We start from the raw sequence: 71043 nt of genomic DNA on the forward strand, positions 1-71043 counted from the left end.
AATGATGTCTGTGAGTATAACAGAACTCTTATGGCAGGCAAAAACCTGAGAACAAATCCAACCAGGAAGTGGGAAATCTGAAGTTTGTAGGTTTGCCTATCCAATATACAGTGTCTATGGGGTCATATTGCACTTCCCAAGGCTTCCACTAGATGTCAACAGTCTTTAGAACCTTGTTTGATGCTTCTACTGTGAAGGAGGGGGGAATGAGAGCTGATTGAGTCAGGGGTCTGGCAGAGTGCCACGAGCTCACTCAGGCGCGCCCCCGTGAGAAGTAGCTGCGTAGCTACCTCTCACGGGGGCGCGCCTGAGTGAGCTCGTGGCACTCTGCCAGACCCCTGACTCAATCAGCTCTCATTCCCCCCTCCTTCACAGTAGGAATTTTCATTTCTAAAGACAAAGGAATTCTCCGGTTGAAACATTATTGAAGATTTATGTTAAAAACATCCTAAAGATTGATTCTATACATCGTTTGACATGTTTCTACGAACTGTAATGGAACTGTTTTGACTTTGTCTGGACTAAGTGTGCCTGCGCGTCGTGAATTTGGATTTTTTAACTAAACGCGCGAACAAAAAGGAGGTATTTGGACATAAATTATGGACTTCATCGAACAAAACAAACATTTATTGTGGAACTGGGATTCCTGGGAGTGCATTCTGATGAAGATCATCAAAGGTAAGTGAATATTTATAATGCTATTTCTGACTTCTGTTGACTCCACAACATGGCGGGTACCTGTATGGCTTGTTTTTGTGTCTGAGCGCCGTACTCAGATTATTGGATATTGCAAACTTTTCCGTAAAGTTTTTTTGAAATCTGACACAGCGGTTGCATTAAGGAGAAGTTTATCTAAAGTTCCATGTATAACACTTGTATCTTGTATCAATGGACCTCCTTATTATCCAGGACCTCCTTATTATGAGTATTTCTGTAAATTGATGTGGCTCTCTGCAAAATCACCGGATGTTTTGGAGGCAAAACATTACTGAACATAACGCGCACTAAGATTTTTGGATATAAATATGAACTTTATCGAACAAAACATACATGTATTGTGTAACATGAAGTCCTATGAGTGTCATCCGATGAAGATCATCGAAGGTTAGTGATTCATTTTATCTCTATTTCTACTTTTTGTGACTCCTCTCTTTGGCTGTAAAAATGGCTGTGTTTTTCTGTGACTAGGTACTGACCTAACTTAACCAGATGGTGTGCTTTCGTCGTAAAGCCTTTTTGAAATCGGACACTGTGGTGGGATTAACAACAAGTACATCTTTAAAATGGTGTAAAATACTTGTATGTTTGAGGAACTTTAATTAGGCGCCCTGCACTTTCACTGGCTGTTGTCAAGTCGATCCCGTTAACGGGATCTCAGCCATAAGAAGTTTTAAACTATAGTTTTGGCAAGTCGGTTACTTTGTGCAAGTCATTTTTCCAACAATTGTTTACAGACAGATTACTTTCCTTCTAATTCACTGTATTACAATTCCAGTGGCTCAGAAGTTACCATACACTAAGTTGACTGTGCCTTTCAACAGCTTGGACAATTCCAGAAAATGAAGCCATGGCTTTAGAAGCTTCTGATAGGCTAATTGACATAATTTGAGTCAATTGGAGGTGTACATGTGGATGTTTTTCAAGGCCTACCTTCAACCTCAGTGCCTCTTTGCTTGACATCATGGGAAATCAAAAGAAATCAGCCAAGACCTCAGAAATAAAATTGGAGACCTCCACAAGTCTGGTTAATCCTTGGGAGCAATTTCCAAATGCCTGAATGTACCACGTTCATCTGTACAAACAATAGTACGCAAGTATAAACAACAGGGGACCACGCAGCCGTCATAAAGCTCAGGAAGAAGACACGTTCTGTCTCCTAGAGATGAACGTACTTTGGTGCAAAAAGTGCAAATCAATCCCAGAACAACAGCAAAGGACATTGTGAAGATGCTGGAGGAAACAGGTACAAAAGTATCTATATCCACAGTAAAACAAGTCCTATATCAACATTACCTGAAAGGCCGGTCAGCAAAGAAGAAGCCACTGCTCCAAAACCGCCATAAAAAAGCCAGACTACGGCTTGCAAATGCACATGGGGACAAAGATCATACTTTTTGGATCAATGTCCTCAGGTCTGATGAAACAAAAATAGAACTGTTTGGCCATAATGACCATCGTTATGTTTGGAGGAAAAAGGGGGAGGCTTGCAAGCCGAAGAACACCATCCCAACCGTGAAGCACGGGGGTGGCAGCATAATGTTGTGAGGGTGCTTTGCTGCAGGAGGGACTGGTGCACTTCATAAAATAGATGGCATCATGAGGCAGGAAAATGATGTTGCTTCAATATATCCACATCTCAAGACATCAGTCAGGAAGTTAAAGCTTGGTTGCAAATGGGTCTTCCAACTGGATAATGACCCCAAGCATACTTCCAAAGTTGTGGCAAAATGGTTTAAGGTCAACAAAGTCAAGGTATTGGAGTGGCCATCACAAAGCCCTGACCTCAATCCTATAGAATATTTGTGGGCAGAACTGAAAAAGCGTGTGCGAGCAAGGAGGCCGATCAACCTGACTCAGTTACACCAGCTCTGTCAGGAGGAATGGTCCAAAAATCACCCAACCTATTGTGGGAAGCTTGTGGAAGGCTACCCGAAACATTTGACCCAAGTTAAACAATTTAAAGGCAATGCTACCAAATACTAATTGAGTGTATGTAAACTTCTGACCCACTGGGATGTGATGAAAGAAATAAAAGCTGAAATAAATCATTTCTCTACTATTATGACATTTCATATTCTTAAAATAAAATGATGATCCTAACTGACCTAAGACAGGGAATTTTTACTAGGATTAAATGTCAGGGATTGTGAAACTGAGTTTAAATGTATTTGGCTAAGGTGAATGTAAACTTCCCACTTCAACTGTATATGAGCACATATAAGAATCTTAGTTTACTGAGACTTTATAGCTATTCCTTAATTGGTATCATTGACATACCTGTGGACAGAAAGGACAATTTGATCCATCCGAGGTCAGTGGTGCCAACTTCCTGACAGTCTCTCGTTCAAACTGCCAGCGTTTGAACTCCTCAAATGACTCATTTGTGAGCTTCCGGTGGAGCTTAATTGTCTGGAGATTATTTTTTTTACTACAACTCATAGTAAAAAATATTTGCATGTATGGTTTGATTTCCAATTTAAAATACAATAACTACCTTCCAGCATGCATTATATTTAGGAAAAGCCAAGGTAATCCCCCTCAAAAGACACCCCACAATCGGGCTGCAAGGCTGCAAATTGTCGCAGGAGGTCCACTGAAATTGCTGTTTGAGGCTGATTAGGGGTGGCATGTTCCAGCTAACAGCTGCAAAACTGCAGCCAGACATCATGAGCTCTTCCTGAAATGAGGACATTCCGTTTCTTAGATTGCATTGCAATACTTTACTGCCGATGTTGGTGAGATGCATGTCTTAAGAACTTTCAAAAATTACTCCATATTTTCATCATATCCCAGCTGCGTTCAGGTCGAAGAGACTCAACATCAAAAAACACAAGGGCAAACAAGTTTTTTTCCTTCTTGCCATTAACCACACAATTCATTCAAAGTACATCAACTCCTCCAAGAATCCTCTTTAGTATATCAATATCTGATGCTGCCTGGCTACCCATCCACATTGCTCCAGTTCAACTGACATTTCTACACCACAAAGAGTCTGAATTTGCCTCACTCCCCTACGATAATTTCTAGAATGCGAACACTTTCTGACCGTTCTGATTGGTCACAGAAACCGATGGGTTGATACTCACCAGACATGTCACCCATTGACCTTGTTAGGGATGCTCTGGATCGACGTGTAAGACAGCGTGTTCCAGTTCCCACCAATATCCAGCAACTTCGCACAGCCATTGAAGAGTGGGACAACATTCCACAGGCCACAATCAACAGACTGATCAACTTTATGCAAAGGAAATGTGTCACGCTGCATGAGGCAAATGGTGGTCACACCAGATACTGACAAATTTTCTGATCCTCACCCCTACTTTTCTTTAAGGTGCATATCTGGATTCCCAGTCATGTGAAATCCATATATTAGGTCCTAATGAATTTATCAATTGACTGATTTATATGAACTGTAAATACACCCCCCCCCCCCCCCCACCTGTTGGCTTAAGAGGTTAATAAGGGTTGAATTCAGTAGGGTACAACGTTACAGAATGTTCTGTATAAAAATGTAGAAATACATTGTGTATAATAGATATGATTCTCATGTACATCAAGGACCCATGTCAGTTCTATCTGCAACATTTCAGATGTTAGCCCTCCTGAACATTATCCTGGCACCTATAGAATCCACACACACATACACGAAAGGGCTCAAAGTTTGAGAGAATTCACATTTTTATTCATAAAAATGTATGCATTGACAAAAGCATGTCCATTGTAGTGTTACTCTGGCATAGCTCTACAAAACCCTAAAGATGGAGATCCTCCTCTTAAGCATTCCAAGCAGGAAGCTGTAAACCTGCAACTCTGATCCCTCACTACAGTATATAAGCACCACTAGTGCAACAGTTGTGGTAGGGTCTCACTGCTCTCACTTTATAGAATGGGAAGACAAAAGTAACACACTGCTGCTTTCTGCCAGAGTGTCTTGATGGTCTTATCAACTCTGTTCTCAGTCATTAGAAAATGTTTGTCAATGAGGTTGTGTTTCATAATGTGTGGGGTGGGCCCCAGCTGGTTTTTCTAGGATGCTCTAAATTGTCTCGTCATGGTGATGGATCAGTAGACAGTTTGGTTTGTTCTGAGGGCACTGTGTACTCGCTGGTGTGTGCGGAGATTACTCTGCTGAGCGAAACACCTCCCGCACGTGACACAGCTGTACGGTTTCTCTCCCGTATGAATCCGCTGATGCATCTCCAGGTGACCAAACCGGTCAAAGCTCTTTCCACAGAAGGAGCAAACAAACCACTTCTCTCTTGCTGGGGTTCTCCTTGGGGATACTTTTGTTGAGTGAAAACTATTTGGGGCAAGCGAAAATACATTGTTTAGCCAAATGTTGGAATATGCTGCACCCTCATTGGCTAGCGTTTGTTTGTCTGACGGCACTCTCGTAGTTGTCCCATCCTGCCTTCTCTCTAGGTGCATGGTTTCTCTGTGCTGTCCTGGCTGTGCCTGAACCAAATATGTAGGGGTACTTCTTCTGTCATTCCAAACAGACTGTGGTCGCATCTCTTCTTTCATAACTCTGTTAATGTCACCCATTTTGGACGATGGAATGCTATCAAGACCCTCCACTGCACTTTGAATGAGCTGTATGTCTGTATCTTGATCCAGTGGATATTGTTCTGTGCACTTATGGTAATCTGGATCCTCCAAGTCACAGTTGCGCTCTGTTAAAGATGCCCAGAGCTGACTCTCTCTCTCATCCACAGCAAACTCAGTTTCCTCATGATCTGAACTCTCTGTGCCATGTTCACTTCCTGATGAATGTTGTGAAATATCATACTCCTCCGCTTGCTCTCTTTTCACTAACTCTAGTCCACTACCCTTCTCTATGTGGCCAGACCTGTACTGTTCATCAAGCCCCTCTACTTCTTCTGCATGTGGCTGTGGTCTATTTCGATCCAGTTGGTCATTTTTCTCTGCGTTCTGCTCAAACGAAGTCCTTTCACTAGCATCCTCATCAGACCCCTTGGACCCTGAAAGTGGAGGTTTTAATGAATTGTCAGAAGCATAACGTTACCGGTATGTCAAAATCAAACTTGAGAGCACTGCACAATTTAACAAAGTAAACAATACAACTGAAACCTAGCTACAGTAGTTAGGCATTGTGCTAAAGGATTCAATCCTACTGCATTTTATATATTTTTGTATAATTGACCTTTGAGTTGAGATTTACAGCAAAATATTTCAGAATTATATTTCTATGAGTACAGTAAGCCGGAGGTGGCTCACCCTGTCCCTCCTCCGTTCTGCTGGAAGACGACGAGCATGTAGAACAGCCTGCTTCTTGCGATTTGGACCTCGTCGTTTGCCGTTCGTTCTCCATAAACAATAATTGTCTTTTCAATGCTTCAATTTCATTTTCTCTTCGGCACATTTCCAAGCGTAAAACAGCAAACCCATCATCGAACATTTTACTTATTTCTGCCACCGCAGTTTTGGCCAACACATCCATAACTGAGCTTAATTTGGTTTGAAAAGTAACACAATTAGTCATATTCTCCTGGAACAACATTTTATCTGACTAGTGTTATGTTTCTAAAGATAATTTTCAGTCGGAAAGACAAACGTTAGTTAGCTAGCTACCACATTGATAGTTTTTACTTCCGCGAAAACAAACGAAGGGGAGGAGCGCCTGATCATATGATCTCCTACGGTGTCCGTAGAGGATAGATGTATAGACTGTGCGCTCGTATGACAGACAGCTACATGGCGTAGACGTATGCGGAAATAATATTTCATCTTGCTGCTCTGAACCAGTGATTTGGAAACTGAACTCATATAGAATTATTTGAGAAGTGTTAGCCAGTAGTTGTCCCGCTACTTATTAGGTAAGTTTGCGTCCCTATTTGTGACTTTCGGAAGACTTAGCTACAGTCACGCCCATTCAAAGTACTTGTAAATCTGGGTAGCCTAGCTACTTCAATGTGCCTTTTGATTACTACCTGCTTTTAGACTTTCATCCCTGTGCAGTTCCCACAATATTGTTCTATGGGCACAATGTATTCTAGTCTGGACATTCGTGTTTCTGTGTTATTATATTTGTAGGAAGAACATTGATGCGCTATACTTCTGGTCAAGGGCGTTAGTGCGCGTCCCTAACGCCCTGGACCAGAGCTAGGCAGTACTGTACCAATCTATCATTGTGTACAAGCACCACTTCAGTCTGGTGTTCTGGACATGGACAGAACAGCATTGGTGCATGGTTCTGGATTTGTCATTCATTTTAATGAGCCAGTCATATCTAAAGCACAAGACAATCTTTGTGTGTCGAGTGAACTTTGTTCTTTTTTACCACTCTCTTTGTCATACAAGCGACCCACCCAAACACATGAATGCCCTTTTGTATGTTTTACCGTTGACTGTTTAAATAAGACCTGGCTAGAATGCGGATGAACTGCTTATCTCTAACAAACGTAGTCAGTCGAGTTTCAAAGTTTACTTTCCACGTGCACAGGTTACAATAGGTGTAAAACAGTACAATGACATTCTTACCTTGAGGTACTGTGTAATCTGTTTGTCCTAGAGCTGTGTTTCTCAAACTCTCCTCGGGACCCCTAGGGGTGCACGTTTAGTTTTTTTGCCCTAGCACAACACAGCTGATTCAACTAATCATAAAGTTTTGATTATTTGAAACAGCTGTGTAGTGTTGGGGCAAAAACCAAACGGTGCACCTCTTGGGGTCCCGAGGACTGAGTTTGGGAAACGCTGTCCTAGATGTACTGTAAAAAGGACCCTCCCTGTGCTGAGTGAATATTTGCCTGACAGTCTATTGACCTGTCTTCCAGCAGAAATGAAGGTGCTGACTTTGCTCCAGCCTCATGGGGCCCAGGACCAGCAGGCTGCATCAGGGGGGCTCTACTCTAACTACCTTGGCCAGAGCATGGAGAACAGATGCCTGATCCATGCATCTGTGCTGCCTCAGGGATTCTCTGGACCAGTATCCCAGCCCTCCTCCTGCCCCTCTCTCCAGCCCTCCAGGCTCACCTCCACCACCTCCTCCCTCCTCTCCACTACCACCTCCTCCCTCACTTCTCCCTGTCTTACCTCCCCCCTCCTCACCTCTCCACTCCTCAGCACAGAGAACAAATTCCTAAAGAAGGATTCACTACTCTTCCCTCATTCCCTCTCTCTCCCCTCTCCCTCCCCCCTCACCCCTCTGTTCTCTTCAACCCTGGCACCCTCTACTCGTGTCCTGCCTCCTACCTGTTTTCTCCGCCCTCCGGTTCTGAATGTAGAAGAGCGGATGGGGGGAGAAGGAAGAATTAGGCAGCCTGCCTCTGAGGATGTTCTGTCCTCCTATGAAGAGATGACTGTGGTATATGGCACAATGCATCCTTTTCATTCGGGCTTTCTGTGATGTAGTTTGCACAAGGTCCCTTCCAATCCAGGCACATTTTGTTGTCATTGAAAGTGTTTTCTTTCCTCCTTATGAAATGGTAGGATTCTGACCAGGACAGCCTCATGGCTGAGGAGACTGAGGAATCCACAGAGATTCCTGTCCTGGACATGGTATTGGATGAAGAGAAGTTGGACCAAACCATGCCATTTGGGGAACAGGAGTTTGGTGAGATGGAGAGGGGGAAAGATGAACTGGAGGAAGAACTGAAAGACAAAAAGGTGAGGGAGTAGATTCTGCATTTAGTCTCGCACAGAAAACCATGTATCTCAACATCAACCTGAACCTCAAAACCATTCTCCCTCCCCTTTCCTGCTCTCTTTCTACCCCATAATTTATTTTCCTCACACTTTCCCTTCAATCAGTACCTGCTGCTGAACGAGGTGTGCTGTTCTCTGGTGAATAAGAGCACTGCTCCCGGTCAGAAGGACTGGGATGTAGAGGAAAGTGTCTGGAAAAGGATCCAGAACTTGTCCAAAGCCATCTCTAACGACGATCCCCAGTTTCTCCTCAAGGTGTGTGTTTCTGGAGAACCTCTCTTGGTGATGTCCAACTAGGGTCCTCTGGCTTTTCGGGTGCATTAAACAGTTATCCTATTTTACCATATTTTCCTATTCCCCTTTAGGTTGCAGTTTACACCAGACAGGAGTTGAACATCCGTATCACAGCTAACTTCCTTTTGGCTCTTGCTGCCCATCTGCCCACCACTAAGCCACACGTGCGTAGGTACTTCTGTGCAGCTGTGCAGCTACCCTCTGATTGGCTGGAAGTGGTGAGACTCTACAGCACGGTGAGTCTTGGTCAATGTCAGTGAATCTCTTACTAATCTCAACTGCTCTTTGTTTGTCTCTCTCTCTCTACATGTGACAGACTCAGTAAGGTACTGCACATGTTTGTCTCTCTCTGTCTCTCTCGGTCTCTGTGTGTGTCACAAGGTGTGTCACACACACAGACTCAGTAAGGTACTGCACATGTTTGCTCGTCTTGATCGCTTAATGAGTAGTTGTTTGGGAGGCAAGCTGATTTGTAGATCAGGGATTCTGTGCAGTGCTTTGCTCAGCCCGATCTACTGAATATCTCTCCTAACCATTCCACTGTGATGTCATCTTCAGTGTTTTGGCCACTCTTTACCCACCTGTCTGAAGAAAGCCCTGGGAGACAAGTTCAAGCAGTTCAACGAGTATCAGCTGGCCAAATACAACACACGCAAACATCGCTGCAAACACAGTTGCTCTAGACCCAAAGGCAAGGTACGGCAAGCGTGTGTACACACACACACACATACACCTTGTTTTTTCTCTTCTCCATCTTCTCTCTCTTTCTCTCCATCACAGAAACCATCCACTCAGCAGTTGGAAAAATGGGCCAACATGCTTGGAAGTGATGCCACCAATCTGCAGAAATATGTGAGTGTGGAGCTAGGTTTCTATCCTATTGGCGACGATTTTCATGTGAATATTCTAGAAAAATACTAAATTTCCCACTAGTGGTGTTTCCACCGAACAGACCTGTTGGCGGATAACAATCTGTGCATGATGACTTGGTGCACACAGTTTTCATGTACTGAATAAAAATGTGTTTTAATGCATTTTCAACTCTAGCGATTAGTTTTGTCACAGTCTGTTGTTAAATAGCACATTCTTGGCATGTGCACTCTAGCCAACAACAGCTGGCAGATACAGAGCGGGTAGGCTAGTCTAGATGATGAGATTATTATGGATAAGATTCATATTTTTAAGCATTGATCATCATGTCACTAGAATCAGACCCTCGATATTTAGTGGAAAGGAGCATCATGCTCATCGCTGTGCACTTTTGCCACCCTTTGAAGTTTATTTATTTAATCTGTAGCCTAATAAACTGCAATAAACTGAGTCGTAGTGGGAGGTTTATTAGGCTACAGATTAAATAAATGAACCACACACCATATCATCGCGTGATTACAAGTTTATATCGATATAATGGTTATTATATCACTATATGCGCATAAAGCTGTTTCCACTGCCATTTTCTTGCTAAATACATTTTACTGACACAAGAAGATCCCACCATGTCGAACAAATAAATTACCTGCCAGCATTTATTTACATTTTCTTTTTTTTCCGACAGTATGACTTTACTCGCATAAAACTTGGATGGAAACGTATTTTGTTTGTATATATTGTGTCGTATTTTGTGTGTACAGTCTTGTGTTCTCTAGCATGCTAATAATCTCTTTTAGCTGTTGTGATGTCTTGGGAAATGTTGATATGTAGCCTATACTGTGTGTGTGTGATATCTCTGTTTGAAGCTAGGAGATTATGAAGCTAGGACAGCAGTCCATAGCCTTACCCATCTTCTGAAAATATATAAACCCACAGCACCCCCCCTAGCTATTTTAAGATTTTGCATGAACTATAAGTTGCTCCGGATAAGAGTGTCTGCTAAATTACTATAATGTAAATGTTTGCAGTTGAAAATGAAGGAGAGACCAGTGGTGGATAAGAAGCAGAGTGAGTTCAGTCTGAAGAAGATGATCAAGAGGCTCCACATCAAAGAGCCTGCTCAGCATGTCCTGGCCATACTGGGAAAGCGGTACTGTATACCAAACACCGAAGTTCACAGATGTTTTTCTATTTTACAGATCCAAAGATCTATTAGCTAACATTTTTTTACTTTCTGAGCTGTATACAATCTCAATACTGTGCTTTGTATGTGTGTTTCAGGTACCCTGGTGACCCCAAGGCGTTCTCCCGCAGTGGGCTCAGTGGGGTGTGGGACAGGGAGCGGGCAGGGCAGCGCATGAAGCTCAAACAGCCAGACACATGGGAACGCAAACTCAGCCAAGAGGGAAACAAAGCCTCCACCTGGGAGAAACTGATAGGTATCGTTAAAAAACACACACACACACAAGTATTTCACTACTCGCATTAACATCTGCTAACCATGTGTATGTGACCAATGAAATTTGATTTGACACACACACTGTCACAGTGAATCAATGCTGCAGATTGTGGCTGTAATATTGTTATAATGCTGTCCTTATTTATTTTACAGACAGTAACTCTCTGCCCTTCATGGCAATGCTGAGGAACTTGAGGAATATGATAACCCAGGGCATCAGTGAGCGGCATCATCAGAAGATTCTGGGAAGACTGACCTTCAGGGTGAGTAACCATGAATAATCTTTTTTTTTTAAATTCCCACTTGTTTTATAATATGTTCAAGCAATCGGCAGAATAAATCATTGGACAAATAAGAAATATATTGTCAGCACATGTCCAACATCCATGTAGATTTTGACCACTAGGATGCAAGTCTAGCGGAGGATCAAATAAAAGTTAATTGCAGTAGGGAATACAGCATGTTTACATTAACACCCATATCCCAATAAAACACTGGTGTTGTTACAGAAAGCAGTGATTCAGAGCAGACAGTTTCCCTTCCGTTTCCTCTCCGCCTATAAGGTCATAATGGAGCTCAACAACATGGGTTAGTATCTTTCACACAAACATACACTCTTAACAACATCAATACATTCTAGTTTGGAGAAGTCTACAATTGATGTTGTCGGACAAAGCTTTACCTCCCTCTTTTAGCCCGTGCATCAGCGAACGCGGTCTCCAGCTCTAAGGAGATCCTCAGGGGCATTCTGAAGAAGATGCCTAAGAGCAAGCGCCTCAGTAGTCTGGATTGGGAGACGGCTGGGCAGAAGAGGCTGAGGGTGGCGTTAGGTGTGCCCTTTGTCTACCGCATCTACAACATGAAGAAGAGTCAGTTGAAGAAAGCCAGGTACAGACAGCAACACCGGGTATTCACCTGGGAGAGGAATCAGGTGATCCAGACAGGGAAACCAAGAGACATGGGAGATTTGATAATTAATATTTATCAGGTAGAGGAAGTCCAGAGGAAAACTGTAAAATTAAAATCTGCATTACTGTGTTTGCGTGATAATAATTAGATGTATGTTTATACTGAGTAAGGAGGATGCACCCTGAAGTGCGTGTGTGTCCACAGCCAGAGACTGTATTCGCAGGCCCTTCTGGAGCAGTACCGCAAGGCTCTGGAAACAGCAGTGCAGATCTCGTGCCGTTACAACGTGCCACCCCTCCCTGGTCGCACCGTGATCTTGTTCGCTGGTAACATGGGTGAGGACGACACCTGGAGCGCCACTCAGGACTTCTGCTGCCCGCCTGACGTAGAGGCAGAGAAATTAGATGAAGCTAAGGAAGAGAAACTCACACCCTCTGTAAGAACCCTCAACACACTACGTCCCTGACCAGAAACAACCCCTAGCCTCTACCCTCTACGCACTTGTGTAGATCTAAAATAAATGGGGAAGTATAGTGAGTATGGTAGCAGCTTCACCCTTCCCTCAGACATGCTATGTCACATTTTCTCCATATTGCTTAGTCTTGTCCAGTCCTCCCAGACAAGTGCCTAGTGAGTAGGGGCTAGGGATTTTTTTTCTAGATGGGGCCACACTCTACAACGCCTAGCAGCTGTAATCTGTGCTTATTACCGACCCTGCTGATTTGTGTATTTCCTCAGATGCAGGAGGTGGCAGTGTTACTGTCACTGATGATAGCCCACAGCGCTGAGCATCCCCAGCTGATCCACTTTTGCTTGTGGGGTTGTGCAGAAGTAGAGCTCAAGTCGGACGTGCTGTTGGATAATGTCAGGCATGTGATGAAGCAGGTAGAGGTGAGGCTGTCACTTCCTTTCCCTCATGTCTATCTACACACATTTGTAACGGTATCAATACACTTCCAACATAACGCCATCGCTGTGAAGTCCTTTTAAATAAACTGACGTGAATATTTAGTCTGATGTACTGGAGATTGATAGTAGAACGAATAATTTCTCTTACAGGAGGCTCAAAATGCCTATGACAAGCATGAAACATTCTCTTCTTTCATGACCAGAGAGATGACGCAGAAAAACAAGGTGTGTTTATTTGCACATTTTGGATTGTTTTCAGGGCTCCATTTGACTTAATTGTACTTTGAGTCGTGACCTTCCCGTCTTCATTCTCAGGTGGACAATATCATCGTGCTGGGGGATCGTTACTTGGATAATAACATGGACATAGCGCTTGACCGATACAGGAAGGATGTGAACAACAACGCCCTCATAGTGAAAATCTTCTTTGGGAAAGGGTAGGGGGTGCTTTTCTGTGTGCTGAGCAGCAGCATATCTCTGCCACGTAGGAGAGAGCAAGCGGTGGGCTGTCTCCATACATTTACTATTCTATGAGAAACTACCTTTTCTATAAGACCATGTAGTCACCCTGCTCGCTTTCTTTCCTGGAAGGAGCATTTTCAGTCCATGTTCTATATCCCCAGTGTGTTAACAGCTACAACCTTCACCGTGTATGTCCTGCCTCTGTCTGTTGCAGGACGATAGACCAATCCACAGACAGGAACTGTGTGGTACTCCAAGGCTTCAGCGAGCAGATCCTCAGGCAAGCTTTCTTCTCATTCACCCTCTTGTCTCTGACACACACACACACACACACACACACGCACACACACACGCACACACACACAGAGACATTGTGGCATGGTGTCTCTGAAGTGTTTGTTTAACTCTACAGGTTTGTGGCTGAAAGAGGCTCGTCTAGACTGCTGGATCACGTGGAGCACATAGACAAGCTGCATCACATTATCCCGCCACAGGGGGGTGCTAAAGAGGCTGAGCGAGAAGCTGCCGTCACCCCACTTCCTGCCACTCCAAAGCTGAGGTACTGTGGCAGGGCAGGTTGAATACGTTTCCTTCAAAACTGGTTTGGTTGTCCATGATTATCCATACTTGATGATTGGGCTGTCTCTGACAACAGGGTAGCCATAGGGTTACCAAGAGAACCACAGAGCTGAACGAACACGAAACAAACTGAGCATTACTCTTTTCTCTCCTCTTGCATCACTGACTTTGCTCTCTGTCCTACCTGTCTCTTTTTAGATGGCAAGGCGTGCGTGTGTTTGTCTCCTCCACGTTCAGAGATATGCACGCTGAGAGAGATGTTCTGGTGCGCAGTGTTTTCCCTGAGCTCCGGCGTCGTGCGGCGCCACACTGCCTCTACCTGCAGGAGGTGGAACTGCGCTGGGGGGTGACCGAGGAGGAGACTGGGCGTGTCGTGGAGCTCTGCCTCTCAGAGGTGTGCCGTAGCCAACTGCTGCTAGGCATTCTGGGAGAGCGATATGGACTGCTGCCTCCCCGTCCATCCCTACCAGACCTTCCACAATACAGCTGGGTAAGGCTTGCCTTCTCAAGAGGCTATCTTTCTTTCCATCTCTCTCCTTCTTAGTCCTACTAAGCTGTCTGGTTGCACAAAATGTCATGTTTTCTATCAGGAGAGAAGTTTTATTTGCAGCCACATCTAGTCAGAAGATATGCTTAATAAGATAAAGATATTTCATGATTTGGTTATCCTTCTCTACAGCTGGATTCTGCTCCATCAGGGTTGTCCATCACCGAGATGGAGATTCGACAGTTCCAGGCCCTTCATCCAGACACAGCTCAGAATCGCATGTTTTGCTACTTCAGGACACCCCATCTGTCTAGGTGCACTATCAAATCAGTCCACTTCACTTATCCAGGTTCACACCTTGAAAAATACTAATTTGTCCAATCGTTCATCTGCCAATGATTCATATGAACAATAAAATTATGACTGTATGCATTTGAATATTAAATAATATAATGTTAATTATCATCGTACAATGTTTGTTTCCTGATTTCTCAGGTCTGTTCCTGTGGCGTGGAGGTCAGACTTTGCTCCTGAGTCCAAGGAGGCTGAATGTAAGATGGCTGACCTGAAAAGAAGAATAGTGGATAGTGAAGCGAAAGTCACAGAAAAGTGAGCTCAGTTTTTGTTCCTTACACATTGTCTTGAAGTAGCTTTATTAAGATTATTGGTCTCATGGGCTCTGTCTGTCTCTGTCTCAGTTACCCCTGTGAGTGGGGTGGTGTTGTGGATGGGAAGCCCTATGTGAAAGGCCTGGAGGAGTTTGGGAAGGTGGTGCTGGAGGACCTTTGGGGGGCACTGTTGAAGCAGTTTGTGGAGGTCAGAGACTTTAAAAATGACAGACAACTTAACATTGAAGCCATTTTGGGTTCCACTTCCACCAATCATTGTATTGATGTTGTTTCTCTGACAGAAAACGGATGAAAGTGATTCCAGGTCAGATCTGTCAGAGCAAGAAGTGCACCAGGGCGCCTTGCAGCGGCAGTTCTTTGGCCGTGCCAAGCTGCTCTCTGGGGCGGTGGGGAAGGTGCAGGAGGCTCAGCTCAAAGGAGGAATGGTGCTGCTGGAGGGAGCTCCAGGAGAGGGCAAGACTGTCTTCATGGTAAACCATAGCAGCAGCTTTAGCAGAGATACACAAACCATTTATTCGCTCAGTATAACGATATATTCATATTTTAGTCCTACCCGGTTTCTGTAAGGTTTGTCTCATAAATTGTCTCCTCCCTTCACACAGGCTGCTCTGGCGAACGCCCTAAGAACTCCTACCAAGTCCCAGAAAACCCCTAGAGGTGATGTCATCTCCTACTCCACTGCTGCTACCCAATCAGCATGCGCTGTGGAAAATCTTCTACGCTGCCTTGTACAGTGGTTATGGAGAGGCAATGAAAAAGAAGACTTGCCTCTCCCTTCCTCTTATAAGTGAGTGCAGACAGCAAACATTTTATCCAGATTTTGTCAAATGGCCTTTCAATGACCCTGCCAATAAATGTTCTTGAGTCAATAGGAAGGGCCAATGCTGCTCAAGACTAATCCAACCATATCTGTTTTATCATAGAGATCTGCTGACAGAATTCCACTCCCAGTTGAGTGACACCAGGAAGGACCAATCACTGGCCCTGCTAGTTGATGGGGCAGAGCATGTGCAGGATGGTACAGGACAGCTGACCTCTGATTGGATACCACAGCACCTTCCTCAGGTCAGAAACTTAGCCTAAATGTACACAGACGTTTTCAGTTTATCTGTGTACATGGTGACCACAGGAGGTTGATGGCACCTTAATTGGGGAGGACGGGCTCGTGGTAATGCTGGAGTGGAATTGGAAACCATGCGTTTTTATTTTTTATTTTTATTTCACCTTTATTTAACCAGGTAGGCTAGTTGAGAACAAGTTCTCATTTGCAACTGCGACCTGGCCAAGATGAAGCATAGCAGTGTGAACAGACAACAACACAGAGTTACACATGGAGTAAACAATAAACAAGTCAATAACATGGTAGAAAAAAAGAGAATCTATATACAATGTGTGCAAAAGGCATGAGGAGGTAGGCAATAAATCGAATAATTACAATTTAGCAGATTAACACTGGAGTGATAAATCATCAGATGATCATGTGCAAGTAGAGATACTGGTGTGCAAAAGAGCAGAAAAGTAAATAAATAAAAGCAGTATGGGGGGTGAGGTAGGTAAATTGGGTGGGCTATATACCGATGGACTATGTACAGCTGCAGCGATCGGTTAGCTGCTCGGATAGCAGATGTTTAAAGTTGTTGAGGGAGATAAAAGTCTCCAACTTCAGAGATTTTTGCAATTCGTTCCAGTCGCAGGCAGCAGAGAACTGGAAGGAAAGGCGTCCAAATGAGGTTTTGGCTTTAGGGATGATCAGTGAGATACACCTGCTGGAGCGCGTGCTACGGGTGGGTGTAGCCATCGTGACCAGTGAACTGAGATAAGGCGGCACTTTACCTAGCATAGCCTTGTAGATGACCTGGAGCCAGTGGGTCTGACGACGAACATGTAGCGAGGGCCAGCCGACTAGGGCATACAGGTCGCAGTGGTGGGTCGTATAAGGTGCTTTAGTAACAAAACGGATGGCACTGTGATAAACTGCATCCAGTTTGCTGAGTAGAGTATTGGAAGCTATTTTGTAGATGACATCGCCGAAGTCGAGGATCGGTAGGATAGTCAGTTTTACTAGGGTAAGTTTGGCGGCGTGAGTGAAGGAGGCTTTGTTGCGAAATAGAAAGCCGACTCTAGATTTGATTTTGGATTGGAGATGTTTGATATGAGTCTGGAAGGAGAGTTTGCAGTCTAGCCAGACACCTAGGTACTTATAGATGTCCACATATTCTAGGTCGGAACCGTCCAGGGTGGTGATGCTAGTCGGGCGTGCGGGTGCAGGCAGCGAACGGTTGAAAAGCATGCATTTGGTTTTACTAGCGTTTAAGAGCAGTTGGAGGCCACGGAAGGAGTGTTGTATGGCATTGAAGCTCGTTTGGAGGTTAGATAGCACAGTGTCCAAGGAAGGGCCAGAAGTATACAGAATGGTGTCGTCTGCGTAGAGGTGGATCAGGGAATCGCCCGCAGCAAGAGCAACATCATTGATATATACAGAGAAAAGAGTCGGCCCGAGAATTGAACCCTGTGGTACCTCCATAGAGACTGCCAGAGGACCGGACAACATGCCCTCCGATTTGACACACTGAACTCTGTCTGCAAAGTAGTTGGTGAACCAGGCAAGGCAGTCATTAGAAAAACCGAGGCTACTGAGTCTGCCGATAAGAATATGGTGATTGACAGAGTCGAAAGCCTTGGCCAGGTCGATGAAGACGGCTGCACAGTACTGTCTTTTATCGATGGCGGTTATGATATCGTTTAGTACCTTGAGCGTGGCTGAGGTGCACCCGTGACCGGCTCGGAAACCGGATTGCACAGCGGAGAAGGTACGGTGGGATTCGAGATGGTCAGTGATCTGTTTGTTGACTTGGCTTTCGAAGACCTTAGATAGGCAGGGCAGGATGGATATAGGTCTGTAACAGTTTGGGTCCAGGGTGTCTCCCCCTTTGAAGAGGGGGATGACCGCGGCAGCTTTCCAATCCTTGGGGATCTCAGATGATACGAAGGAGAGGTTGAACAGGCTGGTAATAGGGGGTGCGACAATGGCGGCGGACAGTTTCAGAAATAGGGGGTCCAGATTGTCAAGCCCAGCTGATTTGTATGGGTCCAGGTTTTCCAGCTCTTTCAGAACATCTGCTATCTGGATTTGGGTAAAGGAGAAGCTGGGGAGGCTTGGGCGAGTAGCAGCGGGGGGGGCGGGGCTATTGGCCAAGGTTGGAGTCGCCAGGAGGAAGGCATGGCCAGCCATTGAGAAATGCTTGTTGAAGTTTTCGATTATCACGGATTTATCGGTGGTGACCGTGTTACCTAGCCTCAGTGCAGTGGGCAGCTGGGAGGAGGTGCTCTTGTTCTCCATGGACTTTACAGTATCCCAGAACTTTTTGGAGTTAGAGCTACAGGATGCAAATTTCTGCTTGAAAAAGCTGGCCTTTGCTTTCCTGACTGACTGCGTGTATTGGTTCCTGACTTCCCTGAACAGTTCCATATCGCGGGGGCTCTTCGATGCTATTGCAGTTCGCCACAGGATGTTTTTGTGCTGGTCGAGGGCAGTCAGGTCTGGAGTGAACCAAGGGCTATATCTGTTCTTAGTTCTGCATTTTTTGAACGGAGCATGCTTGTCTAATATGGTGAGGAAGTAACTTTTAAAGAATGACCAGGCATCCTCAACTGACGGGATGAGGTCAATATCCTTCCAGGGTACCCGGGCCAGGTCGATTAGAAAGGCCTGCTCGCAGAAGTGTTTTAGGGAGCGTTTGACAGTGATGAGGGGTGGTCGTTTGACCGCGGACCCGTAGCGGATACAGGCAATGAGGCAGTGATCGCTGAGATCTTGATTGAAGACAGCAGAGGTGTATTTGGAGGGCAAGTTGGTCAGGATAATGTCTATTAGGGTGCCCATGTTTACAGATTTAGGGTTGTACCTGGTGGGTTCCTTGATGATTTGTGTGAGATTGAGGGCATCTAGCTTAGATTGTAGGACTGCCGGGGTGTTAAGCATATCCCAGTTTAGGTCACCTAACAGAACAAACTCTGAAGCTAGATGGGCGGCGATCAATTCACAGATGGTGTCCAGGGCACAGCTGGGAGCTGAGGGGGGTCGGTAGCAGGCGGCAACAGTGAGAGACTTATTTCTGGAGAGATTAATTTTTTAAATTAGAAGTTCGAACTGTTTGGGCATAGACCTGGAAAGTATGACAGAACTTTGCAGGCTATCTCTGCAGTAGATTGCAACTCCTCCCCCTTTGGCAGTTCTATCTTGACGGAAAGTGTTATAGTTGGGTATGGAAATCTCAGAATTTTTGGTGGCCTTCCTAAGCCAGGATTCAGACACGGCAAGGACATCAGGGTTGGCAGAGTGTGCTAAAGCGGTGAGTAAGACAAACTTAGGGAGGAGGCTTCTGATGTTGACATGCATGAAACCAAGGCTTTTTCGATCACAGAAGTCAACAAATGAGGGTGCCTGGGGACATGCAGGGCCTGGGTTTACCTCCACATCACCCGAGGAACAGAGGAGTAGTAGGATGAGGGTGCGGCTAAAGGCTATCAAAACTGGTCGCCTAGAGCGTTGGGGACAAGGAATAAAAGGAGCAGATTTATGGCCGTGGTAGAATAGATTCTGGGCATAATGTGCAGACAGGGATATGGTGGGGCACGGGTACAGCGGAGGCAAGCCCAGGCACTGGGTGATGATAAGAGAGGTTGTATCTCTGGACATGCTGGTCTCAATGGGTGAGGTCACCGCATGTGTGGGAGGTGGGACAAAGGAGGTATCAGAGGTACGGAGAGTGGAACTACGGGGTCTATTGCAAACCAAAACAATGATAACTAGCCTGAACAACAGTATACAAGGCATATTGATATTTGAGAGAGACATACAGTAAGGCATAAAGTGATTGCAGGTCTTGATTGGGAGAGCTAGCTAAAACAACAGGTGAGATAACAGCAGCTAGTCAGCTAACACAGCAACAGCAGGTAAAAATGGCGACGACTAGGCAGAGAGGGTCGGATTAACTACACACAGAGCCTGAGTTAAAACACAGAGCCGACAGATAAAACACAAATAAACAGAATGGAGTACCGTGAATTAATGGACGGTCCGGCAGGCATCAGCTGTGTTTGATAACATTCCACCATGTGTTTGATGCCATTCTGTTCGCTCCATTCCAGACATTATGAGCCATCCTCCCCTCAGCAGCCTCCACTAATGGTGATGTAGTATCATATAGTATAGGATTTAACATAACGCATACAAAACTTCTACTCTTTCTTTTGTTGTGTTCTTCTGACAGGGTGTGTCTTTGGTGCTGAGTGTCACCTCCACTTCGGCCCTGCTGCAAGTCCTCGCCAAGAGGAAACGGGCCTTATTGTTTCCTTTAGGACAGCTTTCTTTGCCGGACAGAAAGGAGATAGTTCAGAAGGAACTTGGCATTTACGGGAAGAAGCTTAGTGACTCAGCTTTCAATAATCAGGTTATTATCTTTACATTTTAGTAATTTAGCAGCTGCTCTTATCCAGAGCAACTTACAGTAGTGAGTGGATACACTTTTGTACTGGTCTCCCGTGGTAATCAAACCCACAACCCTGGTGTTGCAAGCACCATGCTCTACCAACTGAGCCACATGGGACCCCATATCATCACTCTGAAAAGCCTACTAACAGTGTTGTGAATAGTATGACCTGCTCTGTATAATCTTGTCACCATTAATTAACTATTGTCTCTGTGTACCTGTATAGCTTCAGACCCTTCTGATGAAGAAGGGAGCAGTGAGTCCACTTTATCTACACCTGGCCTGTGAGGACCTGAGGAACTTTGCCTCTTTTGAAAAGGTCAGACATCATGCATGTCACATTGACCCGACCCATAGTCATGATGATCTGTGTCAGATGATGAGTAAGTGTCTGTGTTACAGATGAAGGAGAGCCTCCAGGCTCTTCCTCCGTCTCTGAGTGAGCTGGTGCAGCACAGCCTGAGCAGACTGCAGTCCCAGTACAGAGAAGTGGGACTGGGCTGGGCGTTGGCCGCCTTGACTGTCAGCAGCACCGGTGAGAGCCAGGGCACTTCAAAACCACCTTATTCACTAACTGCATCCACTGTCTTTTCAACACACACGGTTGAAGTCAGAAGTTTACCTTAGCCAAATACATTTAAACTGTTTTTCACAATTCTTGACATTTAATCCTAGTAAAAATTCCCTGTCTTAGGTCAGTTAGGATCACCACTTTATTTTAAGAATGTGAAATGTTAGAATAATAGTAGAGAGAATTACTTATTTCAGCTTTTATTTCTTTCATCACATTCCCAGTGGGTCAGAAGTTTACATACACTCAATTAGTATTTGGTAGCATTGCCTTTAAATTGTTTAACTTGGGTCAAATGTTTCGGGTAGCCTTCCACAAGCTTCCCACAATAAGGTGGGTGAATTTTGGCCCATTCCTCCTGACAGAGCTGGTGTAACTGAGTCAGGTTTGTAGGCCTCCTTGCTCGCACACGCTTTTTTAGTTCTGCCCACAAATGTCCTATAGGATTGAGGTCAGGGCTTTGTGATGGCCACTCCAATACCTTGACTTTGTTGTACTTAAGCCATTTTGCCACATCTTTGGAAGTATACTTTGGGTCATTGTTCATTTGGAAGACCCATTTGCAACCAAGCTTTAACTTCCTGACTGATGTCTTGAGATGTTGCTTCAATATATCCACATCATTTTCCTGCCTCATGATGCCATCTGTTTTGTGAAGTGCACCAGTTCCTCCTGCAGCAAAGCACCCCCACAACATGATGCTGCCACCCCCGTGCTTCACGGTTGGGATGGTGTTCTTCGGCTTGCAAGCCTCCCTCTTTTTCCTCCAAACATAACAATGGTCATTATGGCCAAACAGTTCTATTTTTGTTTCATCAGACCAGAGGACATTTCTCCAAAAAGTATGATCTTTGTCCCCATGTGCAGTTGCAAACCGTAGTCTGGCTTTTTTTAATGCCGGTTTTGCTTGCTGAGCGGCCTTTCAGGTTATGTCGATTATAGGACTCATTTCACTGTGGATATAGATACTTTTGTACCTGCTTTCTCCAGCATCTTCACAAGGTCCTTTGCTGTTGTTCTGGGATTGATTTGCACTTTTCACACCAAAATACGTTCATCTCTAGGAGACACAATGCGTCTCCTTCCTAAGCGGTATGACGGCTGCATGGTCCCATGGTGTTTATACTTGCGTACTATTGTTTGTACAGATGAACGTGGTACCTTCAGGCATTTGGAAATTGCTCTCAAGGATGAACCAGACTTGTGGAGGTCTACAATTGTCTTTCTGAGGTCTTGGCTGATTTCTCTTGATTTTCCCATGATGTCAAGCAAAGAGGCACTGAGTTTGAAGGTAGGCCTTGAAATACATTCACAGGTACACCTCCAATTGACTCAAATGATGTCTATCAGAAGATTCTAAAGCCATGACTTCGCTTTCTGGAATTTTCCAAGCTGTTGAAAGGCACAGTCAACTTAGTGTATGTAAACTTCTGACCCACTGGAATTGTGATGCAGTGAATTATAAGTGAAATAATCTGTCTGTAAACAATTGTTGGAAAAATGACTTGTCATGCACAAAGTAGATGTCCTAACCGACTTGCCAAAACTATAGTTTGTTAACAAGAAATTTTTGGAGTGGTTGAAAAAATGAGTTTTAATGACTCCAACCTAAGTGTATGTAATCTTTTGACTTCAACTGTACGTCCTATATGTTACCCAAAACCTAATTTGGACATGCACTCCTTACCTGGTGGCTGATGGTGGTGTGGACCAACTTTTAGATCTGCTCAAGTGACTCCAGTGGCTAAAATCTACCACTCACTAATATTCATACCCTACTTACTAATCACGTTTAATCATCTCACTCAGCAATGGTGCTCTGTGACATGTCATGACAATTCCCCCCTGGTTCCATTGCAGGCCTGAGGGAGAGAGACCTATATGCCATACTGAACATGTGCAATGGCCTGACCTCTGGAGGTGAGAAGGCAACATGGCAGGATATGCTGCACTTGGCCAGAAAGCCCATAAAGCGTGTCCCAATGGCAACCTTCTCCCACATGGTGCGGAGTCTACAGAGGTATGAGACTGTGTCAAATGATGGGCAGTTGGAGGTCAGACTTGGGTTGATGAGGCAATCAAACTAATATTGGCTGATGTTCAATTCTCTACCCTTCTCCCAGAAGTGTTCACTCCCTCTCATGGAATGCGCTGTTGTAAGGAGTTGAACGTTAAAACAGTCCATCTCTTTGTTGTTCTGCAGCCTGATTGATCCATCCCACTGTTACGGCCCGGATGACCTCCTGGCACTGACCAATCCCGAGGTCAAGCTGGCCTTTAAAAAAGAGCTTCTCCTACCAGGAGAGGCTGACTGGACCAGGGCTCATATCCTGTTGGCAGGTAGCTACTATTATAAAGATCCTACACACAAATTCCCTGCTTACATCTGTATATAATCAAACATGGATACACAAGGATTTGTTTATTTCTCTCTCAGCCCATCTTTGGGTGCTGGCAGATCCTCAGGGAACATGTACATTTCTTCACTGTGAGGCCAGTTCCATCTTGAACCTGCCATTCCACCTGGTCAGTGACACTTCCTCTAGCTTTTAACCTCTCTCCCAGTTGACCTCTGTGTCACTGACCACACCTTAACACTTGGTTGTCTTTGGTCAGATGAGAAGTGGCCAGTGGGAGGCGCTGCATTGCCTGCTCTCTAGTTATAATTTCCTGTTTGCCAACGTGCGCCATGGCCTCCTGCACCACCTCCTGGAGACCTACAGCTTGTTTGGTAAGTCACCTCTCTGGAGAAATGGAAGTACTTCATTTGATGATGGGTGTTAGGTTATCTAGTAACTTTTAGTCTACTCTACTTCCACTTTTATTATTCTCTTCACTGCAGGCAAGAGGTTTGAGTCGGAAGGTATTGGTTCATGGGACACTTTAGGTAAAATAATTGATCCCTTTTTACCGGTTACCTGCATAGAAAAGTCTCTAGAATCTGTTCCTCAGACAGAAAGCCCAGAGTTGAGTCTTCCTCTCCTTTTTCCTCTGAAGACCAGAGCGGTCTGACAGATTGTGTCGGGTTCCTGAAGCGCCATGCTCCCATCCTGTCCTCATGGCCAGCCCTGTTTCTGCAGCAAGCTCTCAACGAGCCCAACCACACTGACGCCCATGTATGGGCACAAGGCATGATGGGGAAAGGGGTGCATGTGATGAGGTGGCTGAACAATGAACAACATACCCAGACGGAAACCAGGTAGCTAATCTGATTTTTACAGTTAGACCATATTGACCTCTGTGTTCCCTACCTCAGTGAGTTAGTTATATTGTTATCTTAGTGATGCTGGTGTCCTCTGTTACCACAGTAAGCTGGTCTGCACCTTCTCCTCTGAGCCCACCTGTGTGGTTGTGAGTCCAGGGGGTGGGGTCATGGCAGTAGGGACTGGACAGGGCACCCTCCACCTCGTCCACACCGAGACTGGACAGGTAAACTCCTGCTCTCTTTTCATAACAACAATATGCCACTGACCTATCAGACTAGGAAAGGACTTACTACTGACTATATGCCACCATCAGCACTAAAATATGACAGTAATATCTTTCAAATGCTCCATCTTTGTATCTAAGTCCATTTTACCTTGACCGTTAACAGGAAGTGAGGTCACTGGTGAGCAGCTGTGACGGAATCTCAGGATGTGTCTTCCTGAGGGAGGGGCTTATGGGAACTACTTCATTTGATGGACAGATTGAATTGTGGGATGTTGAGAATGGCTGCAGGTGAGACAATGCTTGGAGTAAAAAAAAAGTTCCCAAGGCCAATATGGGATTACGAAATTCCGAATCTTGCAGACATACAAAATGGTCAACTGTCCTGTCTTTCTAGAACTGCCCTCATCAATGGCCACTCAAACAGAATAACAGGAAGTGACGTCAGTGCAGACAGGAAGCACCTTGCAACTGTGTCTCTGGACTTAAGCCTTAAAGTGAGTCTCACATCAAGACTATGCCAGTCGCTCTGATTACTACTTCAGCCATTCATTTGAACGTTGATGTTATCAATGTTATTCTCCACAGGTGTGGTCATCTCCAAAGGGCAGTCTGGTCACAGCCCTCTCCAGCACTAGCCCTCTGAACTGTGTGACCTTTGACCCCGAAGGTCATCTTGTGGCAGCTGGGGGTTGGGATGGGGCTGTGCGTCTCTGGAACTGGCTGAAGGGTGAAGTTACGGTGAGTCGAATGAAGGACCATATTGCAGCGAGAGATGTCACACTGTTAAATGTTTTATTCGCTCGTTGTTTTAAAACAACCTTTCTTTCATCCTTCCTCCCTTCCAGACTCTCTCTGGTCATCAGACGTCAGTACGCAGTCTGTCTTTCTCTCCCTCCTCTTCTCTGCTATGCTCTGGCTGTCTGTCTGGAGAGGTGAGGATGTGGTCAGTTCCAGCTTCTACCTGTGTGGGGCGCTACCAGGCTCACAGCGGATCTACAGAGGTGCTCACCTTCCTGCTGGGAGGGACAGTACTTCTGAGTGCTGGATCTGACCGCACGGTGAGAAGGATGGTTTACCTACACACACACAGGGAAGATCTCAATTGCATACTCCTTGCATCCTCTCCTTGTCAAAACCCAGGAGAAGTTTCAAAACCCATTTCTCATCCAATGGGTTTTGAGGAGATGAGGAGAGCGGATGCGAGGAGTAAGCAATTGAGATCTTACCATATGCACACACACACTTTGAGAGGTTCCTTATTTGCCTGTCCCCCCTTCCTCCACAGGTCCAGTTATGGTCAGGTGGTCTGGGTCGCTCTGTGAATGTATTTGGAGAATCCAAGGTATGCTGTTCCACTCATGTTTCAGAAGTTCCTCAATTTCCATTTCTGTCACTTGGAATCTCAAAAATCACTTTGTTTGCCTTGACAGGAGTCTGTTATTCAGAAGGGAAAGAAGATGTCAACCACGGAGCCCGCTGCTCTATGTGTGGCTGTCGCTGGTGGTTATGCTGCAGTGGGTTACCATGGTGATGGGTTGAAGCTCTTCAGTCTTGAATCAGGTATATGGTTTTAGGTTTGCCAACAAACACAACTCTGCAAGCCAAGGAAATGAATAAATTGAATGAATCACTTAACACACCCCAACCCTATTTTGCAGGTGAGAGGACATGGGCTAGCAAGGACCTGCGGGTGTCTATCCTCTGCCTGATGTGGCTGGCTGCAGACGAACCTGAGCTGCTGGTGTCTGGGGGCGGGGACCAGCGGCTGAGGGTGTGGAGACAGGAGGAGGAGGAGAAGGCAGGCATGGTGCTGCTGGGATGTTTTGGGGTGCAACAAGGCCCCATCCTGGCCCTGGCACAAAACTCCTCTTATCTGGCCTCTGCCTCAGGTCAGACCAATAACTTAAACACTCAGTTGAACAATAGTAAACTCATTTTGTACTAATCACTAATTAATCTAATCATTTTATTAACAATTTGCTAACTTTCTCCATCGCTTTCCTCAGATGACTGCTCCATTGCTCTGTGGGCAGTGAAGGACTTGACCTCTGACCCCTGGGTTGACCCCAGTGTGATCTCTGTCCTGAGAGGTCACAGTGGAGGGGTCACCTGCCTGGCCTTCAGTCTAACTGGGGAGGAGTTGCTGTCTGGTGGAAAAGATCAGGTATAGGTTTAAAGAGTGTTCATATGAGTTTCGGTTGGTGTGTAATCTCAGTTAACCCAGAACTAAAGTGGTCAGATGCTCGATTTAAGTTCTGAGTCCATACGTGTTAAAGGAAGAGGGAGAATGAGGATCGGAACTAAGAGCTCCACCCGCTCTCTTTGCAAGTTACGGGCAAGTCTATGGGCCAAATGTCCCCTTCAGAAATGTGAAAGTTGCGAACACCTGTGAAATCGTGTTTTGTCCAAATAACCTGTAGCGGTATTTATTAGAGAGGGGTAAAGAAAGATTTTGTTCGGGCGCCAGGCAGGTATTAACCATGCCGAAAGGAAAAGAGTAGAATAGAGAGAGTACCACTACCAGACCCACACACATCAGCAGAAGAGATTGCCTAGAGTGTAGCCTGTTTACCAGATAGCCAGTGGAGAGAAAAGAGAATACACACCCTATAAAACCCACATCACACCACAGGGGTGACCCCACCAAGAATACCTCATATAATAATAATGGCAGAGCAATTTATTAATTAACAGCAACTTCATACAAGAAAGAACCCAGTCATCAACAGAGGATTTGCAATAATCTGTATTCTCTTCCAGTGGATGAGTGCAGAGGGTATGAATGTGGGGGGTGTTCATAGACACAACAAAGGCCTTAAAAATGTCCACAATCTTCTCAGTCACATGTCATTAGTACACACCACCTCAATACAGTTCAACTAACAATACCCAACTTGCAAGCAACCTCCCTTTTAACTAAAATGTCCACCCAAATACTTCTGGCAGGGCAATAATAGTCCAGCTCTAATGAACTTCAATGGGAAGTGCATTTGAAAAATAGAGAGTCTGTTGCAGGGTAAAGAACTGGAACGATAGATGAAAGAGAACGAGAGATTTTAGCTGTGGTCTTCAGGCGTGCCGGTGTACTGTCTGACTGTCCGTTGGTTTCTATGTTTAAGCTTCGCAACAATGTTGCTACTAATCCATGCGATCCATAACCGGCGTGGTCCCAAACGAAAACAACCTCCTTCCTTACTGCTCATGCGCTCTTAAAGTGGCAGTGCACGGTGAAGGCTCCGTGCAGGATTTCGCCACAAACCATTGACAAAAAACCCAAGCACTGAAACTAATGCTGCTCGTTATCTCATGTATCCCATTGTGTCATAACAGATCTACGGTACCAGTTGTTTACATAGTCAGTCCACGAGAGATTAGTTGGTGTGTTGCAATTTTACTTTTATTGTGAATAGTGGGGATGTTGTTGATGGAAACAACCAAGAATATTAAGAGCTGTCTGTTACTTGTGACAGTTGTAGTGATAATGTGACTTTCTTTTCAGGTTCTAATGGTGTGGAACGCCAGTTCCTCTCCTCCTACTCTCATTCAGTCTCTACCACACTGCCATGGAGACTGGATAACTGGCTGTGTCTGGGGCCCAAACTGTGTGGTGAGTGTCTGTATAGTGTTTTTTTCTTCTATGACTTTGTCCTTTTGTTGCCTGTTTTTTTCTGATGATAATTCCCATTTCAACTAGAAAGAGACTTCTGAATTAAACCCAAGTAACTTACTGTCTGTTTGTCTCTCAGGTGAGCTGTTCCAGTGACTGCAAGATCCGTATGTGGGACCTACAGAAAGGTCGCAGTGTGAGAGAGATCCTGGCGAGATCCTCCCTCAGTGCAGTCTGCTGCCTGGTGAGTCTAACAATAGGGGGCAGTGTGGACCTCTCTAAAATGGTACTGGATGGATGGCTTTAAACTGTAGTGTTAATGGAGAAGGTGTTGAGGGGGGAAAAAGTCTGTCATCACGGCAAAATTGTGGTGTCTATATGTAATGAGGCACTGTAAGTTGTGATGGTGTTTCCATTTTGTCTTGATGATGTTTGTGTTGTCTTGGGGGGTCTGCAGGGAGAATTTGTGATAGCAGGCTGTGCCGAGGGGGAGCTGCACGTGTGGAAATGGGATTCAGGGATGGAAATCAGCAGGATTTCAGCTCACAGGTCACGCATACACCACTGCTCTGTGATACCTGACCCAGGTACTGCACATTTACTAAATACTTAAACATATTAATATTATTCCCCTTTTAAAAAAATACTATGATACACATACCATTGTGGTCATTTATTGTTCCTAAATGTTTTATATTCAGACAAGACCAAGGAGACTAAGCAGGAGGATATGGTGGTTGCTACGGCGTCTGATGATGGCACAGTGAAGCTGTGGCACCCCTTCCAGGTGGGATTAATGCAATTTGCTTGTAATTTCTAGGATTTAGGTTGATTTGAATAAGATACATGTATCAATACGCAGTGGTGCTTGGTCTGATTGTCTCTTTGCCTCCTAATTCTAGGTACAGCATCACAGCACCTTGCAAGGCCACAGCGGAGGGATACATGGAGCAGTCTCAAAGCAGGAAGGAGTCCCGGCATTCCTCACTGTGTCTCAAGATCGGTCGTTGAGGTCTTGGAGCGTTGCTGCAGCAATGGGTAACACATTTATCAACCTAAACCAATCCTCCCATTTCTATACTTGTTTTATTGATTAATTTCCCCTCTTTATTTTTTCCTCCAGAGAGTCCTCTCAACCGGAGGGGCACTGTTACCGCTCTGTCCTTCTGCCAGAGTGGGGATTTGCTACTGTCTGGCTATGAGTCTGGCAGAGTGGAGCTATGGAAACACAATTCTGCAGTTGGCCACAAAAAGGTATCTCCATACAGTGCCAACCATTCAGCACCTTGTAGTGTTATTGTGATTCTCTCAATGACTAATAGAGCAAAGTTGATTTATCTTTGATTTGCTTGTGTCGCTCAGGTGTCTGACAGTAGTGTAACAGCGATATGCTCCATGCCTGATGACCAGTTTGCTGTGGGATGCAGGCAACGCTCTGTGTCAGTGTGGAAGGTGGAGTGGAATCCTCAGCACAACGCTGCAAGGTCAGCTCTTGGCCATTATATGTCAAGTTTTCACACTATGGCGACGGTTGCTATAGGCCCAATTTGGCATTTGTAAGAGATTGATTCAGGCAATATCTGCTGGTTGCAAATTTGTAAAACTTTCAGTAGTACATGGATTAAAGTTTAGTCAACATTTGTTCTTGTTCTCCTGCATTGCATGCCGGCAAAGACTGTCATCCTTTTGTCCCTAGTCTGTTGAAGGTGTCCACATACTCAGTGCCTACCCCAGTGATGCACCTGTACTACTGCTCCATCCTGCTGGGAACCTGTGAGGATGGAAATATCATCAATGTCCTCGCTGACGCTGATAGAGAGATTGACAAGTAAAGCGCTCGCTCACTCACTCACTTATGGTATACACATTATTAGATGAAAAATACTGACTTGAAATGTACATAAATTGCAGTTGGAAGGATAACACACACATTCTTGGGATGGTGGCCAATGATGAAAAAAGCACTTGGCTGGTGGGCGAAAAGAAAGGACAGATTGTGCTTGGCTTCATGGTAAGTTTACCACCATCACCGACATAATCATCATCAATGACAACACTGCTGCTGTTTTAGATTGTTTTAATAAGAGTTATATTGGTAGGACCATATTATAATCTATCTGCCTTCCCTAGTATGCCATGGGCCCAAAGACTGACCTGCAGTCATCATGTGGTAAAATTGAGCTAGAAATGGAGGAGACTTGTGGTGGAAAAGGTGGCTGGATAACTGCTGTGACTGTGGAGAGAGGTAGCTGCACTGCAGTACAATGACACTCACATACTCATATTAATTTTGATACTACTTGTGAATCATCTGTAAATTAATAATTTATTAACTGCACTGTAATTTGTGTCCTGTCTCCAGAGTTGGTGGTGTGTGGAGATTCCAAGGGGAATATGTGGTTCAACCAGCCACCAAATACGAACTCCTGGAGCAGCAGGAAACCTGTAAGATCTCTCCCCTTTTCTCTGATGGTGACTGTCTTGAAGAGGAAACTGTTGTCTTATTTTTCTATGATAATTTTGATGGATTTTCCCTAGGCACACAGTGACAGGATCAGTGTTCTGAGACTCACCAACAGCACTATCATCTCGGCGTCCCATGACAGAACGGTCAAAATGTGGGACAGAAACACCAAGAAACAGGTGCATGTCATTCTAACTCTTTCACGCACTCAAATCATTTCACAAAGAACAGATGAATAGTCACAGTAATGCTGTGTGTGTGTGTGTGTGTGTGTGTGTGTGTGTGTGTGTGTGTGTGTGTGTGTGTGTGTGTGTGTGCGCACGCTTACACTACCTCTCTGTGTTTCTGCACAGGTGGGTGTGTTTGTGTGTGCGGGTCCTGTTCTGGTCTTGGAGGTGAACCCACACTGCTCCAGTGAACTGGTGTGTGGCGATGCACTGGGCCAGCTCTACTTCCTCTCCTGGAGAGAATAACCACCCAGTGTACACACATACATTGTATACACGCACAGAGTCATAATTAACTTACTCTCACACAGATATACACTATATATACAAAAGTATGTGGACACCCCTTCAAATTAGTGGATTCGGCTATTTCAGCCACACATTTTACATTGACATTTTTGTCATTTAGCAGATGCACTTATCCAGAGTGACTAAAGGTTAGTGCATTCATCTTAAGATAGCTAGGTGGGACAACCACATATCACAGGCATAGAAAGTAAAAATGTTCCTCTAATGAGCTGTCAGAGCTAGGGGGGCCATGCAATCTCCATAGACAAACATTGGCAATAGAATGGCCTTACTGAAGAGCTCAGTGACTTTCAACGTGGCACTATCATAGGATGCCACCTTTCCAACAAGTCAGTTCGTCAAATTTCTGCCCTGCAGAACGGGACTACCGAAGCGTGTAAAACATTGTCTGTCCTCGGTTGCAACACTCACTACCGAGTTCCAAACTGCTTCAGGACATAACGTCAGCACAAGAACTGTTCGTCGGCAGCTTCTTGAAATGGGTTTCCATGCCGAGCAGCCACAGACAAGCCTAAGATCACCATGCACAATGCCAAGCGTCGGCTGGAGTGGTGTAAAGCTTGCCGCCATAGGACTCTAGAGCATTCTCTGGAGTGATGAATCATGCTTCACCATCTGGCAGTCCGACAGAGGAATCTGGGTTTGGCGGATGCCAGGAGAACGCTACCTGCCCCAATGCATAGTGCCAACTGTAAAGTTTGGTGGAGGAGGAATAATGGTCTGGGGATGTTTTTCATGGTTCGGGCTAGGCCCTTTAGTTCCAATGAAGGGAAATCTTACCGCTACAGCATAGAATTACATTTTAGATCATTTTGTGCTTCCAACTTTGTGGCAACAGTTTGGGGCAGGCCCTTTCCTGTTTCAGCATGACAATGCACCCATAGAGAAATGGTTTGTTGAGATCGGTGTGAGGAATTTGACTGGCCTGCACAGAGCCCTGACCTCAACCCCATTGAACACCTTTGGGATGAATTGGAACGCTGACTGCAAGCCAGGCCTTATCGCCCAACATCAGTGCTCGACCTCACTAATGCTCTTGTGGCTGAATGGAAGCAAGTCCCCGCAGCAATGTTCCAACATCTAGTGGATAGCCTTCCCAGAAGCGTGGAAGCTATTATAACAGCAAAGGGGAGACCAACTTCATATTAATGCCCATGATTTTGGAATGAGATGTTTGACAAGCAAGTGTCCACATACTTTTGGTCATGTAGTCTATCAGGACTACTGTACTTGAATGAATATTCTCTCAAGCAGCTCAATCAACACTACCTGCTACCTTCTACACACCATGTAATATGCATACTAATACCTCTACTTATATGTACATGCCTTTAAAACCTAAGAGAAAGACCTCTGAATGTTATTCAGCTATAATGCATGTAGTATGCAATAGTTACCTGAAATAGTGTGGGTGTGTGTGATCTATCTATCTCTTGCTCTCTCTCGCTCTCTCACACAGTACCAGTCAAAAGTTTGAACACAGCTACTCATTCAAGGGTTTTTCTTTACTTTGACTATTTTTTACATTAAAGAAATCAAAACTATGAAATGACACATGGAATCACATAGTAACCAAAAAAGTGTTATAAAATGTATATTGATTTGTTTATTTTAGATTCTTCAAAGTAGCCACCCTTTGCCTTGATGACAGCTTTGCACACTCTTAGTGTTCTCTCAACCAGCTTCACCTGGAATGCTTTTCCAACAGTCTTGAAGGAGTTCCCACATATGCTGAGCACTTGTTGGCTGCTTTTCCTTCACTCTGCGGTCCAACTCACCCCAAACCATCTCTGTAGGGTTGAGGTCGGGTAATTGTGGAGGCCAGGACATCACTCTCCTTCTTGGTCAAATAGCCCTTACACAGCCTGGAGGTGTGTTGGGTCATTGTCCTGTTGAAAAACAAATGTTAGTCCCACTAAGTGCAAACCATATGGGATGGCGTATCACTGAATGCTGTGGTAGCCATGCTGGTTAAGTGTGCCTTGAATTCTAGACATTGTCACCAGCAAAGCACCATCACACCTCCTCCTCCATGCTTCACGGTGGGAATCACACATGCGGAGATCATCCATTCACCTACTCTGCGTCTCACAAAGACACGGTGGTTGGAACCAAAAATCTAATTTGGACTCATCAGACCACAGGATAGCTTTCCACCAGTCTAATGTCCATTGCTTGTGTTTCTTGGCCCAAGCAACTCTTCTTATTAGTGTCTTTTTAGTAGTGATTTGCAGCAATTTGACCATGAATGACTGATTCACGCAGTCTCCTCTGAACAGTTGATGTTGAGATCTGTCTGTTACTTGAACTCTGAAGCATTTATTTGGGCTGCAACTTCTGAGGCTGTTAACTCAATGAAGCTATCCTCTGCAGCAGAGGTAACTCTGGGTCTTCCTTTCCTGTAGCGGTCCTCGTGAGAGCCAGTTTCATCATAGCACTAGATGGTTTCTGTGACTGCACTTGAAGAAATGTTCAAAGTTCTTGAAATGTTCCGCTTTGACTGACCTTGATGTCTTAAAGTAATGATGGACTGTCGTTTTCTCTTTGCTTATTTGAGCTGTTCTTGCCATGATATGGACTTAGCTCTGTTTGGTAAAAGACCATCTTCTCTATACCACCACTACCTTGTCACAACACAACTGATTAGCTCAAACACATTAAGAAGGGAAGAAATTCCACAAATTGTCACGTTCTGACCTTAGTTCCTTTGTTTTGTCTTTTGTTTTAGTATGGTCAGGGCGTGAGTTGGGTGGGTTGTCTATGTTAGTTTTTCTATGATTTTCTATTTCTGTGTTTGGCCTGATATGGTTCTCAATCAGAGGCAGCTGTCAATCGTTGTCCCTGATTGGGAACTATATTTAGGTAGCCTGTTTTCTGTTGGGTTTTGTGGGTGGTTATTTTCAGTCTTTGTGTGTATGCACCAGACAGAACTGTTTTCGGTTGTTTCTTTGTTGTTTTGTTATTCAGTGTTCAGTTTTGATTATTATTAAATATCATGAACACTTACCACGCTGCACCTGGGTCCTCACCTTCTTCCACCGACGACAGCTGTTACACAAATGAACTTTTAACAAGGCTCACCTGTTAATTGAAATGCATTCCAGGGGACTACCTCATGAAGCTGGTTGAGAGAATGCCAAGAGTGTGCAAAGTTGTCATCAAGGCAAAGGGTGGCTAATTTGTAGAATCTCTAATATAAAATAGATTTATTTGTTTTACACTTTTGTTTACTACATGATTCCATATGTGTTATTTCATAGTTTTGATGTCTTCACTATTATTCTACAATGTAGAAAATAGTACAAATAAAAACTCTGGAATGAGTAGGTGTCCAAACCTTTGACTAGTACTGTAAATGAAGTTTACAAAAAGTTGATTGTCTTTGTTCCCCAGCTGTGTGTCAAACAAGTTATATTCCTTTTCTTTTAATAAATACCATACCACATTTTCAGAATGGTTTCATTTGCTTGCATGGCTGACAATGGAGATAAGTTAAAACATTTCCTGACACTTGTGTTCAATGGTTCATAAAGACAGCAACATACCACCCTGCATCCTACTGCTGGCTTGCTTCTGAAGCTAAGCAGGGTTGGTCCTGGATGGTAAACTAGATGCTGCTGGAAGTGGTGTTGGAGGGCCAGTAGGAGGCACCCCCTCTGGTCTAAAACAATATCCCAATGCCCTAGGGCAGTGATTGGGGATATTGCCCTCTGTAGGGTGCCATCTTTCGGATGGGACGTTAAACAGGTGTCCTAACTCTCTGTGGTCACTAAAGATCCCATGGCACTTATCGTAGAGGTGTTAACCCCGGTGTCCTGGCTAAATTCCCAATCTGGCCATCATACCTTCACCTAATCATCCCCATCTTACAATTGGCTCGCTCATTCCCTCTCCCCTGTAACTATTCCCCAGGTCGTTGCTGTAAATGAGAATTTGTTTTCAGTCAACTAACTGGGATAAATAAACATCATTATTATTATTATTATTAAGGAACCATTTACTTTTTAATAAGAATGGTTGAAAGTGTTTTTGTATTTAACCCAGTGCGTTGAGCATTTAAAGATGCCTTTTATGCATTTATAACCATATGAGCTACGGCACTCTCCCCTGCATGTAGTTATGTACAGTGCGTTCGTAAAGTTTTCAGACCCCTTGACTTTTTCCACATTTTGTTACGTTACAGCCTTATTAAAAAATGGATCAATAATTTTTACTCAATCTACACACAATACCCCATAATGACAAAGCAAAACGTTTTTTCTTGCAAATGTATTAAAAATACCAATAGAAATAACTTATTTACATAAGTATTCAGACCCTTTGCTATAAGACTTGAAATTGAGCTCAGGTGCATTCTGTTTCCATTGATCATCCTTGAGATGTTTCTACAACTTGATTGGAGTCCACCTGTGGTAAATTCAATTGATTGGCCATGATTTGGAATAGCACACACTTGTCTATATTCGGTCCCACAGTTGACAGTGCATGTCAGAGCAAACACCAAGCCATCAGGTTGAAGGAATTGTCCGTAGAGCTCCGAGACATGATTGTTGTCGAGGCAAAGATCTGGGGAAGAGTACCAAAACATTTCTGCAGCATTGAAGGTCCCCAATAACAAAGTGGCCTCCATCATTCTTAAATGGAAGAAGTTGGAAACACCAAGACTCTTCCTTGAGCTGGCTGCCAGGACAAACTGAGCAATCAGGAGGGAGGGGCCTTGGTTAGGGAGGTGACCAAGAACCTGATGGTCACTCTGACAGAGCTCCTCTGTGGAGATGGGAGAACCTTCCAGAAAGACAACCATCTCTGCAGCACTCCACCAATCAGGCCTTAATAGTAGAGTGGCCAGACAGAAGCCACTCCTTAGTAAAAGGCACATGACAGCCATCTTAGAGTTTGCCAAAAGGCACCTAAAGGTCTCAGACCATGAGAAACAAGATTCTCTAGTCACGATCAAACTCTTTGGCCTGAAGGCCAAACGTCACGTCTGGAGGAAACCTGGCACCATCCCTACGGTGAAACTTGGTGGTGGCAGCATCATGCTGTGGGGATGTTTTTCAGCGACATGGGCTGGGAGACTAGTCAAGATCGAGGGAAAGATGAACGGAGCAAAGTACAGTGAGATCCTTGATGAAAACCTGCTCCAGAGCGCTCAGGACCTCAGACTGGGGTGAAGGTTCCCCTTCCAACAGGACAACGACCCTAACCACACAGCCAAGACAACGCAGAAGTGGCTTTGGGACAAGTCTCTAAATGTCCTAGTGGCCCAGCCAGAACCCAGACTTGAACCTGATCGAACATCTCTGGAGAGACCTGAAAATAGCTGTGTAGCGACCCTCCACATCCAAGCTGACAGAGCTTGAGAGGATCTGCAGAGAAGAATGGGAGAAACTCCCCAAATACAGGTGTGCCAAGCTTGTAGCGTTATACCCAAGAAGACTCAAGGCTGTAATCACTGCCAGAGGTGCTTCAACAAAGTACTGAGTAAAGGGTCTGAATATTTATGTAAATGTGATATTTCAGTTTTTTATTTTCAATAAAAAAATCTAAACCTGTTTTTGGTTTATAATTATGGGGTATTGTGTGTAGATTTGATGAGGGGGGAAAAAACTATTTAATAAATTTTGGAAAAGGCTGTGACGTAACAAAATGTGGAAAAAAGTAAAGGGGTCTGAATACTTTCCGAATGCACCGTATATATTTACTAAAAACAGAAGACATTCTACCATCTTGAATTCTTTAATGTCTTCTATTTTTGGTTAATATTAGTCTGCATGTAGAGCAGCCAAGAAAATGATTTTTAAAGGAATTATAATGCTATCTTGCAGCCGGTTGGGCCAGAATACATCCTGGTATTTTCCTTGCTAGTGCTATACCAAAGATATAACTACATTTATAACTAACTGATATTTGTGTGTCTAACTTTCTCACTCATTATGATTCACGCTTCATTGAGGATTATCCATAATCACGATAGCATCCAGATTAATGTAGAAATGTTTAGAAACATATTCTATTCCTATTTACAATAAAAGTGACCCCAATACATTATTTACCATACATTTATATTGGGAACAAAGTAATATGAAACACAACCAAAACAAACAGCTAATGAATGCAACAAGTTTGTCGAGTCACAAGCTTTATGTAGTAATTGCGTGCTAGAAACATGGGACCAAATACTAAACTTTTGACTACTTTCATACACATGTGAATTTGTCCCAATAGTTTTGGTCCCCTAAAATGGGGAACTATATACAAAAAGTGCTGTTATTTATAAACTGTTCACCCGATATGGATGAAAATACCTTCAAATGAAAGTTGAGTCTGCACTTTAACCCCATAGTACTTGTGTCATTTCAAATCCAAAGTGTACTTTTGAAACTCACTGTATAATTATCTTTGCCAAAGATGAATAGTGTAAACTTTTATATATGCTGATACCCTACAGTCAAATGTCAGCACCAGTAGAATAGAGTACCACAGTATGAGTTATAATACCCATAAAACCTAGCGGTCAAACAGGAAAATGGTTCCAATCGTTTTTCCACCATTCCTTTTTCACATAGAAAAAATAATGTAGGCTTACCCTGGTGTGATGTTTTGATAACAGTGTAAATCTCTAAGACAAGGTGACCTATCAAAATATTTGTCTGTATTTACCCCCCCCCCCCCTTAAAAAAAAAATGAAATGCTAATGTAGCTATCATAAATAACTACGAATGCCATGACGATGTGGACGAGACTGCCGAATCGAGGCAAAGGTAAGAATCTCTTGATTAACTAAAGTTAATTAAATTTAGTAATGAATAAATTGGCTACATTTCTTTCAATTGACAATTCTATGAACTATACTGTGCAAGTTTTAAATTGACACAATACCTGTTAGCAAAGGTGTCAGCTAGAGATTTGTAGTCTTGCATGATGTCTACTTTGATGCTTATTAGCATTTTTGAATCAGAGTAAATCGAGCTGAATATTTGATAAAAGTCAGATGTGTTTGGTTCTCAATGTCACGCCAGGGTAAGCATACACCAAACAGTGCCCTTATTTTAATTAGGTAAGAGGATATCATGTTACCATTGGTGTATTAAAATGAGAGTTAGGTCGATGTCACCCTATTCCTATAATAATCCCAATAGTGTAAAACTGCAGGTCACAATTCGTGGTGTTCCTGCATGTGGGCATTCCTGGATCTGTTTACCGGTTGTCTCCGCCTCCCGCTCGGGTGACACCGTGTACTAGCTATTTTGAAAGTTAGCGACATCATGTACTAACTAGCCCCCGCATTCCGTGTACCGGAGTCATTGACAAGCTAGCTAAACTAGCACACAGTGTACTTCGCTCACGCCTGCCCTCGCCGTCGTTAACAGAACTCGGGCAAAACAGAATTCTTTAAAACGCGACTTTTTTGGTCAATATATATGTCTATCCTACATGCAGACTAGAATAGACCCTGGTATTTGTTGTGCCAGTGCTAATTCTAACAATTTTGAAGGTTTGTTGCAATCTCATATTTACGGTAATAAATACTTAGGTCACGAGTTGTTGAACGGAAGTGCAATTGCGCACGCATCACGCGTTGTTTTAATTTATCGACATCTACGGCTTGTTTATTGAACATTAGCTTGGAAATTGTAGACTTTACTTAACACAGATAATACAAATCTGTAATTTGGGCTGGACAAGATGGCCAGCTGCAATTTTCAGGCGCAGTTTATATCCATTATGGAGATATTAGCTAAAGCAGCGGTAACCGAAATAAACAATCGTGTTGATGATAGCTGTGCTGTTATACGTTTGGAAATGACCCAAAGCCAGCGAGATATTGATGTACTGAAAAGGAAGTGTCAAATGATGGAGAGCGAGCTGAAGAAGACACGAGGACGAGTCAGTAGAAAAGGTAGTTGATGTGTTATTCATGTTAAATTGATTGCAAATGCAAAACGTAAATGTGTGAATAGCCCTAATATTTGACTGAATACAATTACTAGTATTTTCCCGTGTTTTATCCCATGGCATCAGAGAGATCTTCATATCCAGTCAAGATAGTTTTGAACAAGCAGAGGAGTAGTTCACAGTGGAGAGGCGGAGAGATGGCTGTTGAAGGGGACTCTCAACCCAAGGTGTGATACATCACATTTTAAAATGACACTTCTGATATTGGAATATCAGGACAATTTACTGCTTTTGTGTGATTCATGAGTATGAAAAGCATTAGACATGGGGTTTCCAGAGTAATAACCTCGAGTCCCTGTTACAGCCTACAGATGTGGAGCAGAGAGAGGCGACAGAGTCCATACTGATCAAAGATGAGACGGCAGAGGATGTGTGGAAGACTGACCCTCAGGAAGAGCTCAGGATCACTGGAGAGGGTGGGTGTGACCATAAGGGGTACTGCTCTGTCTGTCTATTGAAGACTGTGGTGTTTTATGTTCTGGCATATGTTCTGGCATATGTAGCGCACGTACAGTTCAGTTCTAAAGCAGTCATATTTTGCAACTGTTAAGGGTCTTTTGTTATGTTTATCTCCATATCTTTAGAGTCTGGTTCCAAACCTGGGAAACCACCATCCTTTGAGCAACGGCACTGTGATGAGGACTTCATCACACAACCCAATATATCTCCCAGAGACGCAGTGGAACATTACCCCAATTCTGCTCGTCCAGAGGAACCAGGCACACCCTGGCTTGCGTCTACAGAGGTGTTCAGCACAGAGCAGCGCCGGCCAGATGAGGACTCACTAGACCTAGTGAAGAATGAGAAAGAGGAGGAGCTGGATCAGACCACAACCCTGGCAGGACCTGACCAGTTTGTTATGGATGAGAATGATGGGCAGCTGTGGACCTCTGTGGATCCAGGCAGAGACACTGACCCTGATGGCCACCCAGATTTCTCCTTTCATTCCACAGAAGAGTACTCTCAGAATATCTCAATGGTCCCATCTCATAGTGGGCTGTCATCTGTTCCTACTATGACAGATGATGTAGGGCCATCGCTTCACTCTTCTATATGGAAACCACATGCTAACCTGTTCAGTGCTGCAAAACACATGAAAAGACATGTCAGGACATCGGCTGATGAGACTAGACAACAGATGTCAGAGGGACAGAGTAGTGAGATGCTGAATTCAAATAATGAAGGAAATAGTTTAGCTCTACAGCCAAGGCAGCATCAATACAGGGCTTCAGAAGCAACAGTGAGATTGAGTGAGTGCATGACAGGGTCAAACATGGCCACCACCTCCACCTTCTCTGGATACAGCCTGAGTCGCAGTAGTTTTAACATGGTGAAGAGAATGAGGACTCAGTGGAGATCAGGCGGCACCACCGAGAGGCGATTCAGCTGCACCTTCTGTGGGAAGAGCTTCCCGCGTTTCTGGCAGCTAAAAGAACACCTCCGGAGTCACACCGGAGAGAAACCGTACACCTGTGAACAGTGTGGCAGGAGTTTCACCAAGCAATGCAACCTGATCAGACATGCTGTAGTCCACAGCGGGGAGAAGCCCTACAAGTGCACACAGTGTGGGAAATGCTTCCCCCAGCGCTCCGGTATGAAGTCACATCAGAGAACTCACATAGGAGAAAGTCCAGTATCTCAATACGTGGTACCCGCATACCCAGGGGATCCACACACAAGTTTAATGTTGTCTCAGACCAGATGGAACAAATAGTTAATAATTGCATAGTTCTTTCTGTAACACTTTATGGGTAAATGTGGTACAGAAGGTAAAATGGTGTTCATGTTTGACTGTTAATGGCTCCTCACTTATAAAATAATTATCTATTTATTTAAAAACAAACAATATATTCTAATTTACAGTGAAAATGACTCCAAAATGACACACTACATTATTTACTTTTAATTTCTATTGGGCACAACATAATGAGTATAGAAAAGTTGGGCATACGCACATCCTTAAATGTGCTGGGCTAAGAAAGAATACATGTACAGATGAGGAAGGCCCTTCACACTGTTTATGCTCCCAATTCACTGCTTTATTGACACATTTTTGATCCAAACACAAAAAAAATGCTAGTGTTTCCAACAAGTTTGTAGTCACATGCATGTTGTAGTCATTGCGTGCTAGGACTATGGGACCAAATACTAAACTTTTGACAATGTAATACTGTTAAGTAAATTTGTCCAAATAGTTATGAAACTTTCATGGGGGAGGCTAGATCAAGGTCATACATTTCTAAACGGTAAAGAAGTTATGTATGAAAATACCCTCAAATAAAAGGTCACCTCATAAAACATTTGATGCAAAATGCTGGAGTATAGAGCCAAATGAAAAGTGTTAGCTTCATTTTCTAAATAAATACATAGGGGACTGTATATGAAGAGTTTTATTCCAAAACACTATATCCATTTTCAGAAATGTTAGTAAATTGGTGGTCACACCAGATACTGACGGTTTTCCTGATCTACACCCCAACCTTTTTTTGTTTTTAAAGGAATCTGACCAACAGATGCATATCTGTATTCCCAGTCATGATGAAATCCATAGATTAATTAAAAAAATTGGTCAATTGATTGATTTCCTTATATAAACTCTAACTCAGTAAAATCTTTGAAATTGTTACATGTTTTATGGTACGTATTGCTTTTTTGTTTACAAAAACTTACAGATTTACAGATCATTTCAAAACGTTTACATTTTTCCATAACAATGTGAAGAGGGTTTTTTTCTCTGCCTGCTTCATTTTATGGATAAAGAATCTGCCATGAAAAATAAACTAACAATGAAAGTTAAATCGGGGGTCCATATAATTTGTAGTTTATTTTATAATAAAATCTATCTCACTCCAAAATCTTGTGACATAAGAACAGTCCCAAAATAAATGGTCAAGAGTCACAACCACAAAATACACATTTGTTATCAATAGCAATTTTGAATCTGAGTACAATAAAGGTCTTTAGAGGGTAGATTCTGTGAATGAGTTTGTATGAAACTTCTTTCATCTTACTAGATACACAATATTTGCCAGACAACGAGACTTTGTTCCAGTTCGCTTGTAGTCCCAAAACCCAGCCATCCCTACGGGAAAAATGAATGGTGAAAGAATAGGGTTTTGAAATAAATGCCAAAAATAAGGTCTGAGGTTAACACAGGCTTAGATCTTATACATTTTGCTCTATGAAATAACCGCAGTCAGTTAACATGCCCTTTATGAATTATAAAGCCTTTATGTGCTTTTTTAAATGACATACATTCACATAGTGACATTAGCTGATTAAGAATATTTTATAGAAGAAAACATAAGATCTTATAAGCCTGTGTTTACCATATACCTTATTTTCGGTGTTTATCCCCCCCAAAAACCTCCATTTGTATTCTGCCTACATAAATATGCCATTACTAGCATGTCGAGATTGACTGATCTACAAAAAACATTGCAACATAAATAACTACTCAATATTATTTGTATATCAGTCAGTCACAATTTACCCATGATACATCACTGTTTTGATGCTCTCTAACACGGTCACATTGTTGCCTTTTATAAACTGCTACGGATTGTTTATTGCACATTAGCTTGGATATGGTCAACTATTTACTTCACAGAGCGATTACAAATCTGTCATTTGGGCTGGACAATATGTACAGCGGCAATTTTCAGGTGCAGTTGGTATCCATTATGGAGGTATTGGCTAAAGCAGCTGTAACAGAAATAAACAATCGTGTAGATGATAGCTGTGCTGTTATACGTTTGGAAATGACCCAAAGCCAGGGAGATATTGATGTACTGAAAAGGAAGTGTCAAATGATGGAGAGCGAGCTGAAGAAGACACGAGGACGAGTCAGTAGAAAAGGTAGTTGATGTGGTATTCATGTTAAATTGATTGCATATGCAAAATGTAAATGTGTAAATAGCCCTAATATTTGACTGAACACAATTATTTTCCCTTTTTTTACCTCATGTCATCAGAGAGATCTTCATATCCAGTCAATACTGTTTTGAACAAGCAGAGGAGTAGCTCACAGTGGAGGGATGACGATATGGCGTTGAAGGGGACTCTCAACCCCATGTGTGATACATCACCTTTTAGAGTTATAGAGACCTGAGCTCTTGGATCAATTCTGTCATTGGAATATCAGGAGAATGTTCTGCTTTTGTGTGATTCATGAGTATGAAAAGCATTAGATATGTGTTCATATACCCCTTCTGGGTAAACTCCCTCTTTACCTCTGTAACCTGCTCTTCTTCACCGCTAGCAGTTACCAGATCCGGTCTACTAGGTGGTTGCTACTTAAAGTCCCCAGGGCCGTTACTGAGTTAGGCAAGACTGCCTTCTTTATTGTTCACCAGAGGCATGACCTTTTCTACAAAGTATGTTTAAACTAGATGTATTAGTCTAGTGCCCCTCAATTACTTTAAAACTCTGGTACAAAACTCTGTTCAGGAGGAGTGTAAATGTTTCCTGTAGGCTGGATTGTATTGCTGTGCTGATTGTGTTGTGTTTTAAGTGTTGTAATGTATTGATTGCTGCTGCCTTCTTGGCCAGGTCTCCCTTGCAAAATGGACTGTGTCTCAATGGGATTTTCCTGGTTGAATAAAGGTAATATAAATACATATATGGTGTGTGTCCAGAGTAATAACCTCAGTCCCTGTTACAGCCTGCAGAGTGGAGACTGAACCCATACTGATCAAAGATGAGACAGCAGAGGACGTGTGGAAGACTAACGCTCAGGAAGAGCTCAGGGCAACTGGAGAGGGTGGGTTTGACCATAAGGGGCACTGCTCTGTCTATGGAAGACTGTGTGGGTGTGGTGGTATGCACGTTCCAAATTGCTACATTGGTGTTGGGTGTTTTATGTTCTGGCATATGTAGCGCACGGACACACAGTTCTAAAGCAGTCATGTTTTGCAACTGTTAAGGGTCCTTTGTAATGTTTCTTAATATTTTTGCCCAAATCTTTAGAATCTGGTTTCAAGCCTGGGAAACCACCATCCTTTGAGCAACGGCACTGTGATGAGGACTTCATCACACAACCCAACACATCTCCTGAACACTCAGTGGAACATTACCCCAATTCTGATCGTCCAGAGGATCAGATCTACAAAGGTGTTCAGCACAGAGCAGCACCGGCCAGCCGAGGACGAGGACTCACTTGATCTAGTGAAGGATGAGGAGCTGGATCAGACCACGACCCTGGCAGGACCTGACCAGTTTGTCATGGATGAGACTGATGGGCAGCTGTGGACCTCTGTGGATCCAGGCAGAGACACTGACCCTGATGGCCACCCAGATTTCTCCTTTCATTCCACAGAAGAGTACTCTCAGAATATCTCAATGGTCCCATCTCATAGTGGTCTGCCATCTGTTCCTACTATGACAGATGAAGTAGGGCCATCGCTTCACTCTTCTATATGGAAACCACATGCTAACATGTTCAGTGCAGCAAAACACATGAAAAGACATATCAGGACAATGGCTGATGAGACTAGACAACAGATGCCAGAGGGACAGAGCAGTGAGAGGCTAAACTCAAATAATGAAGGAAATAGTTTAGCTCTACAGTCAAGACAGCATCAATACAGGGCTTCAGAAGCAACAGTGAGATTGAGTGAGTGCATGACAGGGTCAAACATGGCCACCACTTCCACCTTCTCTGGATACAGCCTGAGTCACAGTAGTTTTAACATGGTGAAGAGAATGAGGACTCAGTGGAGATCAGGCGGCACCACCGAGAGGCGTTTCAGCTGCACCTTCTGTGGGAAGAGCTTCCAGCGTCTCTGCCAGCTCAAAGAACACCTCCGGAGTCACACCGGAGAGAAACCGTACACCTGTGAACAGTGTGGCAGGAGTTTCACCAAGCAGTGCAACCTGATCAGACATGCTGTGGTCCACAGCGGGGAGAAGCCCTTCGACTGCACACAGTGTGGGAAATGCTTCCCCCAGCGTTCTGGTATGAAGTCACATCAGAAAACTCACATAGGAGAGAGTCCAGTGTCGTAGTACGTGATACCCGCATACCCATGGTATCCACACACAAGTTTAATGTTGTCTCATACCAGATGGAACAAATAGGTCATAATTGCATAGTAACACTTTCTATGTGAAAAATACACTACGGAAGTTTTTAGAAATTTTGACAAGCTCTTCCTCCTTTTTTATTTAACTAGGCAAGTCAGTTGGGCTGTCGTTTCTGAGATACTGGATCCAGCGCGCCTGGCACAGATGATCATACCACGCTCAAAGTCGCTTCGGTCACTCGTTTTGGCCATTCTAACATTCAATCAAGTAGTAACTTATTTTACCTTTATTTAACTAGGCAAGTCAGTTAAGAACAAATTAACTGAATGCCTCCTGTCTGCCTGCTTTATATAGCAAGCCACTGTCTTTAGGAGCGATCCATTTTTTGTCAACGCGGTGGTGTACCTTTAAACTGGCCTGTGAGTGTATAATGAAATTAAGTTTACATGACACTGGTTTCCCAGCTGTGTGTCATACAAGTTATATCCATTTTCCTTTAGTAAATACCATACCACCGTTTCAGAATGGTTTCATTAGGTTGTGTGGAGAATGGAAATGACAATATTTGATCATATATAAACTGAGTTATGAATGGTTGAAGAAAGTGTCTTGTATTTTACCTTAGTGCATTGTGCATTTAAATGCATATACAGTGCCTCAAAGACAGTATTCATACCCCTTGACTTACACATTTTGTGTTAGTCTGAATTCAAAATTGATATTTGTTCTCACTCATCTACACACTTTACCCCACGATGACAGAGTGAAAACATGTTTTTAGAAATGTTTGTTGATTTCTTGAAAATGCTATACAGAAATATCTCATTTACATAAGTATTCACATACCTGAGTCAGCTTTGGCAACGATTACAGCTGTGAGTCTTTCTGGGTAAATTCCTAAGAGCTGTACAATATATGCAGATTATTCTTTTAAAAATTCTTCAAGGTTGTCGAGTTGGTTGTTGATCATTGATCATAGATTTAAGCCAATTTAAGTCGAAATTGTAACTAGGCCACTCAGGAACATTCAATGTCGTCTTTGTAAGCAACTCCGGTGTATATTTGGCCTTGTGTTTTAGGTGTTTTGTCCTGCTGAAAGGTGAACTTGTCTCCCAGTGTCTGTTGGAAAGCAGACAACCAGGATTTACTCTAGGATTTTGCCAGTGCTTAGCTCTATTTTAATTTTATCCTAAAACAAAAACTATTGACAAGCATACCCATAACATGCAGCCACCACCATGCTTGAAAATATGAAGAGTGGTACTCAGTGATGTGTTGGATTTTCCCCAAACATAATGCTTTGTATTCAGGACAAAGTTAATTTCTTTGAAACATTTCTTTGCAGTTTTACTTTACTGCCTTATTGCAAACAGGATGCATATTTTGGAATATTTTATTTTCTGTACAAGCTTCCTTCTTTTCACTCTGTAATTTATGTTAGTATTGTGAAGTAACTACAATGTTATTGATCAATTCTGTAACTGTTTTAAAGTCACCATTGGCCTCATGGTGAAATCCCTGAGCGGTTTCCTTCCTCTTCAGCAACTGAGTTAGGAAGGACACCTATATCTTTGTAGTGACTGGGGGGTGTATTGTTACACCATCCAAAGTATAATTAATAACTTCACCATGCTCAGAGTGTTATTCAATGTCCTGTTTTTTTTTACCCATCTACTAATAGGTGCCCTTCTTTGCGAGGCATTGGAAAACCTCGCTGGTCTTTGTGGTTGAAACTCACTGCTCGTCTAGGGACCTTACAGATAATTGTATGTGTTGGGTACAGAGATGAGCTAGGCATTCAAAAATCATGTTAAACACTAGTTCATTCAACTTATTATGTGACTTGTTAAGCAAATGTTTACTCCTGAACTTATTTAGGCTTGCCATAACAAAGGAGTTGAATACTTATTGACTCGATACATAAAACAAAAAAAAACATAATTCCACTTTGACATTATTGGGTATGTGTATAGGCTAGTGACAAAAATATCAATTTTAAATTCAAGCTTTAACGCAACAAAATGTAGAAAATGAATACTTTCTGAAGCCACTCTAGCATTTATAACCATGTGAGCCACTGCACTGCACTCTCCCGTACATGTAGCTATATCTATTTACTTAAAATAGAAGACATTTTACTATCAACATTTGTATATTTTTTTGTCAATAGATATGGTTGCCCTACATGCAGACTAGACTACCCCAACTGGCCGCAAGATGGCGGTATTATTCATTTTACGTTGTTGATAAGATCACAAACGACGTAAAAGGAATAATACAACGAAAGATTTTTATAACTAAACCAAGATAGAACACCACTTGTCGTTTCCAACGGAAACAAATTAGTCATAGTGGGCAGAACAAGCAAGGAGGTGGGCAGAGCCAAGCATGCGCTAGTGATATCCTATTGGCACGTTTTAGAATGCGTCTGCATATTTCCGTTAGGGAACGCCCACTCTGAAGTGCGCATGTGCAATAACTCAATACGCCTTTGCGCTCCTAAACAGCGCGATTTTTTACAACTTTTGCAGAAAGGTAAAGTCTATAAAAGTTAGTCCACTCTGTTGATAACGTTCTATTTTTGTGAACAGAAAACTGCATTGAGATCAAATGTTTAATCGATTAGAAAATTTGCAGAATGTTGGCAAAATGTATCTCATTCTATCTTCTCCCAGTTGGCTTCCTCTCCCTACCATATTTGGTAGTGAGTGGAAACGCCAACCGGATGCTTCACATTTATACATCCAGTGAAATATCTCTCATTGTTCTATCTGTGATACCGCTGTCTTGCGACTGGTTGGGCTAGAATACGCTTTAGTCCCGCAGGTGCTATTTTTAAACGAAAGCGAGGTTGACGTGGGAAACCACCGGAAGTTGCTAGTCAAAACAATGGCGTGGACTAGTTTAAAACTGTTCAAATCGAATTTTATTTGTCACATGCGCCAAATACAACAGGTGTAGTAGACCTTACAGTGAAATGCATACTTACAAGCCCTTAACCAACAAAGCAGTTAAAACAAAAAAGAAGAAATATGACATAATTAATCAGCAACAATATAACTGTAGCATATACAGAGGGTTCCGTTACAGAGTCAATGTGCCGGGTCACCGGTTAGTCAAGGTAATATGTACATGTAGGTAGAAGTAAAGTGACTATGCATGGATAATAAACAGAGTAGCAGCAGCGTAAAAATGGTGGTGTGGACAATGCAAATAGTATGGGTAGCCATTTGATTAACTGTTCAAGAGTCTTATGGCTTGGGCATAAAATCTGTTAAGAAGCCTTTTTGACCTAGACTTGGCGCTCTGGTACCGCTTGCCGTGCGGTAGCAGAGAGAACAATCTATGACCAGGGTGGCTGGAGTCTTGACACCGCCTGGTATAGAGGTCCTGGGTGGCAAGAAGCTTGGCCCCAGTGATGTACTGGGCCGTACGCACTACCCTCTGTAGTGCCTTGCGGTCGGAGACAGAGCAGTTGGCATACCAGGTCGTGATGCAACCAGTCAGGATGCTCTCGATGGTGCAGCTGTAGAATTTTTTGAGGATCTGAAGACCATGCCAAATCTTTTCAGTCTCCTGAGGGTGAATAGGTGGGGTTGTGCCCTCTTCACGACTGTCTTGGTGTGTTTAGACCATGACAGTTTGTTGGTGATGTGGACACCAAGGAATTTGAGGCTCTCAACCTGCTCCACTACAGCCCCGTCGATGATAATGGGGTCATGTTCGGTCCTCCTTTTTCTGTAGTCCACAATCATCTCCTTTGTCTTGATCACGTTGAGGGAGAGTTTATTATCATCATTGTCGGTGATCAGGCCTGTTGTGTTGTTGTCGTGGCAAACTTGATAGTGTTGGAGTTGTGCCTGGCCATGTAGTCATGGGTGAACATGGAGTACAGGTGGTGACTAAGCACGCACCCCTGAAGGGCCCCTGTGTTGAGGATCAGTGTGGCAGATGTGTTGTTACCTACCCTTACCACCTGGGGGCGGCCCGTCAGGAAGTCCAGGATCCAGTTGCAGAGGAAGGTGTTTAGTCCCAGGGTCCTTAGCTTACTGATGAGCTTCGTGGGCATTATGGTGTTGAACATTGAGCTGTAGTCAATGAACAGCATTCTCACATAGGTGTTCCTTTTGTCCAGGTGGGAAAGGGCAGTGTGGAATGCAATAGAGATTGCATCATCTGTGGATCTGTAGGGGTGGTATGCAAATTGGAGTGGGTCTAGGGTTTCTGGGATAATGGTGTTGATGTGAGCCATGACCAGCCTTTCAAAGCACTTCATGGCTACAGATGTGAGTGCTACAGGTCGGTAGTCATTTAGGCAGGTTACCTTGGTGTTCTTAGGCACAGGGACTATGGTGGTCTGCTTGAAACATGTTGGTATTACAGACTCAGTCAGGGACAGGTTGAAAATGTCAGTGAAGACACTTGCCAGTTGGTCAGTGCATGCTCGGAGTACACGTCTTGGTAATCCGTCTGGCCCTGCGACCTTGTGAATGTTGACCTGTTTAAAGGTCTTATATCGGCTACGGAGAGCGTGATCACACAGTCATCCAGAACAACTTATGCTCTCATACATCGACTTATATCGATAAATGGGCAGATGAAGACGACAGACTGCTCAAGGCAGTCCAACTGAAAGGTTACAGTAACTGGATCGAGGGTTACGTTCACGATGTACAAGGTAAGATTATGTATATGTGGGTTTTTTTTGCAGCCAGTTTGTTGCTAGCTCGGTAGCTACTGTTAACAGTAGTTGGCTAACGTAATGTCGTACGTAGGCTGAAAATGGTGTAAAATTGCCATTTTAACATGTCTTATTTGACAATATTACTGAATGTTTTCAGCTATTGCTACATCCAACCTTTGTAGCTAAGTAGTTAGCTAATGTTCCCTGTTTTGTTGTGGCTGTGCTTACCATCTTTGTTTAAGACTCAAGTATGGTTTCACAGTCAGGAGTGAGTGAGGCAGGTGTAGGGTGCATTCGTAAATTCCCTCAGGCTATCTACTCCGATTTCAGAGCACTCTCGTCTGAGTGTGCCAGAGTGCAGAATAGCGGATTTATTTATGAACGTTCAACACCCATTGAATATGGCCGGTGTCAGTAAACGTTGGCAAAAAAAGTATAATTCAATTATTGCTAGAAGCCCAGTTAGTCATCAACGCTCTGGATAACATGAACCAGCCTAACCAGCTCTGCTAGGGCGAGTAAAATCAAATCTAATCACATTTTATTGGTCACATACACATGGTTAGCAGATGTCATTGCAAGTGTAGCGAAATGCTTGTGCTTCTAGTTCCGACAGTGCAGTAATATCTAACAGTAATCTAACAATTCCACAACAACTACCTAATACACACAAATCTAAGTAAAGGGATGGAATAAGAATATATACATATAAATATATGGATGAGCGATGACCGAGCGGCATAGGCAAGACGCAATAGATGGTATAAAATACATTATATACAGTTGAAGTCGGAAGTTTACATACACTTAGGTTGGAGTCATTAAAACTCGTTTTTCAACCACTCCACAAATTTCTTGTTAACAAACTGTAGTTTTGGCAAGTCGGTTAGGACATCTACTTTGTGCATGACACAAGTAATTTTTCCAACAATTGTTAACAATCAGATTATTTCACTTATAATTCACTGTATCACACATTTAGTGGGTCAGAAGTTTACATACACTAAGTTGACTGTGCCTTAAACAGCTTGGAAAATTCCAGAAAATTATATCATGGCTTTAGAAGCTTCTGATAGGCTAATTGACATCATTTGAGTCAATTGGAGGTGTACCTGTGGATGTATTTCAAGTCCTACCTTCAAACTCGTGCCTCTTTGCTTGACAACATGGGAAAATCAAAAGAAATCAGCCAAGACCTCAGAAAAACAATTGTACTCCGCAAGTCTGGTTCATCCTTGGGAGCAATTTCCAAACGCCTGAAGGTACCACGTTCATCTGTACAACAATAGTATGCAAGTATAAACACCATGGGACCACGCAGCCATCATACCGCTCAGGATGGAGACGCGTTCGGTCTCCTAGAGATGACTGTACTTTGGTGCGAAAAGTGCAAATCAATCCCAGAACAACAGCAAAGGACCTTGTGAAGATGCTGGAGGAAACAGGTACAAAAGTATCTATATCCACAGTAAAACGAGTCCTATATCGACAACCTGAAAGGCCGCTCAGCAAGGAAGAAGCCACTACTCCAAAACCACCATAAAAAAACCAGACTACGATTTGCAACTGCATGTGGGGACAAAGATCGTACTTTTTGGAGAAATATCCTCTGGTCTGATGAAACAAAAATAGAACTGTTTGGCCATAATGACCATCGTTATGTTTGGAGGAAAAAGGGGGAGGCTTGCAAGCCGAAGAACACCATCCCAACCGTGAAGCACGGGGGGGGGGCAGCATCATGTTGTGGGGTGCTTTGCTGCAGGAGGGACTGGTGCACTTCACAAAATAGATGGCATCATGAGGATGGAAAGTTATGTGTATATATTGAAACAACATCTCAAGACATCAGTCAGGAAGTTAAAGCTTGGTCGCAAATGGGTCTTCCAAATGGACAATGACCCCAAGCATACTTCCAAAGTTGTGGCAAAATGTCTTAAGGACAACAAAGTCAAGGTATTGGAGTGGCCATCACAAAGCTCTGACTTCAAGCCTATAGAAAATTTGTGGGCAGAACTGAAAAAGCGTGTGAGAGCAAGGAGGCCTACAAATCTAACTCAGTTACACCAGCTCTGTCAGGAGGAATGTGCCAAAATTCACCCAACTTACTGTGGGAAGCTTGTGGAAGGCTACCCGAAATGTTTGACCCAAGTTAAACAATTTAAAGGCAATGTTACCAAATACTAATTGAGTGTATGTAAACTTCTGACCCACTGGGAATGTGATGAAAGAAATAAAAGCTGACATAAATAATTCTCTCTACTATTATTCTGACATTTCACATTCTTAAAATAAAGTGGTGATCCTAAATGACCTAAGACGGAATTTATTAGAATTAAATGTCAGAATTGTGAAAAACAGTTTAAATGTATTTGGCTAAGGTGTATGTAAACTTCTGACTTCAACTGTACATATGAGATAAGTAATGCAAGATATGTAAACATTATTAAAGTGACTAAAATGGTCAGTGAGGTGTTCTCTCATTTGTGTCTGGAAGTAGCTAGCAAGTTAGCCAACATTAGCCGTTAGCTTGGGTGCTTGACTGAGTTTGTGAGGTGTGCGCTCTGAATTTACAAACTGACAACCCTCTGAATTTACGGATGCCCAGAGTGCACTCTGGCACTCCAGATTGAATTTACGAACACACCCTACGGGTGAGGTCAGTGTCATTTTGCTCAATGCGAAATAATGATCCGTACATAATTCATGTAGTTTGCTGGTCAGTTAGGTAAATGGGGGTGTCAATTGAATATGTCAGTTTCTACATGCAAATTAGGATAAGATTACTTTAGAAAAAGCCGGATAATGAGCTTGGATGCAAGACTCGACTAGCAATTGTGGTGGTATGTGTTCTAGTCGTGTGCTAAAATGCCACGAACTGTGCGATCTGTGTGTCAAATGTACAACATTTTTTATTTGCATCCAGAATAATAAATTGTTAAAATAATTAATAGCCACTTTCTCTGAAATGACATCCCTTTATATTCAAGTTCAGCCTGTTTCAATTCGCAACATGATTTCAAATCTGCTTACTAAACACGCTGCTGAAATGCAAATGTTTATGGATTTAATTAGATTTAATAGACCAAATTGAATAATTTTGGCCCTACCAGAAGTTACAATAACAATACTTTGTAGTCTTTTTTAAATCACTGTTGAAAATCTGTAAATCTATGCAATAATCAAAGGTTTTGTTATTCATTTCAGGCAAGTACTCTGTTATGCATTGTTCTCCTTTTGGTTTCTCCTTTGTTTTAGCTTAAGTAAAAAAAGTTTTTTTTTAAAGACAATTTAACCTTTATTTAACTAGGCAAGTCAGTTAACAAATTATTATTTACAATGATGGCCTACCCCGGCCAAACCCGGGCCAATTGTGCGCTGCCCTATGGGACTCCCAATCACGGCCGGATGTGATACAGCCTAGATAAGTTCATGCATTACGGAATTGTATGGACAATCCATATCATTCTGTTCTTACTGTGAATTGAAATAAATATTAGGCCTACTTGTCTAACTCAAGTCTCTATTTTTGTCCCGCAGGTGGAGTTCTCCTCTGAAAGTCCATTCATCATGGAGACTAAATACAACTGCAAAGCTGGCCAGGGACAGTGCAACCATGCCATCTGTTTACTGTAAACCTTAGCTCATTACATTAAAATGTGCTACACCTCTGTTCCACCAACAGATCTCTAAACATCCTTGCCTCAAACATTCCCCCACATATGGCAGGCCTGAATTCCAAACCTGTAAAGACAGTTAAATTATCTAAAGTAAAGCCACCTTAGGAAAGACAATGCACCTGCCAACAAGGTCCAGAGGACTTGAGGGGATAAATAAGTGTGTTTACTTGATTCAGTGATTTACCTGACTTTGAAATCTGTTTATAATTCCAGTTACATGATTAAAAAATGGCTATAATTGAAGTTATCCTATGTTTGAAGCTTGAGCTTTTAAAGAATTGTGTTCATAATTGTTGTGAAATGATTGATGCTGGAGACCTGTATTTTGATAAGTCATTGTTTAGAGAGAAAAAAAATCTGGTAGAAATGCAATAGATTGATGTACTGTACATCACAGAATTTCAGGGTTCTCCCTTAAAGGGTTAAAGTGGTGCTGTACATTACACAAATGTATAAGTTCTTACAATAAACAAGAATTCTTAATTCATGTGCATATAGTGAAGGTGGGTAGGGGCACAAGATAAATGTTCTATAAAACAGTGACCCTTGGAAAGTTGAGTACAGGACATACCAACAGCTGGTTAACTGAACCGGCGAGTGTCAACTCTAAGCCTGGCAATCGGCTTTCAGGGTGTCCGTCTGAACCTCGTGTAGAACATGATCGAACGGTATCCTTTCAGTTGAGCGTACGAGCTCTTTCGCCTCTCTAACGGAAGTTGATGCTGTTGCTATGCAACCTCTTGCTAGCTAGTTAGCACAACAAATTACTAGTTAGACCTTTTACGACTTTGGGTGTGCTCTTAAATTCAATCTGGAGTGCCAGAGTGCGCTCGTAAATTCAGAGTGTTGTCCGTTTGTAAATTCAGAGCGTTTCACTCTCGGAGCGCAGACACAAGACGTATGTGGCAGGGTCCACAGGCAATTACGGACCAAAAAAAAAAAAACTGACACCGACGTCTTGCATCCAAACAAACTAAACACCTTCTTTGACCGCTTTGAGGATAATACAGTGCCACCGACGCAGCTAGCTACCAAGGACTGCGCCCTCTCCTTCTCCGTGGCCTACGTGAGTAAGACATTTAAAGTGTTAACCCTCGCAGGGCTGCTGGCCCAGACGATATCCCTAGCCGCGTCCTCAGAGCATGCGCAGACCAACTGCCTGGTGTGTTTACGGACATATTCAATCGCTCCCTATCCCAGTCTGCTGTCCCCACATGCTTCAAGATGGGTACAGGAACAATGGTGGCCAAGACGGCAAAGATTACTGGAGCGGGAGGTAGCCTAGTAGTTAGAGCGTTGAACTAGTAACCGAAAGGTTGCAAGATCGAATCCCTGAGCTGACAAGGTAAAAATCTGTCGTTCTGCCCCTGAACAAGGCAGTTAACCCACTGTTCCTAGGCCATCATTGACAATAAGAATTTGTTCTTAACTGACTTTCCTAGTTAAATAAAGGGTTTAAAAAAAGACTATCGCCCCCTAGCAATCATTTCTGTCATCATGAAGTGTTTTGAGAGACTAGTCAAGGATCATATCACCTCCACCTTACCTGCCACCCTAGACTCACTTCAGTTTGCAAACAGGTCCACAGACGATGCAATCACAATCCCATCTGGACAATAGGAATAGAGTTTTCATCTATATTTTTCGGAGCTGTCTACATACCACCACAGACCAATGCTGGCACTAAAACCGTATACCGCCATAAGCAAACAGGAAAACGCTCATCCAAATGCTCATCCGGGGACTTTAATGCAGGGAAACTTAAATCAGTTTTACCTAATTTACATCAGCATGTTAAATGTGCAACCAGAGGGGAAAAAATTGTAGACCACCTTTACTCCACACAAAGAGACGTACAAAGCTCTCCAACGTCCTCCATTTAGCAAATCTGGACGGCGAGGGAGATAATTCTATCCTCCTGATTCCTGCTTACAAGTAAAAATTAAAGCAGGAATCACCAGTGACTCGGTCTATAAAAAAGTGGTCAGATGAAGCAGATGCTAAACTACAGGACTGCTTTGCAAGCACAGACACGATTCTTCCGATGGCAATGAGCAATATACCACATCAGTCACTGGCTTTAGCAGTAAGTGCATGGAGGACATCGTCCCCACAGTGACTGTACGTACATACCCCAACCAGAAGCCATGGATTACAGGCAACATTCGCACTGAGCTAAAGGGTAGAGCTGCCACTTTCAAGGAGCGGGACTCTAACCTGGAAGCTGATAAGAAATCCCGCTCTGCCCTCCGATGAACCATCAAACATGCAAAGCATCAATACAGGACTAAGATCGAATCGTTCTACAACGGCTCCGATGCTCGTCGGATTTGGCAGGGCTTGCAAACTATTACAGACTACAAAGGGCAACACAGCCGAGAGCTGCACAGTGACACGAGCCTACCAGACGAGTTAAATAACTTCTATGCTCGCTTCGAGGCAAGTAACACTGAAACATGCATGAGAGCATCAGCTGTTCCGGACGACTGTGTGATCACGCTCTCCGCAGCCGATGTGAGTAAGACCTTCAAACAGGTCAACATTCACAAGGCTGCAGGGCCAGGCGGATTACCAGGACGTGTACTCCGAGCATGCGCTGACCAACTGGCAAGTGTCTTCACTGACATTTTCAACCTCTCCCTGTCTGAGTCTGTAATATCAACATGTTTCAAGCAGACCACCATAGTCCCTGTGCCCAAGAACACTAAGGTACCATGCCTAAATGACTACGACCTGTAGCACTCACGTCTGTAGCCATGAAATGCTTTGAAAGGCTGGTCATGGCTCACATCAACACCATTATCCCAGAAACCCTAGACCCACTCCAATTTGCATACCACCCCTACAGATCCACAGATGATGCAATCTCTATTGCATTCCACACTTCCCTTTACCACCTGGACAAAAGGAACACCTATGTGAGAATGCTGTTCATTGACAACAGCTCAATGTTCAACACCATAATGCCCACGAAGCTCATCAGTAAGCTAAGGACCCTGGGACTAAACACCTTCCTCTGCAACTGGATCCTGGACTTCCTGACGGGCCACCCCAGGTGGTAAGGGTAGGTACCAAGACATCCGCCACGCTGATCCTCAACACGGGGGCCCCTCAGGGATGCGTGCCAAGCCCCCTCCTGTACTCCCTGTTCACTCATGACTTCACGGCCAGGCATGACTCCAACACCATCATTAAGATTGCTGATGACACAACAGTGTCTGATCACCGACAACGATGAGACAGCCTATAGGGAGGAGGTCAGAGACCTGACCGTGTGGTGCAAGGACAACAACCTCTCCCTCAACGTGAGGACAAAGGAGATGATTGTGGACTATAAGAAAAGGAGGACCGAGCACGCCCCCATTCTCATCGATGGGGCTGTAGTGGAGCAGGTTGAGAGCTTCAAGTTCCTTGGCGTCCACAGAACCAACAAACTAACATGGTCCAAGCACTCCAAGACAGTCATGGTGTAACTGAGTTAGGTTTGTAAGCTTCCTTGCTCGCACACGCTTTTTCAGTTCTGCCCACAAATTTTCTATGGGACTGAGGTCAGGGATTTGTGATGGCCACTCCAATACCTTGACTTTGTTGTCCTTAAGCCATTTTCCCACAACTTTGGAAGTATGCTTGGGTTCATTGTCCATTTGGAAGACCCATTTGTGACCAAGCTTTAACTTCTTTACTGTCTTGAGATGTTGCTTCAATATATCCACATACTTTTCCTGCCTCATGATGCCATCTATTTTGTGAAGTGCACCAGTCCCTCCTGCAGCAAAGCACCCCCACAGCATGATGCTGCCACCCCCATGCTTCACGGTTGGGATGGTGTTCTTCGGCTTGCAAGCCTCCCCCTTTTTCCTCCAAACATAACGATGGCCAAACAGTTCTATTTTTGCTTCATCAGACCAGAGGACATTTCTCCAAAAAGTACGATCTTTGTGCCCATGTGCAGTTGCAAACCATAGTCTGGCTTTTTTATGGTGGTTTTGGAGTAGTGGCTTCTTCCTTGCTGAGAGGCCTTTCAGGTAATGTCGATATAGGACTCGTTTTACTGTGGATATAGATACTTTTGTACCTGTTTCCTCCAGCATCTTCACCAAGGTCCTTTGCTGTTGTCCTGGAATTGATTTGAACTTTTCGCACCAAAGTACGTTCATCTCTAGGAGACAGAATGTCTCCTTCCTGAGCGGTATGACGGCTGCGTGGTCCCATGGTGTACTTGCGTACTATTGTTTGTACAGATGAACGTGGTTCCTTCAGGCGTTTGGAAATTGCTCCCAAGGATGAACCAGACCTGCGTAGGTCTACAATTGTTTTTCTGAGGTCTTGGCTGATTTCGTTTGATTTTCCCATGATGTCAAGCAAAGAGGCACTGAGTTTGAAGGTACGCCTTGAAATACATCCACAGGTACACCTCCAATTGACTCAAATGGTGTCAATTAGCCTATCAGAAGCTTCTAAAGCCATTTTCTGGACTTTTCCAATCTGTTTAAAGGCACAGTCAACTTAGTGTATGTAAACTTCTGTCCCACTGGAATTGTGAAACAATTGTTGGAAAAATGACTTGTGTCATGCACAAAGTAGATGTCCTAACCGACTTGCCAAAACTATAGTTTGTTACCAAGAAATTTGTGGAGTGGTTGAAAAACGATGACTCCATGATGACTTAATGACTCCAACCTAAGTGTATGTAAACTTCCGACCTCAACTGTATGTACATGCCTTTAAAAACCTAAGAGAAGGACCTCAATGTAAATCAGCTATAATGCATGTAGTATGCAATAGTTACTTGAAATATATAAATTAAGTTTAATTTTATGTTCACATGAAACTAGTTTATTGTCCTTTGTTCCCCAGCTGTGTGTCAAACAAGTAAGTTATTTCCCTTTTCTATCCTTTAATAAATACCATACCACATTTTCAGAATGGTTTCATTAGGTTGTGTGGATGAGAATGGAGGTGACAATATTTGATCATATATAAACAATGAATTTGTATGAATGGTTGAAAACCGACCCACTGGAATTGTGATACAGTGAAATATAAGTTAAATAATCTGTCTGTAAACAATTGGTGGAAAAATTACTTGTGTCATGCAAAATAGATGTCCTAACCGACTTGCCAAAACTATAGTTTGTTAACAAGAAATTTGTGGAGTGGTTGAAAAACAAGTTTTAATTACTCCAACCTAAGTGTATGTAAATTTCGGACTTCAACTGTATATATTCATATTTTCTTATTCCTTTATTCCCTCATCCCTTTAGATGTTTGTATTAGGTAATTGTTGTGGAATTTTTAGATTACTTGTTAGATATTACGGCACTGTCGGAACTAGAAGCTCAAGCATTTCGCTACACTCGCATTAACATCTGCTAACCATGTGTATGTGACCAATAACATTTGATTTGAACGATCAGGCCGAGAAGTACGGTTGATTTGAGCGTTCTGACCTTACAACGGCAGTCAATCACCCAAGCTAACGTTGGTTCGCTTGCTAGCTACTTTCAGACACAACTGAGACCACTCTGACCATTTTACTCGCCCTAGCAGAGCTGGTTAGGCTGTTTTCATGTTATCCAGAGCGTTGGTGACTGTAATTGTGCTGCTGGCAACAATTTAATTACGCTTTTTTGCCGATGTTTACTGACACCAGCCATATTCAACGGGTGTTGAGTGCTCGTAAATTCATTATTCTGTGCTCTGGTACACTCAGACTAGAGTACTCTGAAATTGGAGTAGATAGTCAAAGCTAATTTACGAAAGCACCCGAATGTCCATTGAGAACGCACGACTATACCATTTAGCTAAGCTAAGAATTACGAGAATAATCAAGTCAATAAACGTTGGGTCGTTAGATAGCCTATAGTTAATATACTGGCAAGTTTGAAGTATAACTTCTAACGTTAGGTAGCTAACTAATATACCGGTACATACTGCTGTAATGATATGCTATGTGGTTCGTAAGGACAGCGTAGCTAACAAATTGTCAGCCAACATAACGTGTAAGGTAACTTATTTGAAAAGTCATTACTTTATTACATTGCTCAACATTTTCTTAACATTTGTCATAATTAGTTAAAGCAATGAATTTGTATCCTCTCTCGTTGTAGTTCGGCTAAATATTTACCGCCATTTTCTTCTTCTTCGGTGGGGTTTATTGGCGGTTGGCATCCAACGTTATGGTGCATTACCGCCACCTACTGTACTGGAGTGTGGGCCAGAGACAGGGAGAAACTAAATCCTACCTGCCAGCCCCGTTGCTCTTAAAAAATATAAAATATTTGAGACTATATCTAATGACGTTCTACTCAATATACTCTTTAGACTAATTTTCTGTATCCCCTTCTCCCTCATACTAGATCTCATCCTCTCTCTTTCCCTCCAATAATGTCCACACTGTATCAATACATGCTCCACGGTCTCTGTTTCTTGGCAATACTCACATTTTCCTGTTGGAAGCTTTCCTATCACAAGTAAGGTCTTATTCAACTGGCTGTGTCCCACCCTTACTCTTGTAAATATAGCCTCCTCTCTCCTGTCCCTTCCTGCCGTTCTCCCCTCGCCAACTTTCCTCGGTACTTTAAATAAATGCCTGCCCTTAGTATCTCTATTCCACTGCTCCTGCCATTTCTCCACCATCCCTGTCCATATCATGCTTTTTGCCTCTGCCTTGCTCATTGAAACTACCACATCAACATCCCCACTACTTAGTGCTTGTTTAGCCAGTACATCAACTGCCTTGTTCCCCTCCACTCCCACATGAGCTGGGACCCATGTAAATATTATCTGTATACCCATTTGTTTACTCCTGCCATGAGTTTGTAGCACCTCATAAAGCAGGTCTTGTCTGCTACGTGATATAAAGGACTGGAGACTCCTTAGCACTGCACATTAATCGGAGCAATTAACTAATCTTTCTGGCTTAACTTCCTCCACCCACTGCAAAGCCAACAGTATGGCCATCATCTCCACCATATATACAGCCAGATGATCTGTAATACGTTTCTGATAAACATATAAATCATATGAATTTCTATTATAAGGTCATGGTAAGATAATGACTAAATTATTTATATGTTAAAGGTAATGTTAAGATAATGACTAAAAGTATTCTACCCTGTCACTGTATAATGGAGTGAAATGTATTTGAATCATAAGACTAGAATTGTTATGATTGTGTGTGCATAGGACAAGTTAAGACTTACCATTTAGAAGTATAGGCGAGACAGTGTGTGCCTAAGAAAATACCGAGAACAATTCAACTGTGTTTGACCCGAACTGGCTAGAACTCTGAGAAACTTATGATAGGACAGGGAGTACTTCTCAAGGTTTCTCTAATCTCGGGGGAATGGAACTGTCGGCTGGGTAGTGATAAACAGTGGTGAGAACTCTGGAGAAGGATACAACTCACCTACTGTTCGTGTGTATGTATGTGCGTAGGATATCTACTGTTTGTGTGGAAGTATGTGCGTAACTAAGGAGCAAGGTATAAAATGGATGTCTTTCTATAATGGACTTCAGAGTGCTCTCGTGAATAAACATTTTGACTATTGTAAGCTGGGAACTCTGTCTGTTTCATTTAAACCAGAACCTTACCAACTCTGGGTTGCAGACTGAGTAGATTAATTTAAGTTTATGAACATTGATAACGAAATTCTCATAACAGTTTCCTGACTCTCACCCCACATTCCTGCACTACAAATGCTGACCCAGTACGTCCTGTCCTTGGATCTTTTGAACCATCTGTGTATATGGCCACAAAATTCTGATACACAGTATCCAGACATCTCTTAAACAAATCGGATGGATCAACACCATCCCTATCTTTCCCTAGTCTCTCCAATACTTCTAGATCTACTAATAGAGGTGGGAGTAGCCATGGTGGATTCACAGGGATAGCTACCGTTGGACGAAACTATCATATACTGTACTCTTTACCAACTTCTGCCTACAATTGTATTACTAAAGGAGCATTTTAATACTTTAACAAAGAGTGTGTGTTTCCATTACTAATATATGTTTGATAATTATATAGACCTGATCATCTGTTGAAGAAATTGACCAACACTTTGGCGAGCTTGCCAGGAGTGAGTGACTACTTCGCTGGACTGACCATTGATCCACGTGCAAACGCTACAAAATTATAAGGTAAGCAGATGCCTGTTATAGCTAAAGTCTGTAATTTACTATAGCACATGGTGGTTAATGAGTCATTCTGGCAAGTAAATGGCGCCTCGCTGTTACATTTATAAGAACCTACATTTCTTTGTAATAATGGAATAATTGAAAGTGTTAAATTATTGTTACACAACCCAGGAAGCACAGACCACCTAGGTGGAAATAGGATATATATTCCTGGGTTAAATGTTTATGATTATGAGACTTGGTGATGGGGCACAAATTCTAAGTATGAAACGGCGATTGTTGATAGAATTGAGAGTTGTTGAAATATTTTCTGATAACTGAATTTGTAATAGTTCTGTTTATGTTTTCTGTGTGATATGACTGGATGGTGGGACATTAAATCAGCAGTTAGTTATAAACAATATAATACCCGTGTATTTGACTTAACTGAGTGGACATTCGGATCAGATGCTCAAAGAGGGCATAAACCTTTAAGCATACACCATTGCTGTATAAGGGAATACACCTGCCCGTGTGTTACTGACCCACGCTATTTTAATTTAAAAATAAATAGTTTTGAAATAATAGTTTCTCCCTTGGAAGGAGAAGATTATCACAGAGATACCAGGATTGTTGTGGTTGTTACACCAAAGTTCATACCAGTTATAAATCATCTTGAACCCTTTACAATTTCATGGTTGCTCCATAGAGAACGTTTATTTTACACCACCCATACATTACATGGTATTCAGTTATCATTTACTTATCACCCTGCTTTAAGTAAACTTATGTGAGTTAAGGGATAGACTATACAAATATAGGGTTATTTTGCATTCATTTATCTGTATTCACATTACATGTAGAGCCTAATTTTAAAAAATTATATATTTTTTTACATTTTTGGGATATGGCAGACGGGAGCTCAGAGTTGCCTGGGGGACCAGTCGCTATGAAACCCACCTCCCCTCTACAGTCTTTAGTTGGAAAATACCCCACTATGGGAAAGACTTAGCCTGGGTTTTCAAGAAATGCAATGATTGGACCAAAGTAGTCTCTGAATATAGATGGCCTACGGATGGGTCATTTAATAAAACCAAGTATCAACATGTACAGAATATCATGAAGAGAAGACAGGAAAATAAGACCAAGGGAAAAAAATAAAATCCACCCTGTTTTCTGTGACTGCTTTAGCCATGTTGAAAACTGAAGGTAACCTATTCTGGACTCAACAGAAGGCTACCTGCTTAAAGAAACAGTTAACAAAGATCAAAGACCCTGCCTCCGTCAAGACAGAGAAGTTTCCTCTAGAATGCAGCGCTCCACCATATGCATAAATTTGTAGGAATCTATCCATTACTCCCGAACAAACTACTGGCTCCAGGTGTTTGTTCTGCAGGGTCTGAGAGAGACAAAGTCCCGAGCCAAGGAGGGGAGTCGGAAGTTACCAGGAAGGTTGTCTTCAGGAGAGACTTTTCTTCTGAGTACGAAGACGCAGGGACCTGTTTCCATGTCAGACCAAGGCGATGACTCTTCGCCACCACCAGGTAGAATATATCAAGAACTTGGAGAAATATGGAATGATGCCAAGACACAATCAACACCTCTCTACCCTAGAGTTACCATGGCAAAGGACCTCATGGCAGCTCAAGAAAAGGTGCACAGAGAAATGGATAACGCTGTTGAGGTTATCAGACGAGGTCATAATGATAAAGAGCAAAGTCTAAGTGGTAATCACACAGTAAAGGAAGAGAAGATAAGACGAGAGAGAGCGGAAAGTGAAGAAAGAGCGAGAAGTGAACAATACATAAGACAGTGGGAAGAAAAGAAGAGAGAGGAGAGAGAACGTGAACAATTGAAAGAACACGAAAGTGGAGCTGAAGATGAAGAAGATAGGTCTCGCAAGAGTCACAAGGACTCCCGAGCGTGTGCCAGCGCCCAACAGAACATAAAACAACAACTAGATCAATCGAGGGAGACATTGAGGCCCCTATCAACCATGTTTGAAAATGAGGTGACAACATTACAGGGTTGATTTAAAAAACATACAGCCCCAAACATCAGAGAGACTGGAGATGAAATGGACTGAATGGATGAAGACACAGCCAGGTGAAGATTACTGTCCCATGGGAACGTATCCCCTGGTAATAAAGACTTCTGGTACAGGACAACCGTGCATGATTACAAACCATGGAGTTTTGGGGACTTGGACACAGCAGCAAAACAATTGCCCTGCATCACTGCAGAGCCTGGAAAAATATGAAGACTGAAGAAAAAGTAAGGAAGACTGGACTTGACACACAGCTTGAAAAAGCCCAACTGGCCGAACTGGACGCAGGAAAAACCAACAATCTCATGGTAGCCGTTGCCCCTGCTACTCAGTTCCCTCCTCAACCATATGGGAACCCACAACCATACCTACCCACACAGACAACCGCTGGTATGCTGGTACTGCGGTGTGGCAGGCCATACGAGAAACATGTGCCCTCACCAACCACAGCAGAAGCAGCCACACTGGCAGCAGAGGGAAAGGTCAATGCAGAGGGAATGCTGGCAGGGGGAACTTGGTGGAAGACCAGCCTACACTGGACAGCCTCAACCTGCTTTTTCTCAGACTCAACCAATGAATGGTCAACAATATGGATGGCCCCACCAGCCTCCTGCGACAAACCAGGCGTGGTTCCCACCGCAGAATAATCAACAATAGGGATGCCCTGACCCCCTTCTCCAGTGTCACCAGTTCATATTTCCGTATGGTACCAAAGAAACAATCATTACAGCCTCACCTTACAATTCAACGATGCTCTGTTGTTAACCCAGCACAACTGCATGTGTCTCTGGAGGACGGAGAACCACACTACTGTCCTGATCAAGTCCAACGCGATTCCAAGGCCCGACCTGACCTTTATGAAGAACCTCTTGAGCTCCCTGATGTAACTCTCTTTGTTGATGGCTCTGCCTTTATTGATTCGGAGACTGGTAGGAAACATGCAGGGTTTGGTACAGTCTCACTGGATAGGTCATTGTTGATTGAACAGCCCTTGCCTGAACATTGCTCAGCACAACAAGCTGAGCTTCTAGCACTTACTAAAGCATGTAATTAGGTAGTGATTTGAATGTTAACATTTATTCTGACTCTGCATACTACATTGGCGTTTGCCTGTCTTGGATAGGTGTTTGGAAAGGTTGGGACTTTGTTAACGCGTCTGGTACCCCTATTAAACACCGTTTACAGATAGCTTCAAGCAGGGCTTCTATGTTGCTTCCTGCCAAGTTAGCTATTCTTAAGGTCCGTGCCCACACAGGTAACACTGACAGTGTTAGTTTGGGTAATGCAGCTGCTGATGCTGCTGCTAAGAATGCTGCTTCCCGTTGCCATACTCATGCTGTTTTGCTTGCCTCTCCGTGTACGTCTGAAATCACTGATCTGGACCAACACCAGGCTAAGGATGCACTTAATCACCCTTTGTGGGAGTCTATAGGTTGCTTTAGGGGCCCTGATGACCTATGGAGACAATCACACTCTGGCAAACCAGTTCAGCCTCTGCCTCTCGTCTCCTCTGTGTGTCGCCTGGCCCACGGGGTGGGTCACGCGCCAAGGGGGAGATGGTAAGACTAATATCTGACACCTGGTTTTGTCCAAATATGATTGAAATTTGCAAAACACACGTGTATAAATGTACTACATGCATGCAATACAACATTGGTAAGGGCAGGGAAATTTCCAGCGCCGGCCAGCCTGTACACCCATTTAGCTATGGATTTCATAGACATGGCTGAACGAAAGGAAGGAGATTTTATTTTATTTTTTATTTCACCTTTATTTAACCAGGTAGGCTACATTTACATTACATTTAAGTCATTTAGCAGACGCTCTTATCCAGAGCGACTTACAAATTGGTGCATTCACCTTATGATATCCAGTGGAACAACCACTTTACAATAGTGCATCTCAGTCTTTTAAGGGGGAGGGGGGGGTTAGAAGGATTACTTTATCCTATCCTAGGTATTCCTTAAAGAGGTGGGGTTTCAGGTGTCTCCGGAAGGTGGTGATTGACTCCGCTGACCTGGCGTCGTGAGGGAGTTTGTTCCACCATTGGGGTGCCAGAGCAGCGAACAGTTTTGACTGGGCTGAGCGGGAACTGTACTTCCTCAGAGGTAGGGAGGCGAGCAGGCCAGAGGTGGATGAACGCAGTGCCCTTGTTTGGGTGTAGGGCCTGATCAGAGCCTGAAGGTACGGAGGTGCCGTTCCCCTCACAGCTCCGTAGGCAAGCACCATGGTCTTGTAGCGGATGCGAGCTTCAACTGGAAGCCAGTGGAGAGAGCCGAGGAGCGGGGTGACGTGAGAGAACTTGGGAAGGTTGAACACCAGACGGGCTGCGGCGTTCTGGATGAGTTGTAGGGGTTTAATGGCACAGGCAGGGAGCCCAGCCAACAGCGAGTTGCAGTAATCCAGATGGGAGATGACAAGTGCCTGGATTAGGACCTGCGCCGCTTCCTGTGTGAGGCAGGGTCGTACTCTGCGAATGTTGTAGAGCATGAACCTACAGGAACGGGTCACCGCCTTGATGTTAGTTGAGAACGACAGGGTGTTGTCCAGGATCACGCCAAGGTTCTTAGCACTCTGGGAGGAGGACACAATGGAGTTGTCAACCGTGATGGCGAGATCAGAGCAGCTCCGTCTTGCCGAGGTTCAGCTTGAGGTGGTGATCCGTCATCCACACTGATATGGCTGCCAGACATGCAGAGATGCGATTCGCCACCTGGTTATCAGAGGGGGGAAAGGAGAAGATTAATTGTGTGTCGTCTGCATAGCAATGATAGGAGAGACCATGTGAGGATATGACAGAGCCAAGTGACTTGGTGTATAGCGAGAATAGGAGAGGGCCTAGAACAGAGCCCTGGGGGACACCAGTGGTGAGAGCACGTGGTGCGGAGACAGATTCTCGCCACGCCACCTGGTAGGAGCGACCTGTCAGGTAGGACGCAATCCAAGCGTGGGCCGCGCCGGAGATGCCCAGCTCGGAGAGGGTGGAGAGGAGGATCTGATGGTTCACAGTATCAAAGGCAGCCGATAGGTCTAGAAGGATGAGAGCAGAGGAGAGAGAGTTAGCTTTAGCAGTGCGGAGCGCCTCCGTGACACAGAGAAGAGCAGTCTCAGTTGAATGACTAGTCTTGAAACCTGACTGATTTGGATCAAGAAGGTCGTTCTGAGAGAGATAGCAGGAGAGCTGGCCAAGGACGGCACGTTCAAGAGTTTTGGAGAGAAAAGAAAGAAGGGATACTGGTCTGTAGTTGTTGACATCGGAGGGATCGAGTGTAGGTTTTTTCAGAAGGGGTGCAACTCTCGCTCTCTTGAAGACGGAAGGGACGTAGCCAGCGGTCAAGGATGAGTTGATGAGCGAGGTGAGGTAAGGGAGAAGGTCTCCGGAAATGGTCTGGAGAAGAGAGGAGGGGATAGGGTCAAGCGGGCAGGTTGTTGGGCGGCCGGCCGTCACAAGACGCGAGATTTCATCTGGAGAGAGAGGGGAGAAAGAGGTCAAAGCACAGGGTAGGGCAGTGTGAGCAGAACCAGCGGTGTCGTTTGACTTAGCAAACGAGGATCGGATGTCGTCGACCTTCTTTTCAAAATGGTTGACGAAGTCATCCGCAGAGAGGGAGGAGGGGGGAGGAGGGGGAGGAGGATTCAGGAGGGAGGAGAAGGTGGCAAAGAGCTTCCTAGGGTTAGAGGCAGATGCTTGGAATTTAGAGTGGTAGAAAGTGGCTTTAGCAGCAGAGACAGAAGAGGAGAATGTAGAGAGGAGGGAGTGAAAGGATGCCAGGTCCGCAGGGAGGCGAGTTTTCCTCCATTTCCGCTCGGCTGCCCGGAGCCCTGTTCTGTGAGCTCGCAGTGAGTCGTCGAGCCACGGAGCAGGAGGGGAGGACCGAGCCGGCCTGGAGGATAGGGGACATAGAGAGTCAAAGGATGCGGAAAGGGAGGAGAGGAGGGTTGAGGAGGCAGAATCAGGAGATAGGTTGGAGAAGGTTTGAGCAGAGGGAAGAGATGATAGGATGGAAGAGGAGAGAGTAGCGGGGGAGAGAGAGCGAAGGTTGGGACGGCGCGATACCATCCGAGTAGGGGCAGTGTGGGAAGTGTTAGATGAGAGCGAGAGGGAAAAGGATACAAGGTAGTGGTCGGAGACTTGGAGGGGAGTTGCAGTGAGATTAGTGGAAGAACAGCATCTAGTAAAGATGAGGTCAAGCGTATTGCCTGCCTTGTGAGTAGGGGGGGAAGGTGAGAGGGTGAGGTCAAAAGAGGAGAGGAGTGGAAAGAAGGAGGCAGAGAGGAATGAGTCAAAGGTAGACGTGGGGAGGTTAAAGTCACCCAGAACTGTGAGAGGTGAGCCATCCTCAGGAAAGGAACTTATCAGGGCGTCAAGCTCATTGATGAACTCTCCAAGGGAACCTGGAGGGCGATAAATGATAAGGATGTTAAGCTTGAAAGGGCTGGTAACTGTGACAGCATGAAATTCAAAGGAGGCGATAGACAGATGGGTCAGGGGAGAAAGAGAGAATGTCCACTTGGGAGAGATGAGGATCCCAGTGCCACCGCCCCGCTGACCAGAAGCTCTCGGGGTGTGCGAGAACACGTGGGCAGACGAGGCGAGAGCAGTAGGAGTAGCAGTGTTGTCAGTGGTAATCCATGTTTCCGTCAGTGCCAAGAAGTCGAGGGACTGGAGGGACGCATAGGCTGAGATGAACTCTGCCTTGTTGGCCGCAGATCGGCAGTTCCAGAGGCTGCCGGAGACCTGGAACTCCACGTGGGTCGTGCGCGCTGGAACCACCAGGTTAGAATGGCAGCGGCCACGCGGTGTGAAGCGTTTGTATGGTCTGTGCAGAGAGGAGAGAAGAGGGATAGACAGACACATAGTTGACAGGCTACAGAAGAGGCTACGCTAATGCAAAGGAGATTAGAATGACAAGTGGACTACACGTCTCGAATGTTCAGAAAGTTAAGCTTACGTTGCAAAAATAAAATAAAATCTTATTGACTAAAATGATATAGTACTGCTGGCGGTGAAGTAGGCTGGCTAGCAGTGGCTGCGTTGTTGACTTTGTTTGAACGTGTAGCTGGCTAGGTAACCTCTAACTGGCTAGGTAACCTCGACAATTTCTCAAAACTACACAATTATCTTGGATACAAGGACAGCAAAGACAACTATGTAGCTAGCTAACACTACGCTAATCAAGTCGTTCCGTTGTAATGTAAGTTGTAATGTGAGTTTCTACAGTGCTGCTATTCGGTAGAAGTTGGCTAGCTAGCAGTGTTAGCTAGCAGTGTTGACTAGGTAGGAGACGGCAGCGCAGCGCGGCGGACGAAAATAGCTGGCTAGTTAACCGAATAATTACTCTAACCAACTCTAAGCTACACAATTATCTTAGATACAAAGATAGCAAAGACAACTATGTAGCCAGCTAACACTACACTAATCAAGTCGTTCCGTTGTAATGTAATCGTTTCTCCAGTGCTGCTATGCTGCTATGCTGCTATTCGGTGGCTAGCTGGCTAGCTAGCAGTGTTGACTACGTTACGTCACGTTCGGACGAAAATAGCTGGCTAGCTGGCTAGCGAACCTCAATAACTACACAATTATCTTTGATACAAAGACGGCTATGTAGCTAGCTAAGATCAAACAAATCAATCCGTTGTACTGTAATGAAAATGAAAATGGTAAAACTACCTGTGGAGCGAAGCGGAATTGCGACTGCTCGCTCCAAACCGGAAGTGACTTGTGAGAGAGGCTAGTTGAGAACAAGTTCTCATTTACAACTGCGACCTGGCCAAGATAAAGCATAGCAGTGTGAACAGACAACAACACAGAGTTACACATGGAGTAAACAATAAACAAGTCAATAACACAGTAGGAAAAAAACCAAAATGAGTCTATATACAGTGGGGCAAAAAAGTATTTAGTCAGCCACCAATTGTGCAAGTTCTCCCACTTAAAAAGATGAGAGAGGCCTGTAATTTTCATCATAGGTACACTTCAACTATGACAGACAAAATGAGAGAAAAAAATCCAGAAAATCACATTGTAGGATTTTTAATGAATTTATTTGCAAATTATGGTGGAAAATAAGTATTTGGTCACCTACAAACAAGCAAGATTTCTGGCTCTCACAGACCTGTAACTTCTTCTTTAAGAGGCTCCTCTGTCCTCCACTCGTTACCTGTATTAATGGCACCGGTTTGAACTTGTTATCAGTATAAAAGACACCTGTCCACAACCTCAAACAGTCACACTCCAAACTCCACTATGGCCAAGACCAAAGAGCTGTCAAAGGACAACAGAAACAAAATTGTAGACCTGCACCAGGCTGGGAAGACTGAATCTGCAATAGGTAAGCAGCTTGGTTTGAAGAAATCAACTGTGGGAGCAATTATTAGGAAATGGAAGACATACAAGACCACTGATAATCTCCCTCGATCTGGGGCTCCACGCAAGATCTCACCCTGTGGGGTCAAAATGATCACAAGAACGGTGAGCAAAAATCCCAGAACCACACGGGGTGATCTAGTGAATGACCTGCAGAGAGCTGGGACCAAAGTAACAAAGCCTACCATCAGTAACACACTACGCCCCCAGGGACTCAAATCCTGCAGTGCCAGACGTGTCCCCCTGCTTAAGCCAGTACATGTCCAGGCCCGTCTGAAGTTTGCTAGAGAGCATTTGGATGATCCAGAAGAAGATTGGGAGAATGTCATATGGTCAGATGAAACCAAAATATAACTTTTTGGTAATAACTCAACTCGTCGTGTTTGGAGGAAAAAGAATGCTGACTTGCATCCAAAGAACACCATACCTACTGTGAAGCATGGGGGTGGAAACATCATGCTTTGGGGCTGTTTTTCTGCAAAGGGACCAGGACGACTGATCCGTGTAAAGGAAAGAATGAATGGGCCATGTATCGTGAGATTGAGTGAAAACCTCCTTCCATCAGCAAGGGCATTGAAGATGAAACGTGGCTGGGTCTTTCAGCATGACAATGATCCCAAACACACCGCCCGGGCAACGAAGGAGTGGCTTCGTAAGAAGCATTTCAAGGTCCTGGAGTGGCCTAGCCAGTCTCCAGATCTCAACCCCATAGAAAATCTTTGGAGGGAGTTGAAAGTCCGTGTTGCCCAGCAACAGCCCCAAAACATTACTGCTCTAGAGGAGATCTGCATGGAGGAATGGGCCAAAATACCAGCAACAGTGTGTGAAAACCTTGTGAAGACTTACAGAAAACGTTTGACCTCTGTCATTGCCAACAAAGGGTATATAACAAAGTATTGATAAACTTTTGTTATTGACCAAATACTTATTTTCCACCATAATTTGCAAATAAATTCATTAAAAATCCTACAATGTGATTTTCTGGATTTTTCCCCCTCATTTTGTCTGTCATAGTTGAAGTGTACCTATGATGAAAATTACAGGCCTCTCTCATCTTTTTAAGTGGGAGAACTTGC

At 43.7% G+C, this 71043-nt stretch overlaps 3 protein-coding genes and 1 long non-coding RNA gene across 7 annotated transcripts; all 4 read left to right on the forward strand.

Moving 5' to 3' along the window:
* The first annotated feature begins 6400 nt into the window (after positions 1 to 6400).
* Positions 6401 to 34530, forward strand: tep1 (telomerase-associated protein 1). 3 transcript variants are annotated; one of them, XM_071361393.1, is made up of 56 exons: positions 6401 to 6557; positions 7518 to 8044; positions 8170 to 8346; positions 8491 to 8640; positions 8751 to 8915; positions 9238 to 9375; positions 9460 to 9531; positions 10578 to 10699; positions 10831 to 10988; positions 11162 to 11271; positions 11518 to 11596; positions 11704 to 11896; positions 12122 to 12353; positions 12656 to 12808; positions 12977 to 13051; positions 13142 to 13263; positions 13503 to 13568; positions 13701 to 13847; positions 14066 to 14357; positions 14547 to 14668; positions 14850 to 14963; positions 15053 to 15170; positions 15265 to 15453; positions 15586 to 15770; positions 15907 to 16048; positions 20257 to 20436; positions 20702 to 20794; positions 20878 to 21010; positions 22907 to 23066; positions 23250 to 23386; positions 23484 to 23572; positions 23663 to 23777; positions 23889 to 23933; positions 24044 to 24245; positions 24355 to 24475; positions 24642 to 24766; positions 24873 to 24972; positions 25064 to 25216; positions 25324 to 25536; positions 25764 to 25820; positions 25909 to 26038; positions 26137 to 26367; positions 26485 to 26642; positions 27978 to 28085; positions 28225 to 28329; positions 28543 to 28672; positions 28787 to 28872; positions 28988 to 29123; positions 29209 to 29339; positions 29448 to 29569; positions 29782 to 29913; positions 29997 to 30096; positions 30216 to 30330; positions 30448 to 30530; positions 30624 to 30728; positions 30903 to 34530. In XM_071361393.1, the coding sequence occupies exons 2-56, from the start codon at positions 7520 to 7522 to the stop codon at positions 31020 to 31022; spliced, it is 7761 nt and encodes a 2586-aa protein (XP_071217494.1). In that variant the 5' UTR covers positions 6401 to 6557; positions 7518 to 7519; the 3' UTR covers positions 31023 to 34530. The 3 variants fall into 3 exon arrangements, with proteins under 3 accessions (XP_071217494.1, XP_071217496.1, XP_071217495.1); XM_071361394.1 differs by having other exon boundaries at positions 6406 to 6557; positions 7515 to 8044; XM_071361395.1 differs by lacking the exon at positions 23889 to 23933.
* Positions 34531 to 37422: 2892 nt separating this feature from the next.
* On the forward strand, positions 37423 to 41842 carry LOC139550479 (zinc finger protein 572-like). 2 transcript variants are annotated; one of them, XM_071361404.1, is made up of 4 exons: positions 37423 to 37849; positions 39111 to 39211; positions 39349 to 39460; positions 39629 to 41842. In XM_071361404.1, the coding sequence occupies exons 1-4, from the start codon at positions 37813 to 37815 to the stop codon at positions 40756 to 40758; spliced, it is 1380 nt and encodes a 459-aa protein (XP_071217505.1). In that variant the 5' UTR covers positions 37423 to 37812; the 3' UTR covers positions 40759 to 41842. The 2 variants fall into 2 exon arrangements, with proteins under 2 accessions (XP_071217505.1, XP_071217504.1); XM_071361403.1 differs by lacking the exon at positions 37423 to 37849 and adding an exon at positions 37870 to 38988.
* A 165-nt stretch (positions 41843 to 42007) lies between these two features.
* Positions 42008 to 46914, forward strand: LOC139550487 (zinc finger protein 16-like). The gene is made up of 2 exons (XM_071361412.1): positions 42008 to 43806; positions 44013 to 46914. The coding sequence occupies exons 1-2, from the start codon at positions 43744 to 43746 to the stop codon at positions 45048 to 45050; spliced, it is 1101 nt and encodes a 366-aa protein (XP_071217513.1). The 5' UTR covers positions 42008 to 43743; the 3' UTR covers positions 45051 to 46914.
* A 2528-nt stretch (positions 46915 to 49442) lies between these two features.
* LOC139550488 (uncharacterized) lies at positions 49443 to 53667 on the forward strand. Its single transcript, XR_011670053.1, has 2 exons — positions 49443 to 49746; positions 53290 to 53667. It is a non-coding gene; the product is annotated as an uncharacterized lncRNA (long non-coding RNA).
* The last annotated feature ends 17376 nt before the right edge of the window (positions 53668 to 71043 follow it).

The sequence above is a fragment of the Salvelinus alpinus genome, chromosome 23 (assembly GCF_045679555.1).
Source record: "Salvelinus alpinus chromosome 23, SLU_Salpinus.1, whole genome shotgun sequence".
NCBI lineage: Eukaryota > Metazoa > Chordata > Actinopteri > Salmoniformes > Salmonidae > Salvelinus > Salvelinus alpinus.

Bases quoted from the DNA above. Each gene is read 5' to 3' on its own strand.
- LOC139550479 (XM_071361403.1), top strand. From the start codon at position 38,775: ATGGCCAGCTGCAATTTTCAGGCGCAGTTTATATCCATTATGGAGATA. The intron at 38,989-39,110 runs GTAGTTGATGTG...CCATGGCATCAG, and splicing joins AGGACGAGTCAGTAGAAAAG to AGAGATCTTCATATCCAGTC. The intron at 39,212-39,348 runs GTGTGATACATC...TCCCTGTTACAG, and splicing joins AAGGGGACTCTCAACCCAAG to CCTACAGATGTGGAGCAGAG.
- tep1 (XM_071361393.1), top strand. From the start codon at position 7,520: ATGAAGGTGCTGACTTTGCTCCAGCCTCATGGGGCCCAGGACCAGCAG. The intron at 9,376-9,459 runs GTACGGCAAGCG...TCTCCATCACAG, and splicing joins GCTCTAGACCCAAAGGCAAG to AAACCATCCACTCAGCAGTT. The intron at 24,246-24,354 runs GTAGCTAATCTG...CTGTTACCACAG, and splicing joins CATACCCAGACGGAAACCAG to TAAGCTGGTCTGCACCTTCT.
- LOC139550487 (XM_071361412.1), top strand. From the start codon at position 43,744: ATGAGACAGCAGAGGACGTGTGGAAGACTAACGCTCAGGAAGAGCTCA. The intron at 43,807-44,012 runs GTGGGTTTGACC...CCAAATCTTTAG, and splicing joins GCTCAGGGCAACTGGAGAGG to AATCTGGTTTCAAGCCTGGG.